A 69,568-nucleotide genomic window follows, 5' to 3' on the forward strand; every position below is an offset into this window, starting at 1 on the left:
TTTTCAGCAAGCACCGAGCCATCTCGACCACTGATTGGTTCCAACGCTCGACAATGCCGTTTTGTTGAGGTGAGTATGGTGCTGTGGTGTTGTGCTTGATCCCCTGCTCATTACAATATGCAGCGAACACATTTGAGTTGAACTCACCACCGCGGTCGCTTCTGAACGCCTTGAGACAGTATCCATGCTCACGTTCAGCTGCTGCCTGGACCTTCTTAAAGTACTGGAATGCCTCATGCTTCGTTGTCAACAGCTCAAGCCACATGAACCTGCAGTAGTCGTCCACGATGAGGAGGAAAAATGACTTCCCTCCTGGAGTCGGTCAAGAGATGTGGCCGCACAAGTCGCCATGGAATAGCTCCAGTCCGTGCTCTGCGCGATACGTCGAGGCCTGTGGGAACGGTGTGCAATGTTGCTTCCCGAGTGCGCAGCCATCACACACCTGCTCGCCCCGCCGGATCAGTGGTATGCCATCAACCATCTCCTTCACTCCCAGCTCCCGTAGGGATCGGAAGTTCAGATGCCCATATCGAGCATGCCATCGCCATGCTTCCTCCTCCATCTTGGACAGCAGACAGACTGGCGCGCACAGAGTTGGCTTCATGGTGTACAGCCGGTTCTTGCGCGTCGCCCGCACCACGACTGCACAATCCCGATCGAGCACTTGCAGGACACCATTGTCAATCTCAATTCTGCAGTCTCCTTCTTCTAACTGTCCAAGACTGATAATATTGCATTTCAACAATGGGATGAAGTATACCTCTGTGAGGACCCTATGTTCCTCGTTCCTACCTGAGACCATCACTGCACCAAGTCCATGGATCTCCACCTTGGAGCCATCTCCAAAGCGGACGGCACCACGCACCGTCTCGTTGGGTGACGTTAGCACCTCACGGCACCCCGTCATGTGGTTTGTTGCGCCCGTGTCAAGGATCCAGGCGCCCTCGTCGTACTCCCCTGGGAACACGCGTTCCTGATTCAAGAATGCGCTCTGGGTAACGGAGGTGTGCACGACGCTGCAGACCTCCGTCAACAGCAGTGCCGGCTGCTTGACGTCGGCCCTCGCCACATGAGCAGCCTCCTGCCGCTCCTTCTCCTTCTTCGGCTTTTTGCACTCCTTGGCCCAGTGTCCATAGATGCTGCAGTTCTTGCACCTCCCCTTGCGTCGTGGCGTTCCCATCGACGTGAGCTTGATGCCGGAATCACCGCGCGCTGCAGCCTTCCCCTTGTCGCTAGAGTGTGCACCACTCTTGTCGCCGGATGATGATGACTCAGACTGGAGACGATGCCTGTTCCTCGCCACCCAGTCTTCCTCGGTCAGCAGAAGCCGACCGGCCTTGTCAGTTACCTGATCTACCATGGGTTCGAACCGATCCTCAGCAGCACGGAGTCTGCCCACCAGTTCCTCGACCGTGAGTTCCTCCATCTTGCAGAACATCTCGATCGAGACAGCGACTTGATTGAGTCGAGCCGGCACAACACGGAGAAATTTCTTGACGACACGAATATCTTCAACTTCCTCACCGAGGGTCTTCAGGTTTGCGACGAGGTTGTTGATCCTCATGCCAAAATCTTCCACACTCTCACCTTCCTTGAACACGATGTTCTCGAACTCTTTGAGGAGCTTCTGAGCATTGGCTGCCTTAACACGGTGAGTTCCTTGCCTCATGGTCTTCAACAGATCCCATGCCTCCTTGACGCTCGCCTTCGCACCGAGCGCCGCCCACATGTCACTGGGCACGGAGCGCATCAGGGCGCCCGTGTCCTGCCTGTCTATCGGCCGTGGCACCTTCTTTCCAGGATTGATTGCATCCCATATTTCAAGGGCTCCGTAATTGATCTTCATCATCATCGCCCAATCTGCATAATTGGTGCGGGTAAGCATTGGCCACATCAACGTGCTCTCCTCGACGACACGGTGACCGCCTGATCCTGATGCATCGTCGTCGCCAGCCATCTTCTCTTCCTCAATGTGCGGTCTCTTGGGTGAGAGCGGCTTCTCGAATGGGATCTGTTTCATCCAACACCGAAATCCCCTCACGCCGGAGCTTCTTCACACCTGGATGTCGGCGACCGGCTCTGATACCAGTTGTTGAAATCGGGCGGTGCCCCGGCTTGAACGGCGTCGCTGCCGGCGAGGCGAGAACGTAGATACGCACGCGAGAAAGTGGATATTTTGGTGCTGCCAACGTCGCAGCGTTTTCTGTTTTTTCTGTTCCTCTTTATTTGGAATACAGGATCGAGTCCCACGCCACACTGTCGAGGTGCGCGATGTGCTATTTCATTGCGACGCCACGCGACGTGCCTGCCAAAGGCGCTGTGGTGCTGACCAAACACAGCACTTGGCCATGCCGTGAGCTACGCACGACTCAGCCCACACACGACTCGTTCCTACCAGCAACACATGCAAGTACGTATTTACAAAGATATGCAATGGATTTAAGCTACCAGTATATTGTACCAAGGTATCATGAGTTGATGACTGTCACAACTCTCGTCACATACATACATATCCGCTCCATATACACGACGCCTAAATACACAGGCCCGACCTCACCTGACCTGACACCGACCTGACCAATAACACCTCAATGATGAACAGCATAACACGTGGCTAATCCCTGCATAATCACTACCAAGCGACAAAGGGCTCTCTAGTCTCTAGAGCTAATCCCGATATCTGCATTGGTAATTCACATCGCATTCATGGCACGAGAAGAACCGCGACGGCGACGGCGGACAGAGCGGTCAAGCCGGCGCCGCTGGACATGGCGCCACGGGCCCCGCCGTAAGGGTTGAGCGTGCCGCTCGGCCCGAACGACCCGCTGCCGTTGAAGGAGCCCGGCGGGCCGAACCCCGGCGGGGTGCCGAAACCGCCGTCCGGGGGGGCGAAGCCGCCGCCGGCCGGAGGGGCGAAGCCGCCGCCGGCCGGCGGGGCGAAGCCGGACGGAGGGGTGGTGCCGACCGCCGGGGGGCTGAAGTCGGACGACGGGGGGCTGGAGCCGACCGGAGGCGTGAAGCCCGTCGGAGGGGCGAGGCTGGTCGGCGGGCTCGCGCCCACCGGCGTGCTCGAGTTGGAGCCTCCCGCTGTGGAGCTGCAACGCGTGCCAGGAAAAACAAAGTCATGTCAGAGTGTCAGTCACTAGCGAGTAGCGAGAGTTTAATTTGCGAGCTGCAGAGTTTGAAACCGTGCTTACCTTCCCGCGAAAACGCAAGACCCTGAACCTGAAACGATCCGTCACAAGAAAGCGTTAATTAGTGTTCATGACCAATGCTTGATCTCTATCCGCAAAAAAAAAATGCTTGCGGGTTGCTAAATTACTGGGATCGTTGTTGGTGGTGGTGGCGGTGCCGTTGAACGAGCAGGTGGCGCCGGTGCTGGACATCTTCTGGTAGTAGTCGTTGTAGGCGTAGGAAGCGAGCGCCGGCAGGTTGTTCTGCGAGTAGCAGGGCCCGCCGGGCTGGATCGCCGAGCAGTCGGCGTGGCCCGACCCGCACGCCCAGTTAAGCCCCGCCTGCAGCGCCGCCGGGTCCGCGTTCTGCAGCGCCACGCAGAACGTTCCCGTCGCCAGCGACCGCCGCTTGCCCCGTTCACTCGACTTCCCGCCGGGGTAGCTGTAGTAGTAGTACGGCGCCGCCTCTACGCCACCGGTGGCTCCGAGGTCCGCCGCGATGACCGGGACCCCCGGCACGCCCAGCGCGCGCATCGCGCCGTACGCGGCGTCGGCCTTGGCGTCGCTGGCCTCCGACGAGGGGGACTTGAGGAACAGCGGCGCGCCGGCCGAGCTCAGGAACCGGAGGACGTGGCCCGCGACGCCGGACCACGCCGGGGCGGTCAGCGTCTCCGCGGACACCGCGCTCGACACCTTCACGCGGCCGTCGAGCCCCGCGGCGGCAAGGGCCGAGCGGAGGTTGAGCATCGCCGGGACGAGGAAGTAGGCGTCGCCGGGGGAGTTGGTGAGCACGTCGTCGCCCGCCACGACGTGCGTGATCCTGGCCGCCGGGAGGAAGCGCGCGACGTAGGTGATGATCCAGAGGTCGGCTTCCTCCGGGAACTCGGCGATGTGCTCCAGCTGCTCGTTGGGAATGGTGAGCATGACCTCTGCGTCGCTGCCCGCCAAGGATCGCAGCAGCTCGGGGTCCGCTCCGCACACGCGAGCTTGCTTTGTCTGCTTAGACTGCACGATCTTGGCGAACTCTGACGGAGAATTTTCTGAGGGGATCATGATGCCTGTAAATTGTCAAAAATGAGAATTTTTGTTAATAAATCTGACATTAGTGTTCGGTTCTACAGATACAGGTGGATAAGAATCATTCTTGACGGATATCTACAATACGTAGTAAAAAGTATAGATTTTATTGACTGCATAAAAGAAAGGGCACATGAACTGCATATAGTGTGAGGCAATAGAGCTGAGCAAATTGTAATTCGGCCTTCAGAATGTTCAGTTTTTCTCCTTTTTTTTTTTGAATGACCAGAGTGTTCAGTATTTCAGTGGAGAGTTTAAGAACAGATTACTGGATGCACATGTCAAACAGCATCATTGATTTTAAAACGAGTATTGGCATCTTCGAGTCCATAAACATTTAAGAACCAAGTTTAGTTGCACTGTGCCAGTACTGTAGCGTATTGTAGCATTTCGTTTGTATTTGTGAATTATTATCCAAACATTGATTGTATTTGTGAATTATTATCCAAACATTGACTAATTAGGCTCAAAAGATTCGTCTCGCAAAGTACAACAAAACTGTGCAATTAGTTTTTGATTTCGTCTACATTTAGTACTCCATGCATGTACTGCAAGTTTGATGTGATGGGAATCTTCTTTTTGCATAGTACCAAAGTTGGAATTTTGGGAAACTAAACAAGGTCCAAAAAGGCTAATTGACTGTAGCTCAGAGCAGAGAGATGTTTCAGTATTGTGTCAGTGGAGCGTTTCAGAACAGGCTGCTGGTGACATACTGAAATGTGTGAAGCAGCATCATTGGTTTTCATTAGACAAAAAAGAGAGAGAGGCAAAAGAGTATTAGCATCATTCACTTTCTCAAGCATGAGGAGATAACTCTGATAAACTTTGGGTACGGCACATGTGTCGTGGACGCTTTTGTTGATTCAAGATAAGGCATGAAAATGGTGCAAAAGCACAGGGCATATCCTAGCCTTTGCAGTTGCAGCTTATGAAAAAGGTCCCATCGCAATCCTCTGCATTTGTAGGATGCAATACATGGCCATGCATTTCTGGTGAAGTAAAGAATCTTAGCGGCAGAAAAGAAAGCCCTTTTAGGGGGACGACAGAAAAAGAAAAGCGACTAAGCGAGGAAGGAACCCGGTGCCACCGGAGAATTACGGAAAAGCCGTCAAAACCTGCACGGGATGACAGCAACACGTACCTGATGCGCTGCAGAGAAGGAAGGCGAGCCAGAAGACGCATCCCTGCCATCGTTTCTGCAACATCCTCGGACGCCAAGATGTGCTGGTGTGGGGCCTTCTGCTACCAACTCCTCGTAGAACTGAAATTTTCACCTGACAATTTCTCAGAATTTCATGCAGAAATTAGAGGTAACACTACTGATATTTATGTTCTGATAGGGTTAGTTAGACATTCATGTCAATCTCAGAAAAAACTCCTTCCAAAAAAATTCTCAGCATTATGTCAAGATCACAAGACAGGTTGATTAGTTCGGGATGCTTCGGGGCACCATGCCACAGCAACCCATGGATATCAATAAACGAGAATGATCTCGACACTAGCTTTTTGAATTGAATTATTGATCCATGCCAATTTAAATTGTATAGGTGATTTTGACTACATAATTTCTAGATCCATAATTTTATTATGTACTTAGAAGATGGAATTAGCGATATTTTTTTTATAAACTCCCCAGGCGGGTGGCTAATTTCAGAAATGGCGATTTTTGATACGATGCAAACGGTGACACATCTGATATATATACAATATGCCTCGGAATAGCCGCGTCCATAGCCTTCTTCATTATACTTGGAGAAGAACCCACCAAGCGTATAGCATTCCCTCACCCTAGGATTGTATGGTGTAGCGAAAAATATATATAAAAAATTCCAGAAACAACCTATAATTTTGGATGGGGAGGTATTGGGAACCAAAACTTTCATCACAGCTTTTACAACATTTTGATCAGCAAGAGATTTGAATGTCCTTGTTGCATCTCCATTGGAATTAGAATGTGTTAAGGCAATACAAGATCCTTGTGTATTCTTCTTTGAAAGCATGCCTAATTGCTTATTGTTTCACTCCCTATATCCTCAAATATAGGATATTTAAGTTTGTTAATCAAACTATTCTAAATTCGTCCAAATTTGTAGAGAATAGTATTAACATCTAACACGCCAAATAAGTAAATTATAAAAATACATTTCATAATGGATCTAATTTATACTCATTTGACATATTATAAATACTATTACTCTTTTTCTGTGGTCCGACTTAAGAGTAATTTGAACAAACCAAAATGTCTTATATTAGAGTGACCTCAACGACCATACATGACATCTACTATGTCTTTGCTTAGTACCATACAAGAGGCTTATAACAAGAAAAACAATGCAGTAATTCCTTGCATAATCCTAAGAAGCTTCCATATTGCAGTTGTTAACACAGCTGGAAAGACAATTGGTATGGTATTGTTAACGACTAGCTAGTGACACGCACACTCAATGAAACTAGCACACGTCAAGATAATAGCCAGGTTGGTAGGAGATGCTTCCAGTCGAGGAAGAGGCCAGGACCTGAGAGGTCGAAGAACCAAGCCAACAGTGCCGTGCAGGCGTGTAGCCCCTACGGTTGCGACGTCACAAGCAAAAGAAGGAAAAATAAATTGAGCTGCGATGCACGCGTGTCAGGCGAAACCGGACTGGAAACCTCGCCTGGCCACGAACCTCGCCCCAAGTGTCAACAGGTTGTGGGCGGGAGCAACGAGTACATGCCGACACCGCCGGCCTGGAGTGTGGACCGATGCCTCCGATTATCAAGATGGATGGTGAAGTAAACCACCTAATCAGTCAGTAGCAGCAGGTGACTAAACCTACGGAAGAAGACAGGGGGTAAAGCCATATATGGGAATTTGCCGGTATGTTGAAATTCAGCCGATCACTTGCACTTTCCCAGAATTGCAACTTACAAGTACCTTTTCCCTAACATTTGCAGTTTGCCGCTTTGGATACCTTTTGGTCGGGTGGGGGAAGGGAGGTGGAGGAAACGAAATGAAAGCATCGAGATAGTAGCAGAAGGTGCAGGTGAACAGAAACAGAGGACGTATCTGTGTTCCTGAGTCCTGACCGGAGCTAACTGCATGCAGCGGTATCCAGCGAGGGGAGACTGGCATGCATGCCCAGGAAGAGCATCGCAATCGCAGAGGGGCATGGCGGAGAAAGAAACAGTACAGGCCCCGAGCCCGAATCGCATGGACAGAGTCACGGAGAAAGCCGTTACTAGCAGCGAGGATACAGATGAACCGGAAGGTGGGAAGTAACAAGCACAAGAAAGAAAAGAGAAGAGGAGCCTAGAAAAGAAACAGCTGATCAGCAAAGAACGAAGGCGGCCTCCGATATCAGCAAAGAAGAGAAGAGGAGCAGGCAGTCCGAGCGCACCTGGAGCTGAAGCTTGACGGCCTCCGATCGATCGAGGTCGCAGGCCGAGGTTTCCTTTGCTTCTCCCGGACGAAACCCCTGCCTCGATCGGAATGCCTGGTGGAGCTGGAGCCTTCCTCTGATCTCAGCAGTTCCCAACACTAGCAGAGGAGGCCGGCCGTGCGTGTGTGCGAGGGAGGGAAGGTCAGAGGTGTAACCAAGCTGGCTGGCCGGCTGGATTTATACGCACAGCGCCAAAAGCGCACGAGCAGGGAGCGCGATTAGGACGCTAATGACGTGCGCTAAGCGACGCCACAGCGCCGAGTGACACAGCGGTTTAGGATAAGCGAAGTGGAGATGGAGAGAGAGGCGGTGAGGGAAGCGGCTGATGAGCGCTCTCTCTCTCTCTCTCTGCGTACACACGGACACCCGGCGGTGGGGTGACGGTAGCTAGGAGCGAGACAAACGAATCGGGGCTTTGCTTTCTCTTCCTGCGATGTGTCCGCCCGTGCAGCGGTGCCGTGGCGCTGTGCTCGTGTGAGGTGTGTAACCACGGTCGCGACGTTTGCGGCGGCCGGATGAATTGCGACAGGCAGGAGTCGTGGCCCAAAATCCTTTTCCTTGATGAGGTGCCAAACTACTCTTTGAGGCAGTAAGATGTGCAGTAAAAATGTCCGGTTCATTTCTGTATGGACTCCAAAGGGAGAAGCAAGCAAGAGATAACTGGGTACCAACGAAAACTCAAGCCGAGGACTTGGAGGGACAAAAGGCACTATTGCTGGTGCAACTTCGAGCTGAAAGTACACCAGGGAATGAGGAAAAAAGTTGATCCCATCCCCATGCGGTCCAGTCAAACCAAGAATAGCCGACCGGCCGGCCGGCCGGCCAGCCACCGCACCGGGCGACTTCTAGGCATCCTCGGCGGCCGTTCCGAGCAGGTGACCCGACCCGACCCATCCGCGCATCGCATCGGCTCCCATTCTTCCTACCAAACGTGATCCGCTCTCTGCATCCTCATCGCCCCCATGCTCTTCTTTCCTTGCTTCTTTCGCTCTCGGCCTGATGAGGCTTATCGCCGCCTGCTCTGCTTTTTGTGCTCCAAAGCAAGACGACCATGGCCAATCCGGGCTCGCTCTTCTCGCAATCAGCTGACGCGGCGACGCTAACCACAGATGCTAATCGCAGCGCGCCGGCTTTATTTATGATCATAAGTTCGCTGCTTTCCGCTAACATCTACAGCCTAGTTGCGCGAGAAAGAATACAATTTTTTCCTACCTGCCTTTGGGACAGATAAGCCTCAACCTCAAGTCCGACGACGGGAGTGCTTTGCTGCGTCCTGCCTTTTGATTGCTGACGAGATTCTCACATGCCCAGATACACTCCATCTATCTGCCGTTCCTTTTAATCTCCCTTTTTTGCGTCGTCGTAGAAAGGATAAATTGCAGGATAATTTGCATAGCGTCCCTACACATAAATAGAGTACATAGATTTTTGGAGTAAGATGCTTCCCAGTTTCCACACACATATGATGATTGTAGATGGAATGCTCGAACATGCCGACAAGCACGGGGTGGTAATCTTTCGTGGCCCTCATGCCTTCTTCACAATCTTATCTAATCATATCTATTTTTAGTTTAAAATTATATAATATTATGGCCCGATTCTTATTGAGCCTCATCTTTAAATTTCCTATACTAAATTAGAGAGCCATTTACCACTCCTACGCCATATTTTTTTTATACTAAGCACGCCGCATTGGTATGATGTTATCAACATCAAAGGAGAGGAAGCACCAGAGAGGTTGATCTGAAGACTAGTGTCGATGGATCGACAGACTAGGGCGAGACATGAAGACTAGTGTCGATGGATCGACAGACTAGGGCGAGACAACCCGTTCTCTGATCAGGAAAAGAAAGAACATTCGTGCAGAACACCAATTACCGGTAGCTCTATTCCTCCACACATACATCCTCGGCGAAACTTGAATACGAATAGCCCCTGCGAATAGTGCCGTTCGAAGTAGAGCGAGAGGCATCATCGGCGGGGTGCCCTGCCGCTGGCAACCCATGGCACGGCGGAGCGGGTCGGAAGCTGTCGACGCCAACCAAAGCAGCAACACATCACGATAGGGCAAAGGCGGAGCCTAACGGCGGTGAACAGATTATTCATGGGTGAGTGTTCGTGTGTGTATATTAGCGTTTACATCTCTGCGGTGTGTTTTGTAAAAAAAAAACTAGACTCAGCTTGTGGGAAAAATAAATGTGTGCACCATGAAGCAGAACATAGCATAATCTACCAACCTTACCTTTTAATGTTGAGCGGATACTCCTACTAGTACTGCTACGTGGAACCCATCGAGTCGCACTCAGGAGTCATGGACACGAACACACGTAAGAACATTATCGTGCCAAACCAAAAGTCATCGAGGCCTTCGTCGCGCTGCATTGCATCACGCATGTTCGGTTCGGGGAGCCTTTGGGGATGATCGAGATGCTTGCGATCAAAGGAAACTTTTGCGCCGCCGAGATCAGGATCTGAGGAGGAAATAAACTTTGTTGGCAGCTCCCATGCTCACGCACATGTCCTGTACTACTCCTAGTTAACACTCTATCCGTGCCTGACACTTTGCCGCTGCCGATTGTTGCTCGACCTTGGCCGGTGACAAATGGCAGTCTGGTATCCGGCAACAGGGTTTCTCTGGAGCCTGCCTGCGCTGCTGTGCTTCTCTTTTGGCAAACTTTATGGACAAGTGTAACGAGTTTTTGTCTTCTCGCTTGGATACCAGACACTTTTTCTTTGCTCCTTTTTTTTTATGCGGGAATCCACGATACCAAACTTAAAGGGAAAACAATGATATGAAAGGGGAGAAAGTATATGAAATATACCACGCTTCTTTCGCGAGGAAATGCGCAGATTTTTTTTTTGGCAAGGAAAATATATGGAACTTAGCGTCAGGAAAAAGAAGAAACAAACAAGATACTTCTTTGTTAGTAAATAGATTAAATTTGAGATGGAACTTGACACCTGAGTGAGAGGAAAAAAATAGAGAGTTCTTTCAGTGGGATCTGAAATCTGATGGCAAAAGGAAAAGGGTTAAAGGGGGATCCGAAAAAATAGAGGAAGAAATCAAATTCAGAAACCTGGATCCTTTTGGGCCTAGACGTCATTCATGATCGATCTACAAGTCGAGCCCAACCAACAAGTAAGGGCTTCAAAAGCCCAACAACCCCGCCTCTCCCGGCCCGAATCCAACTCCATCTCGCCTTTCCCTTAAAAACCACACGGCCTCGCCCACCCCCGCGCCCCCCTCCTCTCTCGTTCCCCACGGTCGCGTTCGGACTTCGGAAGCTTCTCGAGACCGCCTCCGCCCCTCGAGCCCTAGAAAAAGGTACTGCTCCAATCCGAGAGGCGATATCGCGGCTCTTGATTTCTGATAGAACCCTAGTTTCCTCGAGGTGTCTCATCCGATTTGCTCCGCCGAGGTGAGCGTTATGGGAATCTGACGCAATGATTTGGCGTCGTTTTACCCATCGATTTGCTCGTATTTTTTTTTCTTTCGAGGAACCCTAGTTCGTTGTCGCTTTGCCGTACGCATCGATCTGTCGCCTTGATTAAGGTCGTGTCTAGGCCACGATTTTACAAGTGGCGAACGGATTCAGAGCAGGTTTTGTTGTTTGGGATGCGCCAGTCTTGGGGCTGGGGGAGGGCCAATTTGGATTTGGTTGCTAGGGGGGATGAGGGTGTGATGAAGAATGGGATGCACGCGCGTATAATTGCTGGGTAGAAGTGGGAGAAAGAAATACAGCACAACCTTGTTTTCTTGGACCGTCTGATAAACTGCTTCCACCCACAAAACATCCAGGACACTGTTTGCTGTTTTCTCGTTATGTTTATGAATTGTGATACTGGATAAATTCATGGTAGATGATGTGTGGACGTGCAGTGCATAAAAAACAAAGCTTTCTAGCAAAGGATATGGCCACACTATTATATACACCAGTAGTTAGGCTTTTACCTTGTATGCTGAAAGATGGCTTCTTGTCCAATCCAATTTGTTGTTTTGTCTTGCCTATTCTCCAATTCAAGTGATGAATTAACTTTCGTGCCCGTTTGGGTATATTTCTTTTCAGCGCAACTTCCATATTCTTTAAGTTTGATGGGGTTTGACATGTAAATGCATGACAGTTATGAAACATGGTTGGTATTGTGTTGCTTGCAATGGGCTCATACTTTTGTCTTCTGTTGTTAGATCAGCATGGGAAGAGGCTACGATTACAGTCCCTCACCTCCAAGAGGTTACAGGAGAAGAGCTCGCAGTCCAAGTCCTCGTGGTCGTTATGGGGGCCGTGCTAGGGACCTCCCAACTAGTCTTCTAGTAAGGAATCTTCGCCGGGATTGCAGGTAAGATCCTCCCTGCTCGACCAACAATGGCATAATTTTTTTCTGTTGTATTATAACTTCGTGTGCCAATACGATGTTAATGTCAGTCTTGAAATGACACAAGTAGTTTACTCTAAAATCAGAATTTGTTTGAGAGAATAGAATTGACACATGTGGCACTGAAGTATTCATGTTGGGCTCTGCTTAGGCATTGTAGTATCTTCATTTTTGCAACTGAAAAAATCGTGTAGATCATTGTCTTTGTCATACTAGTCTGAAGGAATGCATTGAACAGAACTGATAAAAGAAAACATCAATATATGGGGGTCTATCTACTGTGCTCCCGACCTGTCTAGTGAACATCTGAACTGTTGTAGAGAAATTTCAAATGCATTTTGCTCTGCAATTTGTCTTAAATATGTCCCTTCCATGTCCATAATTTTTACAAATATTTTGGTTGTGGACTCCCTTCTCAAAAATGTTTATGAGTCAATTCATTATTAATATACCAACAGGAATGTCATATTCTTCTATGGTACACCTATTTAACGTGCTGTCTATTACAAATGCAGGCCTGATGACCTCCGTAGACCATTTGGAAAATTTGGTCGTGTTAAAGATGTATATCTTCCAAGGGATTACTACACTGGGTAAGGCACCTTATCTCAATTAATGTGGATGTGCATCTCCTGGTGGATGCCCATGTGCAATTCGGAAGTCTCTCCCTGTGCTGTATAGTACAATAAGTATATTTGCACCACAGAAGGCTTTTGATGGATGCCATCTGTTTTTATAGATTAAACCTGTTCTTATCAAATGGTTTTGTTTATGCTCTGTTTTTCATTGGTTTATATTCAATTGCTTTGCCACCCCCTGAGATTAACAGTGAAAGTAACTTTTTGGAAGACGCAAGTCTTAAGAGTACTATTGAAGAAAAAGGAAGAAATAGAGGTTTAAGAGATATGCAAGTTATGAAGAGTTTCAAGTCTGTCTCTAAACTCAGAGTGCAAGGTCAGCAGCCTAGTGCCTGCTTTACCGTTGAAATTGATTTGTGCATCCATTGAAATTGATTTATGCGTATCAACGTCGTTGGGAGGAAGAGTAAAACAATTCCTTGGTTTGGTGAACTTTCTGAAGCATTCCCTTTTCTTCAGAAAATACTAATGTTTGTTTTGTGTTTCAGGGATCCTCGAGGATTTGGATTCATCCAATATTTTGATCCTGATGATGCTGCTGATGCAAAATACCATATGGATGGGCAGATGTTTCTTGGAAGGGAAATTACTGTTGTTTTCGCAGAGGAGAACAGAAAGAAGCCCACTGAGATGAGAGCAAGGGAAAGAGTCAGGTAGCATACGTCCCTTTTCATCTGTTCTTTGACTGTAAGCACTATCTATCTCCCTTGTTGTTTATAGGAGGCAAAAACCAAATAATTCATAACCTGTGCAGTGGCAGAGGCCGTTCTTATGATCGGAGGTTGCGCTCAAGGTCACCTGGCTACTCTGGCTCTCCAAGAGGTAGATCACGGTCCCGGAGCAGAAGCTACTCACCAGCACCTAAGCCAAAGCACCATTCAAGGTACGAATTGCAGTCACCTTCTTATGCTGCCAATTTCGTGCTTTTGACATTCTATAATTGATCAATTAATGTATTTACCATGTTAGCAGATCCCCGTCTCGATCTTTGTCGCGCTCACCAGTGGACAGCAGATCAAGGAGCGCGAGCCCTGCTGTTAGGTCTCCTCGCAGGGAGAGGTCTCTTTCTGTGAGCCAATGAAATTGGCTCAGTAGTACTACTTGCATGGTGCAGTTGCTGTTACACTGAACGGAACCGTATATGATCCTGGTGCTTTTGGTCACCCTACTCTAGGAGTGTTTAAGAAAGACATGTATGGTTTATTCGAAGACCTCTGTTTTGAGAACGAATGTACCTGTTTACCGGGTGCAGATTTGGAGTGATTTATGACCCTAATATGGCTCAATGCATTGTTTTTCGATTGCTAGTGTCACTGGATCAGGTGAGCTTCTCTCTGATGAGAGTGTTTATCCGCAGTTCTTTACTGCTTTTGTCAAGGCAAAAGTGGCATTTTCTTCTGAATTATAACTAACAAGTGTTCCAAAAAAATGTCAGCTGCTATGTGGCTATTGGCTGGATGAATGAAGTTTACAAATCCATGTTGCTTGTTAGCACGCTGGCTGATATGTGTGATTGTAACCCTTTGCTGTAGCTGCCTTGTCCTTTTCCCCTGGGCCAGCTCCTGCTCCGTATATTTTGCGTCCGTCTGTAAAACTGCGCATGACGCGTTGTACTAGTCTTCACTTGGATGGAGCTGCTACTTGGGTACAGTAGTTGGGTCCATGTAAAAGGCCCATTATACGGTTTTTATGCTCTTCTAGTTCTCTCTTTACATGTAAAAAGGAAAAAGAAAAGCTAAGCAGCGATTGGCCGCACCAATGCGTAAGCGAGCGACGCGGCCTGCAGCCTGGCAGCAGGCCCATGGGCATCTTTTTAATTTTTGCTTTTTAAAAATACGATAACTTTACCATTTTCGATTCCGTTGTGTTATGATTAGATCTATAAAACAAGATCTGCTGCATATATTTTGAATTTTTTAGAAACTAGCAACTTATATTGAGTGTACAATAGCTACTTATATATTATATATTATATGTATGGCAACTTATGTGTAAATCTCTCAACAAAATATATAGATAAATTGCTAAAAATATTTTTAGCCTCCTTTATGTTGTTTACTGCAATGGGTGCTCTGCGTGGCTCCCCTAAACGAGGATGTGATATTTATCTCTACAAAGTATCTGCGTAAGTCTACATAAGTTGTTGCTAGACATACTATATAATATTGTTTGTTATAGAGTTGTTACACGATCTTTATATAAATTGATATATTTGTCTCTGTATAATAAATTCGCTACTAGACCAATAGATATATAACATAAGTTGCTACATAGTCATTGTATAAACTTGCTATATTACCTCTACTTAAACCATCACAATGTATCTATAGTTGTATATTAATCTGTACATAAGTTAGGGCCTGTTTTCTTCCGCTTGCTAAACTTTAGCACCTGTCACATCGAATGTTTAGATACTAATTAGGAGTATTAAATGTAGACTATTTACAAAACCCATTACATAAGACGAATCTAAACGGCGAGACGAATCTATTAAGCCTAATTAGTCCATGATTTGACAATGTGTTGCTACAGTAAATATTTGCTAATGATGGATTAATTAGGCTTAATTAGGCTTAATAGATTCGTCTCGCCGTTTAGATTCCACTTATGTAATTGGTTTTGTAAATAGTCTACGTTTACTACTCCTAATTAGTATCTAAACATTCGATGTGACACGTGCTAAAAATAAGACACGGGAAGAAAACACCCCCTTACTACACAATCAATATAACTTGACAGCCATGTAAAATATCTTTAAAATATATCAAATAAGGATCTTATTTTGTAGATTTTATTATAAGGAACATAATAGTGCAAACGGATTTAGAAATGGATCCTCGAGGAAGGAGTAATGACCATTTAAAAGGAACATAAACATTTTTTATTGCTGATGTCACCATGAAAGTGACGTGCACTGACCTCTTTCCATAAATAAGGGCAAGCAAATGACAGGCTCCGGAGTAAATTAGAAAAAAAAGAAAAGAAAAATAATGAGTCACTGGAGGCTACTACGTGGAATAGAGGTCGCGCGCTGGCCCCGTCGCGCGTTAACCTCGTCCATGTGAAATTGCATGCAGCAGCATCGTTGGTGGTGCACGCGGCGAGGCCGAGTAGGAGACGAGGATTGGACGCGCTCCACCGCGCGGAGAGCAGCAGCGCTCACAGCTTGTGCGCTTCAGTGAAACGCGCATCAGCATCAGGAAGAGGTAAATTAAACCGTAAGGTGACCTCCATCCAGCTGGGTCAGGGTGAGGTCGCAAGGTCAATCAACAAGTGCTCCGGTGACTAGACGAGGATCAGCACTAGACTAGCAAGTAGCAAATGACGCTGCGCTGGACTGGAATTTGGCCGTCCCGTTCAGACTCCCAAACTAAACTTTGCATTTGACCTGCTCCGGCCGTGTACTACTAAGCACGAAGCCTAGGCTTGCCTCGTTCGGTCGGTCTCGTGAGGTCAACAGGCAAACGGTTCTTTTCTCCCTATATGACCGTAGCTACGTTTCGTTGGTTGGTTTCTGCAGTAGAATGCAAGGCGTTGTGCGGTCGTTGCACGTTATTGCGTGGAAGGAGCGTGTTGACTGATGTGAATTGGCTCGCAGGAGGGCCATGCATGTTCCCTCCGCTCCGATCCTTGTTGTTACCTCCGGTTAATCAGGTAACTGGGTACTTCGATCAGCAGACGCATGCGGCCCAAAGCCCAAATAAAGCGTTCCTCGGCAGAGGTTCGGTCAGGTAAACGCCAAGACTGCGAGAGGCTGCGAGCATCGGCAGCTGCAGGTAAATCCGCAACCACTGACTCCAGCGACTCTGCAACAAATTGACTAATTCCTGCTACATGTATACTTATGGGTCTCGGCTTGCTCCAACGTCACGCGCAAGTTACCGGCCCAAGGACCTGGTACGTACGTTCCTCTCAACTTCACCGCTGGCCCTATCAGCTTTGGGGTCAATCCGATCAGTGGTGTTATGAAATCGCTACATGTACAGTACAGTTCATTATGCAAAAACCGCAGACACTCAGAGCACACGGCCACACGCAGCGCACACGTACGGCGTCTGTCCATCGAAGCAGAGGTTGTCCTCACACCGACCGAGCCTGCTCATCTGAATTACGGTGCTCGTCCTCATCGAAACGACGACGACGACTCTTGCTGCTACAGGGGAAGCAAAATGGCGGTGTATTGAGGACAATTAGCAAGCGTGCGTAATCCCTGACGGTGCAATCATGTCGCTAGCTATGCATCCTGTAGACCTGTACTGATCAAATCAGATGGAAACCAAACGACATGCGGTTGACGCAGACTGGATAACGAGACTGGCAGCGAGCAGAGTACGCAGGGCATTTGGATCAAACCCCATTAAGGCCATGTTTAGTTACTCCCAACTCCCAACTTTGACACTATGCAAAAAGAAGATTCCCCATCACATCGAACTTGTGGTACATGCATGGAGTACTAAATGTAGATGAAATTAAAAACTAATTGCACAGTTTTGTTGTACTTTGCGAGACGAATCTTTTGAGCCTAATTAGTCAATATTTGGACAATAATTCACAAATACAAACGAAACGCTACAGTGTGCTACAGTGCTGTAACAGTAATTTGGCACCTCCCAAATTCCCCAACTAAACAAGGCCTAACAAATCCAGTCCGCGCCTCGGCTTCACCAACTCTCTTCGCGTTCATTCCACTTTGTTTTCCTACGCGCGTGGTGTGGGCCTGGGGGGGTGGTCTCAAAATGCCGAGATGAGGTAGTGGAGAGGGAAGACGACGACGAGCTCCACGTACGCCGTCGCCTCACCGATCGATCGATCGCTTCCTCTTGCTCGATCTGCCTGTCTCCGTCTCGCTTGTCGATCCGTGGCCGCCGGCCTCGGCAGGTGGGGGCGCCGGCCCACCGGCAGCTTCCGCGAACCCATCCGGCCGGCGTACACGTAGGACTACGTGCGTGCGAGCGCACCGTACCCCGTACGTACGTACGGCCTGTTGGATCGGATCAGACCACGCCGCGTCTCTCATTCTGTCAACGTGATTGGAAATCTCGTGCACCAGGTGATCTCGGCTGTCAGACCGTCAGGGTGCGAAGAGCAGCAGCAATGCATGGCAGGACAGCAGAGTGCACGGTCACGGATGGGAGTGGGTGGCGTGGTGTACGGGTGGAGGCACAGGGTCCTCATTTGCGGCCGCCGCCGCTCCGGCGTCACCTGCCCGTGACCGGTGACGGCCGGACCAGAGCTCGAGAATCGAGACCCCCCACTAGCTAGCTACTAGGTACGTACTAGTAGGCACCGCTCCGCTGTACCTGTATGTTGGGCCACTACACAGTGAACAGAAACAGATTGGGTTGCGTTCAACGTGACGCGCAAGTGATGCCGGTTGGACACGCGAGGGTGACTATGCATGGGTGTAAGGCGTGTGATGGACCGTGTACCGGTTCGTGCATCATTTGAGAATTCTGCTGCAGAAACAAACACTACTCCACAACCTTCATCACCGCGGACTCCAAACCTATCATCACCGTCAGTTTCAGATCCGTCATCTAGAAGGCGGCGGTGATGGAAATAGGCATCACCGCCGGATCAAGAATCGGCGTATTACAAAAAATAAAAAAAATCCTAGCCCGGCCCCGCATCCCGCCGGCCGCGCCACTGCTGTACCTCGTCCGTGCCGGGCGCCCCTTCCCCGCGACCCGCCAGCCACCCCTTCTTCCCGATCGGACGGCGCTCCTTCTCGCCGGATCTCTGAGGCGCCGACAGGATGCGGTCGGGAGAGGGACAATGGAGGGGCGTCCCGAGTGAGAGGAAGGGAGGGAGAGGGAGAGGGATCTGGATCCAGATCTACGCCTGCCGTCGTGACCTCGCCGCATCGCGACCACCATGCCTCGCCCCGTGTTGCCCGTGCTGACCGTCGGCCGCTACCCCACTCGCCATCACGCTGTGGCCGCGCACAGCCCACAACTGTGACCTCGCTCACCATCGCACCGCGGCCTCCCGCTACAAGGGCTGCCTTCACACCTCACCCCGCCGCCGCTACTCTGTCGCTGTGAGCATCTCTCAGAGGGGCTAGCGAAGGGGGGAGGTAAGGCACAGCAAGGGGGAGCGGAGGGATCCGGCTGGATCTGGCCGGCGCTGATGCAGGGAGCGGAGGGACCCGGCCGGATCTGGACGACGCCAGCGCAGGGGAGAGATCGAAGGAGAGAGAAGAAATCGAGGGAGTGGGAGGGGGAGATGGAAGGACAGAGGGGAGAGGAAGGAGGCTAGGAGTGTGGAGGAGAGATAGGGCCAGCGGAGGGGGAAGGATTATCCGGACGCGAGCTTGTGGTTAACTTCGGCTCATAATTTTTTCGAGTCCGGATGCAGCCCTTTCACCGCCGGGTTGTGATTGAGACCGTCGGTGAAAGGTTTGGTTCTTAGTTGAAACCGACGGTGATATAAACTTTTACCGCCGGTTTTAATATTCTTTGCTCCGCTCATCCAATAACCGGTGGTGATAGGTCGATGGTGAAGGCTATTTCTGTGTGGTGAAAATCCTGTTGTGGATGCTGAGTTTAATCGGCCATCGAGGCGATCCATCGATCGGCGACTCCCGTTGATTCAGGAGCTAGGACGGGGGAAAAATTTTAACGGACTGCATGACGACAAGGAGCTAGCTGGATCAGCCGTTGGCCAAGCTGACGGCCACGGCACCCATTTCCTTTTAATCAATCATGTACTAACCAGTAGCACATGCATGCAAACATGCATCTGCACTAATAATCAAATGAAGTCAAATCAAACCAAACGCCATGCATGCAGTTGGTGCGCAGGGGATAACGATGAGCCTGTAGCTAGCTGTGGAGCGAGGTAGCTAGAGATCATCTGAACCGAATCCATGTCGCCGTCGCCAACCTTTTCCCTCTTTCTTCTGTGCCGCGTTCGTTCCACTTTAATTTGATCATCCGATCCGCGGGTCAAAATCAAAAGGTTGGTCGATAGGTAGAGCCGTAGAGGCGATACGAGGGACGACGACGACACCGATCCATCCATCGCTTTCCCGGGTCCGGCCTGTGTCCCCACATCGTCTTCCTTGTCCGCGGCCACCGGCCTCGCCGCGATGCTAGGTACGCGTGGGGCGCCCCGCTGCTGCCACGACATGACGGATTGGATCACAGGGGCATGCGTACGGCGAGCTCGCATACGTGTGTCCGCGTACGGCCGCTCCATCAGACCGGGTCAGCTTTAGATTTGCCGTACTATTTTACTAGGATTCTCTACCTCTCTGCAGGTTAAGTTATTACATGATCAGATTTAGATCGGCTAGGACCAGCAGTCCAGCCAGGTGAGTGGCTCGAGAGTCGCGCTGATGGATCATCGGACGACGCGCACGCGTTGGACAGAGCTAGCGGCTCCATGTCGCGAGTGGCCACGTACCACCAACCGATCCGGCTCCATGTCCGCCGGTCGGCCGGTCTCTAGCTAGCACACGCACCTCTCTTCGCCGTCACCAATCCCCTCCCTGCTGGCTGACCGCGTCGTCGCCGTGGCCCCTGGGAACTCCTGGCACTGCGCTGGCCAAAAACTCAAGCCACTTTCTTGCTTCTTTTTTCTTCTCTTAAGAAAAAAATAATTATAAGTCCATTTTACAACCTGAACGTACAGTAGACTCTGGGTGCTTGACCCCCACACAAAGTATCGAGCGATCTACTCTCCACCCGCCCAACTTCTCACGATGGACCAAATCAATTCTTCTAACAACATTTGCCTTTCTTTTTTTCTTTCCTTTTGCTCCTTCTAACACGGACCTTACGTTACAACATTATTTCACAATTTAGTGCATTTTACATTACTTTAATCCTCGTGCCATATATAAGAAAATAATAAGGTATTTTCTAGTATATATAGGTCATTATGACATGTACCATTCCACGAAAATTGAACGCAGCATACAACTCGTACAGGGGCAAACGAAAAAAGAAGATATTTTTTTGTTATGGGGCGATTCAATATCATTTGAATGGTTTATGATAGTAAATTGAGTCAATGCTTTGTGTAAAGGTCAAATGAACAAAACCTGTTTTCTGAGTACTAAAATAGACTTTTTACCTTTTTTTTTCTTTTGAAATTAAAGTGCACACTTTTGGCCAAAATTTAGTTGACCAATATGAAATTAATAACAGTGTCATCATATCAGCCATCAAATATACCTAAAATGTACTCTCTCTTTCTCTCTGTCCCAATTTATAAGTTGTTTTTGGCTTTTTCTAAGTGCACCTACATATATATTATGTCTAGATACGTATGAAATACTATAAATCTTGAAAAGTTACAATGACCTATAATTTGAAACGGCGAGAGTGCGTGCCTATCTATAACTATCTGCTCATACATTTGTGAAAAGAGCCACCGCGACAGCATAACTTTGAACAGGGAATTCGATCAAAATCAGTTGCATCAGAAACATTTATTTTCTTATACATCCAGAAATTAATCTAATCTAGGCTATCATGTTGCTATCCTCCCGATCTTTACCATCATTATTTGTGATTAAAGTGCAGCTTTTTAGCAGATACTCCTCTTCTCTAGCAGGCAACGAAAGAGGCGCACCATTTCCGGTCTAAAGTTCATTCATACATATGCTATTGCATATACAAGCAGTACCCTCACCGGCACCGTTAGCAACGACGAACGTCTATAAAACGAATACGTGCACTTTGTGGACTCAATCATGGTCCATTTAGTTTGTGCTCCTTTTTTCTTTTTTAAAAAAGAAGAAGATGTGAGCATATCACAGATTTAAGCTCCTTAATCTTCAATTACTCGGCGATTAGTCCAACTTTATGCAGATTTTGTGAGATATAAAAATCAGTACTTTGGGTTCGTATTCTAAAGTGTTTGAATGGTAAGAGAGACTTTAGAGACATTCTTTACTTTTAGAAACCTGACTATGGCCTGTATATATGTTGCCAAAACTGCTGAGCAACGCGCTGATGAAATTACAGTAAGTTTCTGAAGTACCGAGCGGTCTCTGAATGCCAGCGCTGCTTTCATCCACTTCAAGTCTTCCGTATCATGACAACCACTGCATTTTTGCGTAATATAAAGCAACTTATCCAGCGGAATCGGTCGGATAGGGGATCTTCCCTGTGTGGTTCCCCGTCCTGAATTCGGAGCCTGAGCTAGTGGCCGCCGCCGCCAGCCACCGGAAAGCTGCATCCAAAAGCGTGCACCGCCGTACGGCCCCGGGTATATAAGCTGACAAAATTCCATGTCGGAGCCCACAAATGCGGCTGTTCTCGCCGTGATCCGGACAGCTTAGATTTGCCACCCTCGATCATGTGCGTTCGCACCGACGTGTACTGCTGCATCTAGGCCCATTCGAGATCATTAACAATAATCCTACCAACTTTTTGTACCAACTCGATCTTACCGGAGAAAAGATTAGTGAAGCTTCCATGGAAGGTTCTCACAATCTCACGCAACCAGGTTCTTCTTCCTTGGACTCGACCGATCGTCTCGTCCTGCTCTGCATCTAGCTGTGCGATCGAGTGCACGTACGCAGCGGTTTCTCGCCAAGCACCAGCCACACCGTGACGACCCATCGTTTAGACCGACTAATGATATGTGATGCTCGTATAGGAGTAGCTACCAAACTGATGGCACAGATGCACGGTTAGCGTCAGAAACACCCTGGCGTCCCCCGATTTGATAATTGCGTCCATCGATTAGCTAGGGTACCATGATGCGTGCTCCTAATGAGAGCGCTTAGTGGATCATGTCATTATGCTATGGGGGGCAAGATTTCGGTTCTCTTCTTTTCTTTGGGTTCCTTGCATGGCATCTTGTTGTGGCATTATGCATTCATGTGTGCATAACTCTGTGTGTATGTCTGTGGTTTTGGTGATGCGTTTCGGCGCTTTGCTGTTGTGTGGCTACGCGCTCTGCCCACCAGCATTTCGCGTGGAGGGGTCAACGTGTAAGCGGTTTTGTTGTTTATGTGTGTGTGTCTACATATTCCAATTCCTTCTGTCTTGTGCTTGTTTTGGTTCAAGGAACATCAATATAATTGAGATACGGAGCCCTTTCTTCGGCGAATTAAACAAAAACCCGTTGGGACTGATGCCGTTTTCGCTTTCTTAGTGGGGCTTTTGTGTTTGTACCCTCACTTTGAAATGCAACTGTGATTTTACCACTTCTTTTTCAATTTTATGATTTTGCCCTCACTATTTGAAACCGAAGCTCAAGTTTACCCCTATTCTGTTAGTCCTATTCTGTTAGTGGTACTTCACGGTGTCAAATAAGTAAGAAAAAGACAAAACATGCCCTAACAAATTTATTCTTATTTTTATTAGAGCTTTGTACTTAAGCTTGTGACATGTTTTTTTGAATAAAGAATTATAACAAATTTTGATACAAATTTGAAATTTATTGTAATTTGAACAAAAGTATACATTAAAAAATGGGCACAAAAATCTAAAGGAAAAGGAAAGCAGTCATTCTATGGATCCTGTGGGTTGTAGGGAGCAAAGGCAACAAGCAGTTCTTGTCCTGATCCAAAATATCGATGAGAACAAATTAATCCCGCAATATCCAAAGAACAAATCAATTTCCAATGCAAAGAACACACCACATGAACATGGAGAGAAAGGACAACGCAAGCGGGAAGAGACCCTGCTCCTGCTATGAAGCACCCGGCGGATTCAGCGGCGAGCACCTCGGTGCATCATCACCTGCATGGCCCCGCGCCTGCCTCGATCGTCGCCTCCCCGCTCCCTGAGCCGGCAAGTCGCTGCTCCTGCTCGCGTGCTGCTCCGCCAATGCTCCTCGCTCCCTGCCCGCGCATAGGCGCGAGAAGGAGGCTGCTGCACCTGACCCCCACGCCGGTCTCTCCCTACTGCCGCCCTCGATTTCCACTGCTGAGAGTTCGCATTGTCCGGATGGGGATTGGGGAGTGATTGGATAAGTGGAGGGGTAGTTTGGTATTTTGCCTATTTTCCAAATATTTTCTCTTTTGATTTATTCATTTAATCTGGTTCCATCTAACGGACATACAAAGTAGGGGTAAACGGCAGCTTCGATTCGAAAAAGTAAGGGCAAAATCACAAAGTTAGAAAAGGAGGGGCAAAATCACCATTGAACTTCAGAAAGAGGGCAAAACACCTTTTATCCCTTTCTAGATATATAGATATTGCTATGCACCTAAATATAGGGTTATATCTAGATACATATTATTAGAAAATTAAAACGATCTACATTTTGAAACGGAAATAGTAGAATTGTTGGTCCCATTTTCGAATAACTGAGCACAAATTCATAGCTGACAAAACCCCGCCCTACAATTCGAACTCGACTGGAGCCCTGAAATTGCTACAACACACACTCAACTCAAGGATTACACACTAACCATGCTATAAGACTTGATTGACGACCTGATTATGAAGATCAACCTCTATACAAGCAAAAACTGAATACATAGGAATGATGATAAACACCAACAATATGAAATTAGATAAAAAGAAATAACTCAGAAAAATTAGAAAGAGGTTCTCAAATTTCAAATGGTCCTGTTTGCATCCTCACTTCAGTGTGCGTTTCTCACTGTGGTGCGTGCAGTGGACTACCCGTTCAAGGAACCACGTGTAGGTCCACGAAGAGAGACAGTTGTTGCACACCCGGTGCGCGCGGGTGCACGTGTAAGAAAGTGGTCGCTCAATTGGGGGGCGTCGCTAGCTCCTGCCTCGCCAGATTCAGGTAGGCAAGGTGGTTTCTTTTTGGGTTGTACTTGTACATTCATGGAAAGCTGCACGCGTATCTACCAGCTCAATTTCTTGCGAATGAAAATCGAAGGACAGGAGACCGTCCATTTACTTTCTCCGTTTTTTTTTTCCTCACGAAACTACAGAGTCTTAGCTGATGAAATATTCCACGCAAGCTCACCTCACCGTCCAAATTTCCCGACAGATTCGTGGACCAAATCCCGTTTCGACACGACAAATGGACACAACGGACCGACCGGTCGAGGTCAGAATTCCAGCAAAAAACAAAGAGCGGCTGTAACTATCAGGCCAAGTCTTTCGAAAAAGAAATGACGTACGAGACGGAATGCCGTCGACGGACGAATCGCTGACGTGCTTTTTTTCACCTTATATTTTTTCGAGTCAAATACGGTGACGTGTCTAATAAAGTGTAGTTTCAACGGTGACGTGGCAAGAGGAGCATACGAAGACAGTAACGAAAACATCGTAGACATGGTGTGTCGTGTAGACAGATCATATACTGACATACATCCAGGGGTTTTTTTGCAAAGTAAGTTACGTGTACAACAACCGAAGAGAGCGCCGTAGTATAATTCTGTTATTTACCTGGGACAGCAGTCAATTGCTCGTTGGCACGATTATTTAGCGGATTTCACCGCGTCGTAGGTAAACGTACAGGTCATGCCGGGGACAATGCACAAAGTACGAACAAAGCGGACAGGAAATTGCTGTACCGTCAAACCGACCATCAGTTTTCAAAATTAGAATAAACCTGGCTGTTCCCTCTCCCGTACGTCGGCATCTCCTCCCTCGACCCCTTTTCGTCATCGTAAATTCGTAACGGACTTTCAGTAACGTCCCCAGTGAATAACCATTTAACCAAAGCCTAACTGGCTAGCTAGTTCATGGAAACTGCAATGCTCGTTTTGGCGTCAGGTAACCCTCAACTTGCATCATCGGGCTCTGGTAAATTGGTGAGGAATCGACCAGGGGCGATCCAAAATATTGGAAAGGGATTGTTCCTAGGAAACCTGCCAAATTCTGATCTATTCACGGTGTTACGGACGCCTTGGTTATGGTAACCTTGTTGTTGAGATAACAAAGTCAGATTCCTCACAAGCATCACGACATTTACCATACGCATGAACCCGAGTTAGAACCATCGTCGTCCACGGCCAGCAAATTCCAGTGCTTAAAAATGCCAGCGCCCGTGCCCCGAGGCCGAGGGAGAAGAGAGAGCACGCGGGGGAGAAGACACCGCCGCGCCACCAGCAACTGCGGCGTGCCGTCGCTGGTTTTGATACACGGTTGCCGGCCAGCCTAGCGCCTCTCCCCACACCGCCCCTGCGCGATTCCGAGTGAGACGAGACATCTGACTCACTCGCATCCCCCGGAACACGTGGAACCGCCACAAAACTAATCGATCGCCCCTGTCTGTACTTGCCTCGGGTTCTTCCTGCCTGCCCCCGCCCGACCCCGCCCGGCCGGAAAGTCCACACCGCCAGCCAGCCGCCCTCCCTCCCCCCAGCTCAGCTGGTCAGCAGCTGCTCCCCGCCCTCTATATAACGGCGCCCTTGTCTCACACTAACCTCCCCGGATAATCAGCCACCATCAGTGCCCAGCGGCCTTCTGTTCGCCAAGGGAGACGAAGGCAGAACCAGAGGAAACCAACAAGCACAACAAACCCAACAGAGGAATCGGTTGAGAGGAGGACAAGGAGACAGGCAGCTACCTTAGGTTTGCCTCTTGCATTTTTCCTTTCTTCTTCCTGCGCTCGCACATGTTCTTGCTTCGCGGTTGCTCTTTTTTCGGCGTCTGAATCGGATTGCTGGGCGTGGTCTCTTTGCATTAGGTAGTACAAGGGGAAGGAAAGATCCAGGAGGAAGCCGTCGCGATGGGCGTCCTCTTCTCGTGCCCCGCCGACGACTACGACCCGCTCGACATGGAGGAAGCGCCGCCGGCGGGCACCTCCGGCGGTGGCGCCGTCCTCAAGGCGCTGGGCTCCGGCAAGCTGCACATCGAGGGCTCGCTCAGCTTCAAGCGGGCGCAGGCCGCCTCGGGCGCCCTGCACGTGGAGACCGAGATCTCCATCAGGGCCGGCGACGCCGCCGCGCCCGCGCCGGAGCCCGCCGGGCCGCTGCCGAGGGAGGTCGCCAGGGCGAGGTTCACCGAGCCGGCCGTCGAGAGCCCCAAGCACGAGGCCGCGGCGCTCAGGCTTCAGAAGGTGTACAAGAGCTTCCGCACGCGCCGGCAGCTCGCCGACTGCGCCGTCCTCGTCGAGCAGAGCTGGTGCGTGTGGCTCCGGCCGTTGTTCTTGGGACGCCTCGGTTCGCAGCAGCATTTGCGCGTCGGTGGTGCTGATTTGGTTTTATTTTTCTGTGATTGGACAGGTGGAAGCTGCTGGATTTCGCGCTGCTCAAGCGCAGCTCCGTGTCCTTCTTCGACATCGAGAAGCAGGAGACCGCCATGTCCAAGTGGTCAAGAGCAAGAACCCGAGCTGCCAAGGTACAAATTTGGCTGTTTCCCTTTTCTGGATGGTTTTGTCAGCTCATTGTTCTGAGATGGGTGGACTGGACTAAAACTGTTGTGCCTGTTTCAGGTTGGAAAGGGATTGCTCAAGGATGACAAGGCTCAGAAGCTCGCTTTGCAGCACTGGCTCGAAGCGGTGAGTGTCGACTGAACATTCTTCTGATTCTTCAGGCCTTACTGATGTTCCGACAAACGATAAGCTAATGTTCATCTCACACTGAAACTGTTAATGCACAGATTGACCCACGGCACCGCTACGGTCATAACCTTCACTACTACTACGATTGCTGGCTCCAATGCGAAAGCAAGCAGCCTTTCTTCTACTGGTTAGTAATCAGTTTGCTTATGACTCAGATTTCATAAATTATAACAACTGAAAAATGAAATCTGAGCTGATGAACCTGGTCTGCTTATCCAGGCTCGATATCGGAGAAGGCAGAGAGATCAACCTTGAAGGCAAGTGCCCAAGATCAAAGCTTCTGAGCCAGTGCATCAAGTACCTTGGTCCAGTAAGTATTCAACAGAACACAGACCAAGTGAGAAATTATGAGTAGAACATACGGTGGCTAATATACCATTCATACATTTGTGCAGAAAGAAAGAGAGGACTATGAAGTCGTAATCGAGGACGGCAAGTTCTTATACAAGAAGAGCGGCCGAATCCTTGACACATCTTGCGGACCACGGGATGCAAAGTGGATCTTTGTTCTAAGCACATCTAAGATCTTGTATGTTGGCCAGGTGAATATTCATATACCCACATATTGGAAAAACGTCTTAGAATTTTCAGTTCCCCGTGTAACATTATCCTGCAATGTCATATGTGCAGAAGAGAAAGGGTGTATTTCAACATTCTAGCTTTCTTGCCGGAGGGGCTACTTCCGCTGCTGGGCGATTGGTTGTTGAGAATGGAACCTTGAAGGTACTGCACCTATCAATCTGCTTCCTTTATATTCACTACAAGTAGTAGTACTGTTTCCAAAAAAAATCATGTAAATGTTCAGTTCATTAGATGGCACGCTGATGCAATCTGCTATGTTTGTGTGGCAGGCTATTTGGCCTCACAGTGGGCACTACCGCCCGACCGAGGAGAACTTCCAGGAGTTCCAGAGCTTCCTCAAGGACAACATGGTCGATCTAACTGAGGTTAAGGTACGCACATCATGTTCATTCAGAAGCACAGAACGAAAAATCTCAATGTCTCCACAGAATTGCAGTCTTAAATTCCTTGCAAACTCTCTGCAGATGAGCCCAGCAGAGGAGGATGAGAGTTCTGGGGCAGTCTCAGAAGAGTCACTTCAGAGAGCGAAAAAACTCGAGACCAAACGGCTGCACCTGAAGAGACCGGCCCTTGCCAGACGCTACCTGAAGCTGTCAACAACGGCAGCACGGAGATCGAGAAATGCGAAGAAGAAACTGCGATGGCACGGCCCGATTCATCAGAAGATGATCAGGAGGCGGCCGAAGAGCAGGCGCCCGTGCCGCGGGAGAAGATCCTGGAGCGGATCAACTCCAAGAAGGAGATGAAATCCTACCAGCTGGGCAAGCAGCTGTCCTTCAAGTGGACGACGGGTGCCGGGCCCCGGATCGGGTGCGTGCGCGACTACCCGTCGGAGCTCCAGGTGCAGGCGCTGGAGCAGGTGAACCTCTCGCCGAGGTGCGGCAGCACCGCCGCCGCGTCCCGGTTCGCCTCTCCGCTGAGGCGAAGCTTCAACCAGCCAGCGGCGGCGGCGCCGAGGGGGTGCGACGCGTCCACGCCGAGGGGGGCGTCCCGGTCGCCTCTGCAGCACGGAACACCTGCAGTGGAAGCTGCAGCTGACTGATGCAAGCAGCTCTGCACTTTTGCAGTTGCAAGCTGAAATTTCTTGAAGACTAGATGGATGAAGATGTGTATAGTAGGGGTTAGAAGAAATGAAAGAACAGGCATACTGCTTGTGCAGATGCCTTAGGGCAGGTAGTAGTATACATACATATACACATTGTTCATCAAAGGATGTGATACTGGTAGTTAACCACAAACAGTTCATACAAATTCTTTCATTCTTTACATGAATAAAAACCATTAGTGAAACAAGCATGGTTTGACAATTAGAAAACTTTGTCTTTCAGAAACAATCAGAAAACTATGAAAACAAATGTCTGAAAGCAGCTGAAATCAGACGAACCTAATCAAACTACTGGAGCCTGCAGTTGCAGCTGAAAGTTATCTTGAACATTGTTGAGGTTGTCAAACTACTGGAGCCTGCAGTTGCAGCTGAAAGTTATCTTGAACATTGTTGAGGTTGTAGATGTGTACAGTAGGGGTTAGGGAAACAAAGGAATATGTTGAAATATGCAATGCATACTTGGAACATTCTAAATACTTGGAACATTCTAAAAGATTGTGAAAATCTTAAGAGACTAACTGGATAAGCTTATGGTAAGGTAAGAAAGTTCTAAAAAATTGGAGAGAATACATGAGCTATAGTTGCCATGCTTCATGGTGAAGTGTAGAATATTTTAAAACTAGATATTTTAGTATGGTAGAAATATAAGAAATTGGATAAGGATGAGGAGGGTTCTAGAGTTAGGATATTTTGTATGGAAGAGTGTGGAAGTTGTCGCATGGCAACACCATAATGATCATGAGTACCTATAAATAGATGTGCTCCCCTCCCTCCTAGCATACTATGGCACAGAGTGGCATGTGAGCCATAGGTGAAGAGATGGCAAGGTTGCCATGTAGTGTAGTGGTGTCATGGTAGTGTAGCTACATAAAGAGTGTAAGAGTGAGTGTTGTATAAAGTTGTGAGTAGGTGAATAAAAAATTTGAGTTCGCTTGTAGAGAGTTGATCTCCCGTGTTGGTGTCGGTGTGAAGGTATCCTCAGAGTAGTGTGGGTATAAGGTCTACAGAAGAAGTGGTCTCAGACCACCTTGGTACCACTTCTAGGGAGTCGGTGTTAAGGTTTGGACGCCGATTTCTCAATAATTGGTATCAAAGCCAAGTTGGTCAGGGATCGTTATTGGAAGGAGTTTTGTGGTGAGTGCGGAGCACTCATAGTGGTCGGTGCAGTTGTTGGTAGGCGCAGGGTGCTTACATTGCTCGGTGTGGCACCGAGAGGCGCTAAGGGGAGACTCTGCCGGAGATCACAATTCGAGACTGTGAAGAAATGCTGATCTGGGATCAAGCGTAGGTGATGCTGGGTGTCAGTTGATATGGCAGATCTCTTGAGCGCAGGAGGCATGAGGAGGCTCAATAGCCACAACTATGGCTATTGGCAGACCTGCATAAAGTCCTACTTGATGGGTCAGGACCTATGGGAGGTCGTAGCAGGCACCGAAAAAACTCCTCCACCGAAGGAGAATGCGGAAGCCTTGCGAAAGTGGCGAATCAAGGCAGGCAAGGCTATGTTCATATTGAAGACGACGATCGAGGAAGATCTGGTAGAGCACATTAGAGACGCGGAGACACCAAATGAGGCTTGGGAGACATTGTCGAAGCTATTCTCGAAGAAGAATGTGGCATGATTCCAGCTCCTAGAGAAAGAGCTTGCAGGTATCTCACAAGAAACTCCGAGCATTAACAAGTACTTTACTAAGGTGAAGAATATCTACCGAGAGTTATCTCAGCTTGACCCGGAGGAGAAGGTCAATGAAGCTCGGATGAGAAGGATCATCATCAATGGCCTAAGCCTTGAGTACAGTGGGTTTATAGCTGCAGTGAGTGGATGGCCAATGCAACTGTTCTTGGTGGAGTTGGAGAACTTATTGGCTAATTAGGAGGCATTAGCCAAGCAGATGGGAAACATCACTTTGGAAGAGAAGGATGAAGAGGAGGCGCTCTTCTCTTCATCAGAAAGAAGGGTCCACCAAGAGGTCAAGGAGAGGCGAAGGAGTGGACAAGAGGTGATAGGAGTTGCCCAAAGAAGAGCAGCTATTTAGGGGGAGCTCAACAAGAAAGCAGTGACAAAAATGACAAGAGTTGGTCAAGAACGAGAGGAGAAGAAGAGGTGAGTGCTTCAAATGTAGCAAGAAAGGATATCTTGCATGGGACTGCTGGATTCTATGGAGGCACTAAGAAGGAAACGTGGCTACAACAAAAGAAGTTGTCCTGAGTGGGTGGCTAAGCGAAGAAGAGTGGGATGCTGAGGCAGTAGCCACAATTGAAGATGATTGGAGCTCACTTCATGGAAGACTTGACAGAAGGTGAAATTCCATCAAATAGCATTGAAGAAGAAGAAGAGTGGGATGTAAAAGGTGGCTTCACCATGGAGGTGAGAGATCCAGATACTTTAGAAGGATTCATAGTATTTGGATATGATAATGATGAAGATTGGGAGGTTGTAAGCGATGAAGAGGAAGATATTAAAGATGAAAAGATAGAGTCTAGTCTTCATGATGATGAGGAGCCACAAGAGCATGGTGAAGATAGACATGGAGCATTGGTGATCCATGAAGATTTGGAGGAGCATGATAAGATGAAATTTTTTTCGGAAGGACGCAGTTGTGAAGATCTCAGGTATGACAATATTTCACCGGCTAAAGTTATTTTGCCTTCGTACAAGGAAGCATCTAGAGGACAGACAACTAGAAGGGTGAAGAAGAAAGAAGAGATGCATGGATGCATCAAGTCTGTGGGGAACCTCCAACTGAAGACAGATGCATATAAGTTGAAGGAAGAGAAGATCATGTCACGAGGGCAAGTGAAGAAGAAGATTCGTAATGGTAGAGCGTAGAAGATCCAAGGGCAGCAACACGTAATGGTTCGACCGTCCAAGATAAGATAACATTGAGGGGGAGTGTTGAAATATGCAATGCATATTTGGAACATTCTAGAAGATTGTGGAGATCTCAAGAGACTAACTTTGCCATGTATAAGGATAAGATCATGACAAGGTAGGAAGGTTCTAAAAAATTGGAGAGAATGCATGAGCCATAGTTGCCATGCTTCATGGTGAAGTGTAGAATACTCTAAAATTAGATATTTTGCATGGTAGAAATATAAGAAACTGGATAATGATGAGGAGGGTTCTAGAGTTAGGATATTTTATATGGAAGAGTATGGAAGTTGCAACATGGCAACACCACAATGATCATAAGCACCTATAAATAGATGTGCTCCCCTCCCTCCTAGCCATACCATAGCATACAGTGGCATGTGAGCCATAGGTGAAGAGATGACAAGATTGTCATGTAGTATAGTGGTGTCATGGTAGGGTAGCCACATAAAGAGTGTAAGAGTGAGTGCTGTATCAAGTTGCGAGTAGGTGAATAAAAGATTTGAGTTCCCGTATAGAGAGTTGGTTTCCTGTGTTGGTGTTGGTGTGAAGATCTCCTCAGAGTAGTGTAGGTATAAGGTTTATAGAAGAAGTGATGTCACACCACTTTGGTGCCACTTCTGGAGAGTTGGTGTCAAGGTTTGGGCGCTGATTTCTCAACAGAACATACTTCTGCAGATTTCGCATGTAAGTATACACATTGTTCATCAGATGATGTGATGATGTTAACACGATAATAGTAAAAGCAGCTCATACGAATCTTTTAATTTGCTCCATGCATCTAAAAATAGTACTAGCATTTAGTTTCACTTGTCTTCCGGTGACACTGAAGTTCTCAAAAAATTAGAAAAACGTATCAAATTGAATCGGACATACCTACAGGAAGATTTCTTGTGAATAGTTGGAGGCCTTCTCTGAGGAACACTGAAGGTTTGTTTGGAACGGAGGAATGCAAAACAAAGGAATGATGGCAAACATAGGAAATGATTGTGGCCAAAGTGAGAAAACAGAGAAATGGAAAACACAGGAAAAGGAAAAACATATGAAGTGGTGTTTGGAACAAAATAACGAAAGTATAGGATTAGAAAATACATTAACTAAACAAAACAAAATGTACCAGCATAATACAATCGAAAAAAGAAGAATGACAGTCTTTTTTCTCTCTCCATCTCTCGATCTCTTCAAACTCTAATCCACAACACAATAGTTGAGCATGCAGCTAAATGGTTGAACAGGCAAAAGCTAAAGAAGTGCCGGCCGCTACTAGTCACTTGGGCGGGCCCAAAGAGATGAAAGGCCTATTAATTAATTAAGATCAAGTACAGCATTAGTGTTTCCAAGCAATGGTAAGAACGTTTGTTAAGCGTGAGCACCAACGATTCCCTTTGCTCGGACCTTATTTTTTTTCTACAAAAGTACAGGCAAACCTACTGTTCCTTTGGAATCTTGCTCGGCGTTTCCTGCGTTCTAAATGCCATCTGATGTTAGCCAAACAAAGGAAAGCCATTCCTCCAAAATTCCTTTGCAAAAACTGCATTCGGGGCCTGAAAGTGCAGGCTGCAAAGCGCTTGCAGACTTGAACCAGGTTTTGCAACTGTTCGAAATTCGAGAGCTAAACACTGAACTGGAGAGAAACGATTTATTTACAAATAATTATATATAGTAAATTATTTATATATTTATAAATAATAACTGCGAAAAATTCAATTAAATTGTTGGGACCCTTCTCACAAAGAGAGGTAGCCCTCCAATAATTGGAGTATGCTGCTTATTGCAGCAGGCACACGGTATTCTTTAGCTCGATCGCTGGGACAGCAAGCTACCAGCTGCATACTGTAGTGATCACACGACTATCTGATTGATTGATATATACAGCAACATGGCTGCCTCATTCTGTCTTTCTGAAAGCAGCAGATCTTCCCCAGCCAGTTGACACCCGTCTTGCATCTTTGGATTCAGGTACCGCTCGCGTTTTGCAGCTCTGAAGCACTCAATGCCTGCAGGCTTGTGCACGGCTGGGAAAATGGTGACTGTCCAGTGCAGGACACTAACCTGAAAATATTGAGCTCTCCTCTGTTCGGAACATAGAGCATATATTTGTGTTCATATTTCGTCAATCAATTTGTACGGAGCAGAAGAGAGTCAGGTCTAACCAATTGTCCAGTCAAGAGTCACCTACGTTCAAATTTGCAGAGATCCCAGTCTTGTACAGCAACAAAACAATGCTGTGCTGGAAGCACCAAATCTCAGCTGCTTGTGCAAGGGAAGTGGTCTTTTCAGCATAGCTTATTGTCCCTGACATTGCTGGATTGGACTAAAGATTCCTCAAATTCTAGACGAACTGAAGTTGAGCCATTGCGGATCTTCCAACCGTGCAATGCGCTAATATCCATACTGATATTGTTTGATCAACAGGTTTGTATTTTTGTCTTGATTTCAAAGCACCTTCCTTGTACAACATCTAAACCTTTCCTTGTACCACAACATTTTTTCTTGAAATTTATCTTGATTTGCTGGGATCCTTCTCACAAGAAGATGGATCCCTAAAAAAATAGGCGTATGCTGCTTATTGCAGCGGGCACACGGTATTCTTTAGTAAAAGGCGAAAGAATAGTTCGCTCTGTGCCCACTGCGCAGCTGCGTGCTATACCACGGGCGCTCCTGGCCCTCGTAAATAGCAGCGCTCCCTGCCGCCGTTCGCTCCAACAAGCAGTTTGGGACGGAAACCAACCACCCGCTCTGTGCGCTATCTCTGCTACAAAATAACAAATCTGACGCTGTGGGTTTCCTGCGGCCCAGACACATTTGACGTCCAGTGGACCGCGGCCAGGCGGCCCGCTTGTTTCCCCAGCCCTCTGCAGGCATGCCGCGGCCGGCCGGCTGCAGCGTATCATTTTCCAGCGAAAGTTCAAGCGATTGCGGCCTTGCGGGAAGTTCTATGGTGCGTCTGCGGACACGGATTCAAGCCCCCAAATACCAAGCATCGTTGCATGGACCCAATGAGTTTTCTGTTGAAACGTACGAGTAAATTCCTTCTATACCGTCAGAAGCTATACTTATCCCGTTCGTGCCATTGTGTATACCATTGAAAATTACACAATGCCATCAATTTTAACTTTACAACCCGTATGCCATTGCCGTCACTTTTACCGTCACGGCGTTAAAACTTTAACGCCCTTGCCATCGCCCCCAACATGAATCGATTGAGGGAAGCTAAGCTCTCTGCACCGGGCCCTCCCCGCTCATGCCGACCGCGCCGCCCCTCTCCTCGGCGCCGCCACTTCTTGCCTTTAGAGGACGTCGTGGGCAGGCTCGAGCTCCACGAAGGACCAGTCGACGGGCGGAGTTTCGCGGCGAGGGCGCCGAGCTGAGCCACAGCCAGCCGTGATCCGCGCCATGGCACTGAGCTGGAGCGCTGCGAGGGTGTTCGCGCACGCGCACGCGTCGCCCGTCGCCGCCAGCATTGCAGCTTTATTGTGGGAGACGGGTTGCAGGGGGGCGTGCTGGATCCGGCTTCCTGCAGCGGCGGCTGCGGCGCCGCCGCGCGCCGGCTGCCACACTTCTGCGATGGGATGGATTTGGACCCTGCGTCCACGGGTTATTAGAACAAGAAACGGCAAGAACAGGAAAACAGAGCACGCCGCAGCTAGTAGAAAGGATCTACTGCTACCAACACGGACAAGATCGACGCAGACGAAAATTCAAGCCGAGCTCCTATCAGAAACCACAGGGGCAATGAAACTACACGGAAGCTACTATCCTACCCCCAAAGAACAAGAAACCGAAGCGATGCTAAAAATTCGACAGAGACTCAAAAAGGGAGAGGAGAGGAGCCTGGGATCTCAGATAGCTTTGGTTGTGAGACGGCGTCGTCCCCCTGATCGCTCGTTGGATTCGCTGGCGGCGACGGAGGACGATGAGATCGGGAGCTGAGAGCCCGAAAGGAGAGAGAACGGCACAGTCGGAGCCTCGGAGGGATTTCTTTAACGACGTAACGATAAAAGTGACGGTAGTGGCACTCACGGGATGGAACCAATGGCACTGGATGTGTGCTCTGATTTTGGATGGCACACCAGGGATGCGCATAGCCTTCAATGGCATAAAAAGGAATTTTCTCAAAACGGATCAAAACGGATCATATGGCATGTGCAAACTGTATCAGAAGTTACAAAGTGCACAATGTTTCAGATGCCCGCAGACCGCAGTGGTAGACTAGTTGCAAGGCCGTGCTTATGGAGGCCTCTGGACTCTACAGAAATCTCCACGTGGAGTCTACACGCCAGCAACAGCATTCTGGTTACACCATCGCTGAGAGCGGCAACGCTCAGTCACAATTCAGTATTCAGTACTATTGCACCCCCGGATTCAGTTCAAGTATGGCCACGCAGACAAAGCACACGAAATGAATCGAGTAAACCACGTCAGCTGGGTGTATTATACTATTATTTAACCTGCTGTTGTAGCCTATCTACCCGGCGCAACCCTACACCTAACAGCCTCCTCTCAGGCAATCTTTGTATCTACTCTCCCGGTGAATGAAATACACCGTCATACAACATCTAGTTCTACAGAGCATGAACCAGAGCGCTCCTGATGGTGTTTCAGACGTGCACCCGAGCCGGCAGGGCTCAGAACTTCTTCTTTACAGATACCTTCTGAACTTTTTATGTTGTTCAGAGCTCTCTTGGCGTAGACCGTGAAGGCGACTGTGAGGACGATGGCGATGATGAAGGAGATGACGTTGTATGTTATCTCCACCGGCGTCATTTTGTAGTTGCCATACTTCATGTCAGCCAATGTACGGATTAACCGTCCGCTGCACCAAAATGTAGCTAAGATAAGCAAATAAAAAAGTACTTCCTACTCTTAATCATAAACCCTGCATCTAGGAGGAAAAATCATGCTAAGGTAATTGGAATAGTAATCTGCAATGTAGATTGATCAAGCCTAACCTGTATATGTAGATGAATGCCTCTGGTACCATTCCAGCAATTGAACCACATAGATAAGGGTTGAACTTAATTTCTGTCACAGTGACAGCATAATTAAAAATTGTATATGGGAATGGTGAGATCCTGAATAGCGCAACAACTCGAAACTGCTGGAACCAATTCCCTTCACCAGCAAGTTTTATTAGTGCTATCTGCTGAGGCCATTTCGTTAACCATACCTGCATTTTTGTAGAAAGGAAAAAATAGAAGCAGAAAAAAAAAACCGAATTAGGGAACAGTCCTATAAAAAGAAAAGATCTAACTCTTAAATTAAAAATCAGAACATATGGCTGAGAAATTACATGTAGACGTTCGCGGAACAATGAGCCAATCCAATACGGTACCACCATGCCAATAGTAGTCCCGACCATTATAATCAAGAAACCCCAACCATAACCAAAGATCATTCCTGCTAACCACATAGAAGGACCAGAAGGAACTAAAATAACTGGAAAGAGAGCCAAAGATGCAACAAGAACAACAGCCAATACTGGACGCCCAAAAGCACTTGCTTCCCACTGCATGATTGGCAAAAGAACCTACAACAAACAAATAAAAACCACAAATTATATTTCACTTAAAGTACATCATATCTGTGTGTCAAGTGCATAGCTTACAAAATGCTAAGAGTGTACTAGGATGTTTTTCACTTGTAGTACATGTCAGCAACTTGTTAGGACATAAATTTTGCATGATACTGTGACCAATGGGCCATGAGAGCATGTGTTTATCAATGAGTGACAGTTTCTGAATTACAAGGTTTAGGGCATATACTGATGTTACATCTCTTTGTTTTTATTCAAAACAGTATGGAAGATATTTCAGACATTTTGCATCTTGTTCATTATGATAGAATCATGATCATCTGGGGTGTCTAGGAAGCATAAGAGACATATATCCATGTAGATTTGAACTCTAGGGACCAAATTGATCGAGCATGCCAGCGTGGATCATACCAAATTTGTAATTATTCTTTAAGAGCTTGCCAAGTTGCCAGCAAGCAGATTTCAATTTATCTCTGAAACCTAATTGTTATTGTCTTAGCATTTAAGAAAGAGAAACCATAGTAACATCTGAAGGATCTGATTCATCTATCCGCTATATAGATGACAGGACCTTTCAGGTTATCTGCTATATAGATGACAGGACCTTTCAGGTTAGAGAAAAAAGAGTGCCTGCAATAGTTGTGAGAAAGAGTATCAGTGTTCACCTTCTCAAAGGCAAAGGGGACTCCCCATTTCACAAAGACGTAACCCACTATTATAAGAAGGAAGCAGCCAAGCAGAACTTTCATCCACCAAATGAAGGATCTTGACCTTGGTTGCTCAGGTAAAATTGTCGCACTGACATCAGATGTTGCATGTTGAGCTCGTGTAACCAGCCTCGCATATTCATCGTCCTTTGTGTTTTGCTCAGAATGGTCAACTGCTGCGCACGACGCCCCAGCTGAAGAACTTGGCATGTCTGTCACCATATCTTCGCCTCTGTTCATGAACCAAAGGCAACATTATGAAAATTAGTAACATGTCAAATAAGGCGTTGGAATACTTGTGCTACCAGACTAGTAGCATGTAGCATCTATCCAAGAAGCAAAACTAAGAAACCTGATATGGTACACATGATATGTAATGCACCTTGAAATCTACACCAGTATCACAATATTCACAGGTTCACAATTTTCTTAGACAATGCCAAAAGGAGGGAATGTGCTCTTTGGAAGTCAAAGGTGTATACTCTAAGAAAAACAAATACCCAGTACACTATCTGCATTCAGGTCCTCTTTATTTCAACTCACATTTAAGTATTTAACGCACATGGTGAAAAAAAGTTGAATTAACCATGTGGAAATTTCCAACTATGTGTTCTCTACATCCCAACTACATCACTGCGAACATTTGCATCTAGCAAATAGTGAACGCATCCAGCTGTTCTTGTTCATCAGTTCATCCACAGCAGTCTGAAACTAACCACCAGCTGGTGCAGTGCAACAGCCAGTGGTTCAATCGAGATATTCCGGGCGAGACCTTAAAAGAAAAAAATCAGATATGGTTGGAACATCGCTCTGTAGTTATCATAATTATGTTCCCCCAATTCGACCAAGTTTTGACTTCAACATTTTAAATTAGATCCACGCGTGGCACGTGCGCGGGTGACACCCGTGCTGACCACACGGCGCCGCGTGCCACAAACGCTCGGCGGCTCGGATGGCTGGTCGGCGGCGGCCGCCGTTGCTCCCAAGGCACCACCCACCACCATTCTTGGAAACGGAAACGACCCAGGGCGCGCAGACCAAGCGAAAGGGACATTGCCGACCAAGCGGAAGCAACAAGCTACAATATCGTCTTCCTTCCGCTTCCGCAGCGCAATCTGTAGCTGGTGATGCTAACCACTGTACGAAGCATGGCGTAAACACCGAGTTTGGGACGGATTAAACCTCCCAAGTGAGTTCTAAGAAAATCCCAAGCGAAATTTCGAGCTACACCTAAACCCCCAACTCTAAAACAACAGGAAATACCAAGCCTACCGCCCAAGCAAAATCTCCAGGGGAGAAAAAGAAAAAAGGAAAGGGTAATTTGAAGCTGACGAAGAAACGGCCTCAGCCCCGCGCGCGTACCTGGCCATCTCCCCCGTGTCGATGCTGAGCGGGAGGACGCGCGCCATGGAGGAGCCGAGATCGATCGGGAGGAGAGCCCACGGACGGAGATCAAAGCATTTGGAGCGGCGTCTCGGCTCCTTCCCCCTTTCTTCCCTTGCTTCTGGAAGCTTTTTGCAGGCTGCAGCGGAGGGAGGGAGGGAGGGAGGGGAAGAACAAAAGCAAAAGCACACGGAAAACCAAAAGGGGGAGCAAAGGACGCTGCGGCGCGTAGAGAATGCGGAAATGACCGGAATGCCCCAATCCTTAATGGCATCTCGCCGTCTCGGAGCTTCCCGTGAGGAATTGGACGGAACTGCCCCTGCCCGCGGCCGCGGCGGACGGGAATATTCGCCGGCGCGCAGGCGTCTCTGACGCGCAGGGCCCACTCGGGGCGGAGGTCTCGGTGCCGCCGCTTTCGCTCTGCTCGGCCGGGTTCGTGGTCGTCGGATGTCGCGTGCAAGGGCAGAGGAGCCGACGCGTGGATCTCAAAGCTCGTTGTCAGCCGCCCGGACGCTGTCGCGTGGGCCCGCGCCTTGTTGGGTCCAGGCGTCCAGCGAGCCAGGCGGCCAGCAGCATCGAGTAGTTGATCTGACGAAGTTTGTTACCACTTGGTAGTTGTGTGTTCGTTGGTGGGTAGTTACCTCTGCTTTGCTTGCTTCAGAGGGAAGCGATAATCTGCTGACGTGTCTTGTGGTCGGTCAAACACTCGAGATGGATGCGGTTTTGACGAATTGCAACGATTCTTATCCGTGTTTGAAACTGAGAATTGTAAGTTCCAGAAGAGTAGAAAGTTCAGCCGAGCATTCTTTTCCAGGCAGGGTGCGGGCTGTATTTGACTCCATCTCCGTGTTGTCAAGCTGGTTATTTTCTTCCGAGAACGTCGTCACGCCTGACTATGGCGTAGTACAGGCCTACTGGTGTCAATTGACAATTGGCATTTTGACTTTAGCAAGGATGGAGGGGGTTTGAGTTGTAACAGCATCTCCAAGAGAATAGCTATCCCAATCTCTAAATTAAAATTTGGCAAGTTTGTTGGAAAAGTATGCTCTAATAGAGTTGCTATCCAGATAGCTATTCCATCCGGTTTGCCAAATACTCACCCACACTCTCAAAACTTGGCAAGTAGGTTTGGTTTGCCAAATGTGGATCCCACACCCAAAATGAAGAGTGCAAAATGGAGTCTGTTATAGTGTGAAATAGAGATGTTGTTGGAGTGGACGGAGAGTGTAGATTTTGGAGATGAATCTAGCTATTGGAATTTGGAGGGGGGATGGCTAGTCTATTGGAATGAGCAACTCAATATGAAGAGTAATCTTTTTGCCAACTTGATTAGAGAGTCAAATGGAGAGCCAAAAATGAAGAGTAACACGGGAGCATTCGTGGATACGTGCCGCTAGGTAGAAGGAGATAACATGTGGGCAAAAAGGGGAGAGAGAGGATGCGGAAGGAAGAGACAGTGGAAGACAGTAGAGGTGCTAACATGTGAGCTCTATCATTATGTGGCATCCACGTCAGTAAAATCACCACCAAAACAACTCGATAGTTCAATATTAACGGTTTTGATAGATGGTTCAAATTTTTTGTTTTTGGAGTTTCATGCTTGAAACCAAAATGATCGGTAATTGGATGGTAAAAAATGTACTTCACTCAAAACCTAAGAGTGAATTTCATTGTGGGTCTTTTAACTATTCTGAAGTCCCATCAAGATCCATCAACTTTTAAAACAATCATTTATGTCACGATCTATTAAAGTCGGGCTATGGACGTCCCAACGCTTTCACAATCATGAAAGGTGTCTCCACAAACCTACGGTGCCAAGTAAATTTGCTTGTTCTTCCACATCTGATATATTCAAAGATGTAAATTGTGAACAATATGTACGTGTAACATCCCAATTTTTCTTTGCATTTAAAAATATGGACCCAATTTTTTTTTTCTAAAAGTGTATATATAGAGACTCAAACCCTAGAGCCCTGCATTTGAATTATTGCATTAATAAATAATTTTCATAATCACATGTGCATCTGTTTGAGCTAACTATTCCTCCTACTCCAAGTTTATTCTAAACCCTAGTATGTACTTCAAATCCTACTCAAATTTGAAACCTAGTTAAAATTTGAACTTAAACTTCAATCTCAAATAATAAAAAGGGACAAACACCTCTACTAGGCCGACAACCCCAAATCAGCCCACCTCCTCACCTGGCCTAGCTCGCCACCTTTCCCTCACACCCGCAACAGCCCAGCCCAACCAGGCCGGTTTGCTCGCTCGCTCAACCCAGCCCACTTGTGCAATGACGTCACCCTGACGTCATCGTCTTCCACCTCCGCCTCCCATCCATCCCCCTTGGCCGTGCACGCCGCCGCTGCACTTGCTCCACTAGCCCGACCTTCCAGCCATTCCCCCTACCCCCTCTGGAGCGTGCCACCTCCGCCCACGCCTCCGCCATCCCTTGCGCATGCCGAAGCACTCCCTCCTGCACGGGAACCCGCTCCCCACTGGCACCCGCACGTGCCCCGGTGCACGCCGCCATGGCACCCCCCTGCTCGATCTCCTTCTTCCCGATTGGGTACACCTCCCGGACAAGCGCGCCACATGTGATGGCATGAGGCACATTTATTGTGCCCCTTATCTTCACTAGAGCAGCTCCCCTCACCTCTCCTCGTCCTCATCTACTCCCGCCACGCGTCGCCAAGCCGCCGCCACACCATGCCACCTGTCCCCAGCCGGATAAGCTCGGAGAGTTCCCTAAGCCTCGCTGGTAGCCCCCGCCGGGCTATAAATAGCCCACCCCATGCTCCCTTTTCTCCTCGCCCCTCCCCTCTCCACCTCTCTTGACTTTGTTGGAATAGGACCACGCCGCGCCTCTTCCACCCACCATCGCGCTCTATCCCCTAGAGCCGGGCCGGGTCAAAGACGAGGAGCTCTGCACGGTGTTAGCCTCACTCCCCGCATTGTAGCGCCGCTCCCTGTCGGTCGCTCTTCACTAACCCGCCGCCGCCGCTGACCCCACTGCTGCTCGCCGCCAGCCAACTCTAGGCACCTTGCTACCCACTGAACCAACCCAGGTAGGACCGTTATGCTGTCCCGACCACTACCTACCCTCCTCACCCCCTCTAATCCTCTTGCTGTCCGACCACTGCGCCGCAGGGACTCCGGCAAACTGCTGGCACTACTTCATCCGGCTGCAACCCTGCCTAACTACCCCACCCTGTACGGCTTGCACCCCCAAGCACCCCCGAATTCTTGCCTTGACCCCAAACCTTGCATAGGTCCCGCCCCCAATTTGCTCCGCCACCGCTCAAGCTTCGACGAGCGCTAGGCTCGCCGCCGGTCACTACCCCCACCCACATCACCTCCTCGTAGGTCCGCCAAGTCCACCTGCACCTCTAGGGCTAGTTCTTGGCCTGGCACGAAGGTCACCTCGCCCAGAGCAGCACGCTACGGTGAGCTCCCCTGCTCTCACAGCACTCCGGTGACCCAAACCCAACAACGCCGCCCCTTTCTCCCCATCCCTGCACCTGGTCCACATACACCGCACGCACCACACCCCCTCCGTTCCACACGCATGAGCCCATGGCTCACCCCATAGCAGCCCACACCGGGCCCGCTCCTTTCCCTTTCTCCCCATGGACATGGTGCATGTAGACCATAGACACCTGGCTCCTCGGTCCATGTCGCCGCACCAACGGTGCACATCACAGTTCATCTACGTGGACCCTACCCTCGAGCCCACCTGTCTATCCCTCTCTCCTCCTCCCCCTCCCGTTTCTCCTACGACCACCCATGTTCATGCACTCCAAACTTTACCTCACTATGATAAAAATTCCCAAAAATCATCCAAAAATTCCTCAAAAATACTGGAGTCCATTTCAAACCTAACCATACCTTATTTGTCCAAATCTCACATCCATAACCTCTATAATTAAATCCTCCTCCTTTCATTAATGAAAACCCCTATATTTTATGTGGCCAAAATAGGAAAACCATCCCAAATTAATTCTAGAAAGTTCTAGGAAATTCTCTAAGCCTTCCAAACCCCAATTCTACTCTGTTAACCCATGTTTGATGTATTGCTATAATTTTTTTATTGATTGCTTATGTATAACTACAATGATGTAGAAAATGACGAGACCAGGAACGAGTTCGACGACCCGGATTATGAAGAAGAAGCTTTGAACGACCCGGACTTTGAGGAAGGCAAGTTCCACAAATTATCATCATCTTTTGATCCCAAGTTTTATTAATAAAATAAACCAATATAATAACTGGTTTACTTTATAAGCTTTGCATATTTCCTTTATTTCCTCTACTTATTGCCAAGCTTAATAATTTTGAGCCCTCCTTGATATCATGAACCCAATATACAATAGGTCATATCATGATTCGCAAAATCCTAAGGAAGAGAGTGAGTACTTTTAAAATGGCATAAAAACAACTAAAGTGAGTCTAGCAACCAATTAGGGTTGGACTCGTGAGTAAGAGGATAGCCTCAACAGAGGGTCCTATCCTAAAAGCTTACTCTGGTCATATGAGGACCAGCTCATGGGAAAGTCTTTCTAGTGGACAGTACAGATGCACGTGCCAAAAAGGTACAGCCTTCGGGAGTACCTAAACATGTGAGGCCTTGATTCACACCCTACCAACTGAACCTAATAAACCATCCCAAGGGGCCATGGTAGGCAATAGATAGACAGGAGCAGGACCTTCGCATAGTCCCAGGTTTGGTCGGCACGGGTCACGAGTTGAGGTCCATAGGACCTGTTGACATTGTATGTCAAATCATGATGCATCTTTTCCCAGGATAGAGTCCACGAGTGGACATAGTGTGACCCGTGTTTAGACTTCAGCCGTATCTATGCACAGAGTTAGGGAATGTTGTCTAGGAATAGACACAGGTGGGTACGGGTCTCGTAGGTCAGTACCACCTCCATACAAGGTATGGGCTAATCGAACGTGCGGTAAAGTGTACACCTGTGCGCAGAGTTATAAAGCTATTTGAATAGCCAAGGATCTCGATCAAGAGCTCACATAGTTAAAGCTCCCATTGATTAGTCATAACTTGCTTTATAAAAAGAAAGAGAGACTCAGGCTTTGTCCTGAAATGTGTCTAGAAACAAGACAAAAGCCGACTTAGGTAATCCCTAATGGATCCTGATGCTCTTACAATTTGGGGACTGGTAGGGAGGTAGATTCCCCTCCAGGATCAACAACTTATAAATATCTGCATTGCATTCTTTTCAAATGTTACAACCATGTACACTATGCATAAAACTAGCTTACAGGCAAACTAGCAGCTATTCCTAGAATCCTGCATGAAATAATACAACAAATATGGGATTTGCTGAGTACCCATTGTATGGTGCTCACCCTTGCTTCCCCTTCCTTTCTTTCTTCAGAGGAAGAAGTTGCTAGTGAAGAAGATAAGGATCTTGAGGATCTGCCATAGGAGCCAAGCCGCCTGTAGGCTTGGGACTGCTACGTAGGACTCCACTGTATAATTAAGGTTGAGGCTACAAACACTCTTGTATCATCTAGTAGTGTGCTTTCTCTTTTACAACCTTATGTAAATTATCAATAAAAGATGTACGAAGTATGGATGTGATACTTCTTGTGTGAAGTGTTCGTATCATCTACTGATCCAGGGAATGATATGAATGACATTCGGCGTCCATTTTTAGGGGTAGCCCCCACATATGTTTGTGAAAAAATGTCAATCCAAGTAGTATTTTTTGTGGGCATGATGTTATGATTTCATCAATGTAATATACTATGTACTAAATAATATATTGTTATCTATTTGATCATGATGTAAGCCTGTAGCAACATACGTGAACAGACCTGGTTCTACATATATGTTCTTTTTACCCCCATCAATGAGTAGGAGACGATGAGCATTACATAGTAGTAGATATGATAATAGATAGTAATTTTAAATTCTTGATTCTTTATATGACCTAATAACGTATCAGACTTGAATAGATAGCATAATACGTGAATCTATTCTTTTTACTAAAACCATTTCCGTCTGCATTTCATTTACTATTACTTTATTAGTGCTCATGCATATTATATTAATTTTTTATTTTGTAGAAACATGAAATTGCATTTGCACTAACGAATAATATTCTAATTGAAAAATGATACATAAAAGAAAATAAGTATATACAAATAATTGAGTTTGTTAGTTTAAATATTGATAATTTTCTTGCATGAACATTATTGTCGCCTCGTTTTTTTTCAATATGCATATGATTATGTAGACCATTTATTATTAAATACATGAAACTTTGGAATGGTTCATAAATTCAAATAAAATTTACAAATATTGGTAAACTAAATTATTTTTTGACATGGTATTTACCATTATATTCTAACTACCATGTCAATTGCATGAGGGTATATACAATTCAAGTAGTAGTTGGTTGCTGAACTTATATTTTTGGAGCAAACAATCTCAAAATGCCAAAGAAGCAACTAAATAATCATGAAGGATGAGTTGAAAAACATACGATAATAACAATTTTTTGTTTTAGTGTTGCCTTCAGTTATTTTGGATGTTTGTATGTAGATCTTGCTTGAGCTAGGTCATTGATTCCAAAAGTTTGCAAGTTGGTTTATAATTGTTTGAGTCATTGGTTGGTTTCAAATTACTAGTTTGTTTTACATTTATGTGTGTGCCTTTGCATTCCTGTGTCTCTTCTGCAATGTTTTCATCAGTTACTTTGTTTAAGGGCCTTTTTAGTAGAGAAGGGCCAAACCGAACTAAAATATCTCTTTAGTAGAGAATGATTGGATTACTCTAAATATCTTTTAAGTATGACCATTCTCTACTTAAAAGATATTTGAATCAATTTTCCTCGTCATATAGCAATCTCTGTTCAAAGAGAACAATACCTATTTTAGAATATTTCTAAATGATTTCTTGCTTTGGACTAACGAAATAATCAAATTTGATTATTTCTACCTAAGTATAATCTTTTTTGTCAGTTAGGATTGCACCGGAGTACCTTATACTTCTAATGTGCTATAAGACCATTGAGCTTTTTCTTATTTGGTAAATTCAATGTGTTCTATTTTATGATTTTTTAAATAATACTTTTTATTTAAAAATATAGAAATAGTTGGTAAATCTTAAAAGAATGTAGAGTTTAGATGTCAATTATCCAATTGATACTCGAGTAGATATAGTCACCTTTTGGATAATGGATACCATCGCGGCATCGTCAATCTCAATCCACTTGCCAAGACATGTGTTCGATGAACATATGTAAAAAAAGTCACCTCATTTCATATGACATCGGGTGAAGATGTCTTCTGTATCAAAACTGTAGCTCTCAACGTGATATACAGATTAGGTATACAAAGTTTTAAATATCTAGAATATTAAATCTCATTTTTATCATCTAACGGGTTTATATAAAAAAATTTCATATTAATGTTGTACACTCCTTAAATATTTATAGAATAAACCATCTTTGTTATCGTATGAAAAAGCTGTAGTTTCATTACAACCACATTAAAGTCAGGCTTCTAATGGACCGACGTGCTGCTTCTAATCTTGCAATTTAACAAACCTGAGTGTTGTTTCGGTGACTTTGTACTAAAATAATACACCTAGGGATGCAAGTTACAAATATTTGGGTCATTAGGTCGACCTAAAATTAAAATAATACGCGTGCCACTATCCGGAATAGGACTATACCTAGGGATGCAATGCAAGTTACAAATATTTTGGGTCATCAGATCAACCTAAAATGTTATCTGTTGGACTTGCATTTTGGGTCATTAGGATATTGCACATGACAAAAATATGGAGTTTCAGCTAGTCCATAGCTGAGACCACAATTCAAACGTATCCTTCTCTTGAGCTGAATGACCTCCAGCAAGTCTTCGTCACGGCATCGAGTTCCATGGAATTCTCAGCTGCACACAGCCGCGTAGAGTTCACTCTATTGTTTCTGATCCATGGGTTGAGGCCCTCTACGGACCTGCACTATCCACTACGGGACACAGGAACATTGCCGAGTGCCTGGGGCACTCGGTAAAGCCCCAAAAATACTCGGCGAAATCTTTGCCGAGTGTAACACTCGACAGTGGGCACACGGCAAAAAACCTGCCGGCAAACAAACTTTGCTGAGTGTTTTTTGCCGGGCACCCGGCAAAGCTTTTGCCGAGTGCCAAAAAACACTCGGCAACAATTTCAGAAAAAAATAAAAAAACAGTCGCTGGCCGCCGCCACCACTGCCGGCCACCACCACCGCCGCCGCTGCCACTGCCGGCCACCACCACCGCCGTCGTCGCCACTGCCGGCCACAAGCCGCCACCGTCACTGGCCCAAGCCCTCCCTAGATCTCGCCGCCATCTCCCTCCCCATGGCCAGCAGCGCCGCCACCTCCCTCCACCTGGCCCACGCCGCCATCTCCCTCCCCCTCCATGGATCTCGCCGCGCCACCGCCGTCTCCCTCCCTCTGCCCGCGCCGCCGTTGTCCCCTCCGCCCCTGCCCACGCGCGCCGCCGTCTCCCTCCTCTGGCCCGCGCCGCCGCTGCCCCCTTCGCCCCTGCCCACGCGTGCTGCCGTCTCCCTCCCCCTCCCTGGATCTCGCCGTTGGGGGAGGGAGGAAGGGACGGAGGGAGGGAGGGGCGGCCCCGGCCGCCGGATGTCGCCGGTGGGGAGGGGGCGGCCGGAGAGGGAGGGGGAGGGAGAAGGAGGGGGCTGGCGCCCAGATCTCGCCGGTGAGAGGGAGAAGGAGGGGGCCGCCGCCCGGATCTCGCCGAGGAGGGGCGTGGGGAGGGGCGGCCGCCGGGGGAAGGAGTGGCGGCCGGCCACCGCCGGATCCGACCCCGGGAGGCCACCACGGCCCCGCCCACCATGGCCTCCGCCGGGGGAAGGAGTGTGGTGGCCGGCCACCGCCGGATCCAGCCCCGAGGGGCCACCACGCCCCCCGCCCACCATGGCCTCCGCCGGATCCGGCCTCGAGGGGCGGCGCGGCGGAGGGGAGGGAGGGGAGGGGCCCACTGGAGGAGAGGGGAGGGGGCCGGGGCCGCCCTGGGTCCGCCGGAGGAGAGGGAGGGGAGGGGGCCGGGAGGGCGCGCTGGGTCCGCCGGAGGAGAGGGAGGGGAGGGGGCCGTCTGGTTTGCCTAGGACACTCGGTAAAGGGTTTCTTTGCCGAGTGTCCAAGGTAGGACACTCGGCAAACTTTTTTTTGAAAAAAATTAAAAAATATCCAACAGTTTCAAAAAAATATCAAATTTTCACACGAACCAATATGTGTTCTCTATTGACTATACAAAAAGTTTTGTAGTCAAACCAAACTCGACCGTCACTTCGACTCTAAATCTTATCGAATCCTCTCAAAGTTATTATTCTTCTTCTGAGATACTTCGGTTTGTAATCATTGTACATGATGAAATGTGCAAAACCTTCTCAATTTTTTTTCACAGCCTCCACGTATTATATCATCACATCATGACAAATCTCATGATTTTCAGACTTTGCTTGTTTTTTTTATAATTTAAAAATACTACTGCCACATGTTCATGGTCGTGTTTCTTGAACAAGATGTTCGAAATTTCTTTTCATTTCATGGGTCAGGTCTCAAATTGGGCCAAATAACATGAATATCATTTTTCTACTCATTTTGTTCCATGATTTGAATCACTTGCAGTTCAAATTTGACTTATACCAAAAATTTCCTTGAAATACAATTAATTAAATAAATATAGCAAATAAATCCAAAAATATACCAAATTTTAACATGGAGTACCACATGTTGTATGTGGGGAGTAGAAAAAATTTCATGGTGAAAAAAGGAAAACATTAGTTTTTTGCCGAGTGTTAAAAAAAACACTCGGCAAACCACCCTCTTTGCCGAGTGTCTTTTTTTTGACACTCGGCAAAGAGGGTGGTTTGCCAAGTGTTTTTTATTTGACACTCGGCAAAGCCCCGATTTGCCGAGTGCTTTTTATTTGCCGAGTGTTTTTGGCTTGGCACTCGGCGAAAAGCTTGTTTGCCGAGTGCTCGAAAAAAAAAACACTCGGCAAAAAAAATACACTCGGCAATTTTTAGCTTTCCCGTAGTGATCGTGCCACACCACCCCAACAAGCCACCCAATTCCCGGTTATGTTGCAGCAGACAATTTGGGCGCACCCCAAGAGCACGGATGAGTCAACATGGCTGTTCATGCTCTTGACACAGCACTGCCAGTCGCCGAAGACACCAACTAGCATCCTCAATTTACACCGCATATGCCTTTATATATCTATGGAAATGGGAGTGCACAAAAGTCCACCGGTAATGGTAAATCCGTGGCTGCTGCAATAAGGAAGAGTATGGCGCGGTAGCTGGCGTGTTTTATGTAGTAGTCATCATGCGATATTTATTCGGATGTCCAAACTCATCCGAAGGTGACCAGTTTCTTGCTACTTTAATCGGTAGCAAGATCCGATTGACATGTCCAAGCTGCATGTACGCTACACACATTTTTCGTGGAAACTAAAGACTACGCTCCAAACAACAGTTTTATTTGCTAATGTTCCGACGATAGGCTTGTGACGAACGGCAGGTGAGGATCATCGGGCTCCTTCGAACGGACATCCCTAACAAGAGTTTTATCTCCTAATGTTCCAACAATAGGCCTGTGACTAATGTCGATGCTTAGGCCGGAACTAGTTTGTGTGCCATATCTAGAAATCGTGTTGGCTGCTGCTGACACCAAAAGGAATGACACCCGAACGAATGCCCATATAATGTATCACTTTATGTGGTAGTTGCGTTTGGCTGTGGTATGAATTGAAATATTGTTATTGAAAAATGAGCCACGCCAATAACTGGAACACTTACTATCTCGTATTTGATAATTGTGAAGGTTAAAATAAACATCTTTTGACAAAAAAATTTCTAGAGTCAGCATGACACCGAACTAGATGATTTCCTTGTTGTTGCGTTGATGTAGCCAACAGCGTTATCACGCGGGGCAACAAATTAATTTAGTCATGTCGTGTGATATGAGCCTTGCCTATGAACCAGTTGCTTTAGTCGGCCATGATCCTTATCTTTGTACTCCAAAGAAACAAATCTCCTAACTACCTGGCTAATGTTGAACAGTTAAACCACACATCTCTGTTTCAAGATATCAGGTGGTTATTACAGGGCACCATACCAGAACTGGCCCAAGTACTTGTGCAATCCTGCCAGCAGGAAAACACGCGTAGCCCCAACAAGGCACCCAATTCTTCGTGACTCCACATATGACAGTTTCAGGTGGTGGATCCTCTAACGAATTAGACGATATGTGGAACAAGACTACCGGTCACGGCCGACATCAACTAGCATCCTGTTGCATCCCACACCCATATGATCCAAGCATGGTGCCGAGCATGATCATCTAATAATAACTTGATGGATTGATTTCCTTCGCAACCAAAGTCCTCAATTTAAATGGCTCCATGATTAGGTCTATTGTGTAAAATAGAGAAGTGAGCCACATTGACTATGTATCATATCGTGCGATGCATTTGAAAGCTAGTGGATGCCTTTATATAAGCACAATAGTTGACAATGCGAAGGAACAACGGTAGTAAATGGATCACTTCATGTCATTAATTTCTTTGTGGTGCTGTCAAAGTCCTCTAAAGGTGACCTTTTCTAGCTATTTTAGTTAAAATTTGAGTGCAAATGTTCTCATTTTTTTTTCAGAACAGCTTGTTTTTAGCTTCCGAGCAAGATGGGGGGTCTAGAAAAGGGAATTTCTAGGTCCCGCACATAATCTTTCAACATTGGGTACGCTTTTTTCTTAATAAGTTATGAACCTCAGCTTTGTACTCCAAATAAATATTTCTTGAGACTACTGGACAAATCCTTCATTTTAAAACGACATTTATTTGTTTGGACAAATATGATAGTTACTTTGTACTGCACGACAACCAAGCTGCTCATGTTTATCACCAAAATGCTCTACTGATGTCCCCAAGGCCCATGATACAACCCACCGAAATCATAGCTACATGGATTTTCGAGTGGGTCTTTCATTGTAGGGCTACTGCTACTGAGGTAGTAAGGATTCAGGATTACAGAATATGTAAAACGTGTATAGGGTAGGATTTGCACAACAGTGAGTAACGTGGATAGCTTCTGTTTGGTGTCTAACTAATGTAAGCATGATGGCATATGAACACGTAAATTTGATTTTTCCAATTAAGATCAGTATTATGTATTCATTATCTTCCAAAGGGAATTAAACATATGCAAGAAACACCCAGGCACTTCTAAAGAGTGCAAAAATCGAGAAAAAGTCATCTGCTACTGCAATCTCCATATCTGTTGACGATCGCTATTGACACACTTTTACCCCCTGCTTATCTTCAATAATGATATGAATTTAATACCTAAACTATCGATTACACCTAATAAACCGGTCGTTTTCACATGTGCAACATATTTTGGAGGATGTTCTGTTTTTGCAGGGAATTGGACCTAAAAGTATATTTTTGGATAAAGCATTGAACGAGTATCGAACCAGACGAAGACGGAGGCCAACAGGCCTAGGAAGGGCCTAGGCCGATCGGCCTAGAGGAGCCCAGGCCGATCGGTCTAGGGTCTTCTGGAACCTTCCGACACTCATTTTTAGCAAGCAATCCTCCGAGATGACTTAAAGGCTAAGTTTGTGAAGATATGGCAAGGATCACTTCGGGATCAAAGATGAATAAAAAAAGATCAAGCGGAGATTTGGAAAGTCATTGAAGATCAATCTCATCTAGAAGCAACCGATGTGCCAGGCCCACGTGCAAGTGAAAATAAAACTTCAAAGCGCCAGAGAAGACTTGGGGACGAAGCAGGATGTGAGAGGGCAAAAGTAAGGCCCAAGCCGATCGGCCTGGGGGTTTCCTCACCCCCTCGCCTTCCAATTTTTGCCACGCGCTCTCTGGACTATAAATACCACGAAAAATCCACCGAGCCTCGTATCCAAGATGGCGTACTCGACGTGAAGCAGCAGAAAAGCGGAAAGAGCTCGAGGGACACCTCTCTGGAGAACCGAGGGCCGTGCAATTGTCGGAGGCTAGCGTAGGCGAACCTTTGCCGGCGTGATTACCCTGCGAGGAAGATCACGCTGGAGTTCTGGAGCTAGGAGTCATCAAGATCAAGGTAGGATCCCGGTGGTGATCTTGTGATGTACAATCTTTCATGGTGAAGTAATTGAGGTGTTTATGTTCTTAGCGATCTAAGTATCTCCTTTGATGGTTTTATGCTTTATCAGGTTTGCTTGCTTTTCAATCTATGAATCGAGATATATTGCTTAGGGTGTTCTTGTGATCGTGGTGACCAGATTTGCACGCCTGATTTACCGATGAGTATGACATGTTCTTATGACCATGCGCTTAACTTGCTTGCGTTGATAGAGGTGATCGTGATAGGATTTTTTCTTGTGTGTGTGGGGGGAGGGGGGGAGGGAGGTTTCGGAATCCGGACTAGAGGTGTAGATTTAAATATGCTTTTTACTAAGATCATATCTGCGTTGCTTTGCTATCCATGCTCAGAATTACAACATATACATAGTCTAGGTTGCTCTAGATTGGTTACTTTTGCTCTATCTGTTATCTGTCTGTATATGCTTAGTAGATTGGATCTGAATCTCTCATAAACACCAAGTTAATATTAACAATGCTAGTTGAAATAGATCTTGTGCTATAAGTTTTACAGATTGATAAACCTTAGAAGAATACTTTGAGGGAAGAGCTACAACTGATCCCTACGCTTGCGGTTCATAACTTGGCATGCTAACAACCGTCAACAGTATCATCCAAACTTGATGCCTGCATTGATGCATAATGGGATAATAATTTGGATTGTTTTCTTTCATAAGCAAAGACCTTAATTGGTTTCTATTGTGTAAATGCAGCAGTGAAATTGTATCATGTCGTGGCATGTGAAAGCTTTTATATTAGCTGGATGCGCATTCTGCAGCTGCCTTTATATATGCAGATAAGTATTGCATGACAGTCCACCGGTAGCTTACCACAATTAACCCATGGATAAGTGACCACATTAAGCCGTATTTTTTCATCCAAATATTTTGGGTTATTAGGATATTTCAAGTTGGCGAAGTACAACAGATAATATGTTCGGCTCCATATTTGTGGTCTCAGCTATAGTGTGTTGGCTAATAATGTGGTCATACACCTATGGACTTGCTGGAACTCCATATTATCTGTTGTACTTCGCCAACTTGAAATTGAAATGAATTTAACAAAAAAAAACTTGAAATTGAAATGAAACATGCTTTCAAATCACGTGGTAGGAACGGCGGGCCCCATATGTCAGCAGCCGAACGGGCCCGCATCGCAGTTAACTGAAGCCGGCTCACGCTCACGGCCTCACGCCCTCACGGGCTCACCTGGCCGTCGGAGCGCAGACCTTTGCCTGAACCTGAGAATCTCGTTTCAAACCGTCCAATCCCCAAATCTGCCCTCCCAACCCTCAGAACTCGCCGCCGGCGACACCTCCGGCGATCTCCCCCCTCTTCCCTTCTTTCCGCCTCAAACCCCTCCCGAGCCCAACACCGCCCAACCATGCAGCGAAAGAACTTCCGCAAGCGGAGCTTCGAGCCGGACGCCGACGACCGCTCCGACGACGAGGACACCCGCCGGTACCACCTCCCCCTATCCCCCTCCTCTCTCTTGCTTCGCCAGGCCTTCTCCCTGATGCCTCCCTCCCTTCCTCCCCTCGCAGCGTCGTCCTGGAGGAGATCAAGTACATGCAGAAGCTCCGGGAGAGGAAGCTGGGCATCCCCGCCGACCCCGCCGCCGCCTCCACCAACGGGTCAGCCGCCCGCGGACTGGTGGGTGGAGGGGGAGCGGCTATCGGCGAGGCCGAGAAGGAGGACCTCGTCCTCCAGGACACCTTCGCGCAGGAGACTGCCGTCACCATCGAGGACCCCAACATGTACTTTGCTGTGCCTATATATCTGATTCCTCATGTTGTTAGTGTGATGCTCCATGTAGGCGCAGCAATTGACACGGACATGTGTTTGTTGGTTCAAATTGAAGGCTGAGGTATGTGGAGACCGAGCTGGCGAAGAAGAGGGGTAAGACAGTTGATGTGGGACACAAGGAAGAGATGGACCATGTGGACGAGCTCTACACCGTGCCAGACCACCTCAAGGTATGCTTGTGGCTCAACCGCAGTCCTCAACCTGTGATTGCTCATGGTCCTCTGGACTGCAATGATGGTACTGTCATATTGTTGCTTGCAGGTGAAGAAGAAGAACTCGGAGGAGAGCTCGACACAGTGGACTACGGGCATTGCTGAAGTTCAGCTGCCTATTGAGTGCGTTCTTGCATCATTCTGTCTTTTCTTGTTTAGAGTAAAGCCTTGCTATAATTGAGCTTAATACTCTTTTATAATTAGGAAGTCAGAATAGATGAGTATACATGAAAATTGATGCTATCTATCTGTATAAATTGGGTATAGATCACCCAAAGATCCCAGCATCATTGTCCATTGCACTATTTGTTTTTGATTGACAAAAAATCTGGTTCACACTTTAACTTCATGTTCCCGAGTTGCAGAGAACAATCCTAACTTACGCTGCCTTTGATTATTTGGCTGGAAATCCTTCCACATTATCACACAACAGTTTCAAGTTTGTGTGTGGAAGGAAATTATCTAATGACCCAGTTTATGATTATCAGCCATAACTTGATTGATAGATACAAAAACTTGATTTCAGTATGGTTACAGATTCATTCACCATGAATTGACTGATATTTAAACTGCGCTACAATAATGTATTAAAAGATTAGGACCAATAATGCAATCTAGAGAGAGCTTCTTCCCTGTCTTCTCTCAATATTTTGGTCTATGGTTTAGTCTAGTCTTTCTTTTTAAAGGTAGATGCACGGTCACATCACTTCCATGTTATCATTGTTCTTTTTATCTTCGCAGGTACAAATTAAGAAACATTGAAGAAACTGAGGCAGCTAAAAAGATGCTGCAAGAGAAAAGACTTGCGGCTAAACCAAAATCAGATTCAAATATTCCATCAAGTTACAGTGCTGATTATTTCCATCGTGGCAAAGAATATGATGAGAAATTGCGGAGAGGTTTGTTACAAGTCCCTTTTCAAGCATATATGAGAAGTTGCATAGTACCTGTATAACATAGTTTATGTAACTTAATTTGATTTATGAAGGAAACTATGTAATTTTTCACAACTGTTTTAATACGAGCTATGACAGCTTTAAAAAAAAGCATGTTATAACAAAGCAAACACAAACAGTCCCTAAGTCAGCAAATAAAAGTCTCTTCCATCTGTATTTTTGGGAGGAATCGTTTTGAGATCCAATTGTTCTTTTGAAGTCACATGTTCCATCAAGGGAGTGCAATTAGTGCCCTGTTGATTTTTTGTGAGCCGTCCTAAGGTTTCACAACTGCAAAAACATTTGAAGAGATACATTACATTTACCATACTAACACTCACTGAACTAAATCCACTATACTGGCAGGAAAAATATCTGATGATTCAAACTCTTATTTATTATATTTCATTATTATATGTCTAGCGTGCCTCTAGTCCTTATTTTTTCCTTGTAGAAGAATCCGATAGAATACTCCACGCTCCTGTATCTATTTATTCCTGCAAACCCACTAAAAAAGAGGTGATACATGAAAAAAAAAAGAAAAGACATCTTGTGCTAGTCACAAAATTTGAGGAAAAAAATAGAGAACTTTTCAGAAAGAAAGATCCACACTAAAGACGGATAAGCTTTGTGTCAAACTAGAGCCTAGAACTTTGCAATCAACATGTGCCCATGACCCCTTTCAAGATATCATTAACCATGATTCATCTAAGACCTGTCTTCTCATTCAAGGTTGTTCCCTTTCGTTTTGGTAAAACTCCAGTTCACTCTCCTGAAGTTTTTTGGCAGTCCAGATAACTTCCCCCCTGTCTTGAGCACCCAAACTATAAAAATCACTTCACACATTCCGTATTGACATTTTGTTTGTATCAGTCATCTTTATACAAGCTGTGGTTTAGGTTGAAATTTTGCGGGATGATATATGGCATTGTACACTAAGAAAATATTTATGAAGTTATTATATATCTATTTTAAACGTTTGGAGCACCTAAAACAGATATGCAAATAGTCATAAGAAATAGCAAAAATATTTGGGTACGCTTTCATCTAATTTCAACCTGATGCACAAAAGTGTACAAACAAAAAAGACAAATTCCATTAGGGAGTTAAGTGAGATTAAAATACTTGAGGGGATTATCCGAAAACCAAATAAATCTTGTTACATTGTTCTTGCATTTTTATGTATGTAGCAACAACATCTAAGATTATTGCATTTTAATCTATCATGTGGTATTGTTATAGATATTACTTATGTAGCTACAAGATCTTTTTATCCACTAAATAGAAACCCTTTTCAAGCTAGTGAACATGATGTTGCAATGTTATCTGGCATACTTAAAAGTTAAGATTGATATACACAAGAAATGTTTGTACACTGTGCTGCCAGCCTGGTCGGTGGGCATCTGGGGAGAAGGGAAGAGTTATGGGAGGCAGGGTAGCAGATTTCTTGCTGCTGTTTGAATTCTAGCAGTAACTTGTGCTAATATATACAGGGCCGACGGAGCTGAACTTAGGGCCTGTTTGGCAACAAGGTGTTAAAGTTTAACACCCGTCACATCGGATGTTTGGATGCTAATTAGGAGTATTAAATACAGGCTAATTACAAAACTAATTGCACAGATGGAGTGTAATTCGCGAGACGAATCTATTAAGCCTAATTAGTCCATGATTTGACAATGTGGTGCTACAGTAACCATTTGCTAATGATGGATTAATTAGGCTTAATAGATTCGTCTCGTGAATTAGCACAGGGTTCTGCAATTAGTTTTATAATTAGCTCATGTTTAATTCTCCTAATTAGCATCCGAACATCCGATGTGACACTGTTAAAGTTTAACACCTCGTATCCAAACACCACTTTACTAATTCGATCCCAATAAGATATCAATCTTTTTTTTTTTGCGGGAATAAGATATCAACCTGATTAAATAAATAACAATATGTCCTCTCATTCAACTTGAAGTCTCTTTACTTATATCCCAGGCTGCCTAAGCCCTTGCGACTGATATGTTTGTCTCAGTGTGGTCTTGTGTTGCCCATGGACACAGAAGTCGGCTTTGCAATCCAGTTAAACATGTTCAGTACACCAAACTATATATATATATATATATATATATATATATATATATATATATATCAGTATATGATTCTTGTCTGGAGAATCTGAAGATTGCAGCTTCCTCTTGCTGCCCTCTGACTGCACCAAAATATGTCTGCCATTTTACGTCTCTGGTTGGTTTGATGTCATCTGTTCTATCAAGTGCCAGAATAACTTTGCCATCGATTTCTGCTACTGCTAGTGCCAAGTTCAGAGCAACCCTTTGTGCCCTATTGCTAGCTTTCTGTAAAATGATAGTGCCTGTGTATGTTTTGTATTTTTCAAAAAAAGATTCACTAGATGGATGAACTAGGCAATCTTTTCTTTTAATGAGAACTTGGTGCGTTATGATGCTTAATCAACCACTAGGAGTATTCAGGTCAATATAAGGTTAGGGATATGGATGTTGACTGTTGAGTGTTAGATATATGAAGAAATGATAATAACGAGTGGACCATTCTGTGCTGCAGCAAATTCATGCAATAAGCAACAATAGTGACACCATTTCTGACTCTGGCATTTAAGGGTCTCTAAGTATGTCATATCATGTGCATCTTTGTTGTTCTCATTTAAGTGTGCTAAATTTATTTATTGATCATGCAGAGAATCCTGGGCTGTACAAAGATAAAGATTCTCGGCCTAATGAAAGTGCAGGAGGTAAAGCAACAGATACTAAAAATACAGCTGGTGCCGGTGCAGGACGGAGAGAGGCTGCTAGTGATGATATCATGCTTGAGCGATTCCGCAGGCGTGAAAAAATTCGTGTCATGCGAAGGTAGCCAGAGCTGTCAGATTGCTACCGTTGCCTTTGAAGATCAAATATGTGATCACATGAAGACCTCAGTATTCCTGTCCTTTTTAGCGAGAATTTTACTGTAAAGCTGCATCCTTGGTTCTTGGCTACTTTTGCAGCTACTAAGGGCAAGGAGCAGATTAAATCCTTATCGCAGAGGTGATTTGGGGCAATAGATTTTGGGGAGAGTTATCACAAATTCATGTCGGCTCGGAGGCTCAGATGTCTCAGGGGCCTTGCTGTGGCAAGCTCCATATTCATCTGCTCAGGAAGAAACAAGGTGTGCCCTCTGTGACAAATATAAATGAGCTGCTGCGACATATTGTGCAAAGGCCAAAGGTAGCAGGATTTCATTTGGTATGGAGTCCATGCCAAAGCCAACAATTTGTTCTTTCTAGCTTGGAATACCCTGTTTCTGTGAGTTGCTCAAAGTCTCTGCTGCAGTTGATGTGTGCACAGAGTAATTAAGCATTTGACGATCTACTCGTAATCCTAAAGCTAGCTAGAGCCTACTAGCAAGGCCACTACACATCCCCGTTTCTAAGAGAAGATGTGAAACTAATTAAAAAGAATTTAACCCTTTTCCTACAGTTTCCAGTCGCTTTCAATCACTACTTAGTTGACCTGAAACATAAAAGGAACATACTCCGTACAGTGCAACTTCTTAACATACTCCTGGCCGCAAACAGAAGAAGAAAGGCAACCCCATGAAAGAAATAGCTATTGACCGAGGAGTTCACAAAAAATGAGACGTGGACATAAACAAGCAAATGGTACTAGAGGCTTATTAGACTCGCTTTATAGACCACTGCAATGGGATGTTAGCAGAAGTAGAACGAGCCCCTAACTCCCAGATATCCCAAGAACTGCGGGATCCTGTAGCAGTAGCTCTACCGCAGCGGAAGCCGCGCAAAGCCTTCCCAAAGCTGATCTCTGGCCGCATCACGCTCTCCCTGTACATCAGCAGAGCGGCGCAGCACCAGTTGACGCTCACCTTGCGCCACATCTTGCTCCGGATGCTGTACGCCATGATCCCATCTTCCAGCTGCACGAATATCTCCTCGCCCTCGTGGACGCCCTCCACGACCTCCACGGCGGCGGCCGCCGCGAACATCCTCGGCGACACACGAATGCCATCCACCCGGACCGTCTCCCTGAACCTCCAGCTTCCGGTGTCCGAGTAGTCATCCAGTACCCACACACCTCCAGGGCCACGGGCGGCTGCTTGGTGAGGGCCAGGACGCAGAGCTTGCCGCCGGGCACGACGCGCGACCGTGCCGTCGTCGGGTCCAGCCCCGGGCGCTCCGGTGCCGCCATGATCCGGAACTTCTCCCGCGCCGTGTCGAACACCAGCAGCGCCGCCTTTCCGGAACCCAGCTGCACCGGCCAGTTCAAGTTGCCACGCAATCTGACAGAACGATCCCCCTCACTCTTCATGGAGGAGATGTTCTTTGACATGGGAAGGGGAACCTCCCGCCAGCCGGTGCCGTCACCAACGGCCAGGATCCGGGCCGTGGTCGGGGACACCAGGTCGGGATCACCGGGCACGGCCATGTCGGAGGAGTGGAGGAGGTGGAAGCGCCCGGTCACCGGATGCGCGTAGCCGCGATGATCCGGCCTTCATCAGCGGGGGCGGAGACGACGGCCAGGCGCCCGTGAGCGGGTTCCAGAGCATGTAGTCGGCACCGGCGCCGAGCTGCGGCGGCTTCCGCGGAAAGACTCGCGTGCAGAGGACACCGTCCCAGGAGCGGAAGACCTCGGCGGAGATGGTCATGTCGTCGAGGGAGAGGGCCCGGGGGGACGGCTCCGTCTTGTGGACTTCGGGGTGCCAGCGGCCGCGGAAGCGGTCGAACCGAATGACGTCGACGGGGCTATGGCCATCGACGACCTCGAGCCACCTGCTGCCGCTGCTCTTCATGATCGCGGTGACGGCGGCCGGGCGGTTGGCGAGGACGCGGTCGACGCTCGGGTGGGAGGCGATGGCGTTCCTGGCCCTGCACACCGCGCGGGAACGGCCGATGGAGCGGGGTGGCAGGCGGGCGAGGATCTCGGCGACCACGTCGTCCGGCGGCAGGGACGGCCCGTGCGCTTCCATGATGGCAAAACCACGTCTTCGTTTCGATCTTTTTCGTCTTTGAGGGTAAACGTTGAGACGAGTTGTACTCCGTACTTGATAACGTACGAGCTCTAGCTTTCGTGAATCGTGATGATAAGAAGTTAGGAAGATGCAAGTCCTTGCAGTTGCCGAGATGAGAGATGAACCAACACGACAGTGAAAATAAGAGTCCAAATACAACAACACGGCTGTGGATCAATCAGTAGCTTGGATTCATGCACATTAATTATGTGCTTCATAGGATTTTGTTTTTCAGTCAAATTCGCGCACCAGAGAAGTTCATTCCCAAAGCCATCCTGTTCAGAAAATCTAGAATTTTAGAATTGAAACAAGATAATATTAACATTGGCTGAAAAGAAACTTTACCAAAAAGATAAGATTTCAACTTATTGAAATTGAAACTCTACTTGCACACTGAGAAATAAAAAAAAGATCAATTTTATTATACGGTGGATTGGACCAACTAAAATAGTTTTGAGGAATAAATCAAATCCATATTTTATTTAGAAGTTAAGTAGATAAAGTGGATTGCCGAGGATAGTAAAATAGACATCTTTCTTTTATTTATAATGGCAAATGTGGGTGGTATAGAAGCAAATTAGATCGTGGCTATTGTTGTCAACATGGTTGAATCTGAAAAATCTATGACCAAGTGCCTTTGCTTTATTTTTTAAAAAAATTCTAGGAGTTCTTCCTTTTTTAGCATGTCTTATGAGGATTAACATTGCGGCTCTCAGAGTTTCCGATTAGTAATAGTAAGATAAAAGATCTCTACTAGCAAAATGAACTTTGTTAACGACTTCTAGCGTAAAGTGAATGCAAGTTTGTAGTGAGAGTTTTGAGTAAGAATTTTGAACATCTCCAACAATTGAATAAATGCGGACTTTAACATTTGTGTTGGATATTAGCCAACTTGTTTTAAGGTTTGAAATATAGTTTGACTCAACATCACTATTAGTAATTGGAGGTTATATTTGAAGCCTCCATAGACATACTCTAGAAAAAAAGATAAATTAAACTTTCAAAGAAATCAGAAACATTTTGTCATTAATCCTATTTACTCTAATAATCACAACCATTAGATCTACTATATTTTCTAAAGAAACACCAACCTATGCTATTATGAAGATACCGTAAAGTAGGAAAAAAATTCGGTGCAGGAGGACTGCAAAGAGCCCTCCGTGCAGCCCTGCCTCTGATTTCTGCCGCGCGGTGCTTCGTGCAGATCGGACGGGACAGCGTGGAAGAGGCATCGCTCGGCTCAGGAGTGGTTTTCTTTGCCCTCGCGTCGGCTCAGGCTCGCTCATCTCAGCTGGCCAGCTCTCCTCCTCGTTCCCCTTCCTCGCTCGCCGCTTTCCCCAATCAGAGTCCCCAAGCCTCCTCCACCGCCGCCACTACAGGACCTCGCCGGGCCCGAGCACCTCGTCGATCACTCCCCTCCCACGATAGGGAGGCCCCTGACGTGAGCCTCTGCAACATCTACCGCCAGGGCTGCACCTCCGACGCCGCCCGCGTACTCCACGCCGCCGAGAGTCTCGGCTCCCCCGCCGACGGTGGCTCCTGCAGCACAGTCGTTGCAGGGTTCTAACTTCTAACAGCATGGCCACCTCGACCGTCGATTGCAGCCCAGGAAATGTCAGCAGGGTAGCTCTTGCTGTATCTGTAACCCTTGTTAATTTACTGTCTGTTTTAATTCATTCAAATTAAATTTTCCAGGTATGGCACTAAGCTTTCGCAAGATAATAACAATGTTCGCCGTCAAGAATGTTCGAATGTACCACCCAGAGAAAGAGATGGCTAGTCAGGGTAATTTCATTATGGTCAGCATTGAACAGCTCATCTTTGCATTAGAGGAACTAAGGAATATTTTGATTATAACAGTTCCGCTCAAGCAGTTGTAGGTTGGGAAGCATTACTTTGCATAGAGGCAGGCACAAACAGTAAACAAAGAATGAGCTCGGCCTAGAATGCCACTGCCGAACTTCAGAACTGAATGAGCTTCAGAATAATAAGCTTCAACGGCCTAGAATGCCATTACCGAACTGAATGAACTTCACAACTGAATGAGTTTGGGTCAAATTGTAGAATGTAGATTCAGAGAGATTTTGTTTGCACATGGATTAAAATGGATTCGAGCGATCGCTAGTCTGGCCTGCTGAGAGCTGCCAAATCGCGAGGTGAATCATCTAGCAAATTGGTGCGCGAGTCGAGCCTCCTGTGCGCCGGCGACGCTCCGGTCAAGCCAATCGAGCTTCCTGTGCGGCGGCGCCCCAGCGGCTACGCGCTGGGTTAGCCAAGCCATATGAGCATGCGGCCCGTTCCTACTTCCTACTTTCTCCTCAGGCGCGCGTCCGATCCGCTTTGTGGCCATGCGGCAGAAATCGAGGCAGGGCTGCACGGAGGGCTCTTTGCAGTCCTCCTGCACCGAATATATGTGCCGTAAAGTAACCCATAAATCGTTACCTAAATTACCCGCCTCTGTCATTATAAAAAATAGCACAAAGTAACACCTAATGTTCATCTAAATTACGACCTATGCAACTACAAAAGATAATTCAAAGTAACTCCTAAACTTGCGTCCAAATTACCCATATTTGTTATTATTAAAACACCCAAAACTGAATCTAAATTATTTACATATGTCATTATTGTAAAAGATCCCAATATTGTTATTATTGAAAATACTAATTTAAGACAAACATGCACATGCATAGAGGACTCGATGAAAATATTATTCCATGTTAAACATGCAACTTATACTAAGGGTTCAACTACTAAATATGAATGTAGATGAAAACTTGTATACAATAATTAATAAATTACTAACTAAAGTTGATCACAAATGAATAAAGAGAAATATATGAGTGTTAACAAATAAATAAGAGGAAGCGCTAATTTGGTTATGAGTTTCTAATACTTATGCCTCTCTAACTTTAAATTGTTTTTAAGCGCCTCAATTCCAAAAATAAAAAACGATCAAGCTAAGCAGTGGGATATGATCCCTGAATTATTGCTTAGGCCCACGAAGCTGGCGCCATCTGAATTCACGTGCTGCTGCACAGCTAACCAGTGAGGTAGTCAGGCACTAGCATACGGGCATATAGCGCTTGTTTGGTTTGAAGTCTGAGAAGAAATTGCCTGGCCGGGGTGCTGCCTGTGACTTGCTTTGCCTGCATCATGTTTGGTTGGGATCCTGAGTACCAATGCTGCTGCCTGTGCCTGGATGGAGATTAGCGCCAGTTGCCTGGCTCCGGCACTCGATTTTGAACGCCTGGCGCAGGCAAGCAGATTAGCCTGGTACTGATAAGGTCATTGACGCATGCTACCATGTCATGTGCCCTTTTTATTCTTTTCTTTTTAAAAAATTACCACGTCACGATTCGTTTGTTCTCATGCAAAGCCGATTAGCTACTGTTGCTTTTCCTTCTCTTTCTCTATAAATTGATGTGAATTGATGAGCACAGGAAGAACGTTTAGCAAATATATTTTTAAAAAAAATCAATATCACTTCAAAAGTGAACAACGAATATAGAAATACTAAAAATAAAGATTAATTATTAAAGTACATGGAGGAATTGATTGATATATATATATATATATATATATATATATATATATGCATACTCTCTAACTAAGATGCAATATATTGTTATTAGTGTTCTCAGGCACAGGACTCCAACCAAACACATCTTTTTCAAACTTGCCTCGCTAGGCAAAATACATCAACTTTATAGGCAACTCTCAGGCAACATTTTTCACCGGGCAAATCCTCCAGGCCTCCAACCAAACAAGCCCATAGTGATTGCCCAGTCGCAGCTGCTCTTGCCACTTGTGCAATTTAACCGAGAGGGAAAGGAGAGAGCGCCATGGCCAAGGCTCACATCCTCGTGCTGCCGCTGCCGGGCCAGGGCCACGTCACCCCGCTCATGGAGCTCTCCCACCTCCTGGTGGACCACGGCTTCGAGGTCACGTTCGTCAACACCGAAGCGTACCACGCGCTGGTCGTCGGCGCGCTGCAGGCGGCGGGCGGCACGTCGGCGCTGGCCGGCATCCACCTGGCGTCCATCTCGGACGGGATGGAAGACGACGAGGACCGCAGGGACATCAGCAAGCTCATCGGCGCCTACACCCGGCACATGCCGGGGCACCTGGAGCGGCTCATCGCCGAGATGGAGGCGGACGGGAGGCCCAAGGTAAAGTGGCTCGTCTCCGACGTGTACGCGTGATGGTCCTTGGACATCGCCAAAAGGTTAGGCATCCGGGTGGCCTCATTCTGGCCGGTGTCGGTGGCGTGCTTAGCTATTAATCTCAAGATCCCCAAGTTGACAGAGGAAGGGCTCCTCAACAACAAGGGTTGGCCGGAGCGGGATGAGACGTTCCAGCTTGCCCCCGGGATCCCGCCGCTCCACACGTTGCAGCTGCCGTGGAACAACATCGGCACGGCCGAGGTGCAGCCCATCAGCTTCGAGCTGTTCAGCCAGACCGATAGGCTCAGCGCCGTCGCCGAGATGGTGGTGTGCAACTCCTTCCACGAGGCCAAAACCGGCGCGTTCATGCTCCTGCCGCCGAGCGTCCTGCCCATCGGCCCGCTGTCCTCCAACCGGAAGTCCTTCGGGCAGTTCCTGCCTGAGGACACCCGGTGCCTTCGGTGGCTCGACGCCCAGCCCGACGGCTCCATCGTGTACGTGGCGTTCGGCAGCACCACCGTGTTGGAGCCGTGCCAGTTCCAGGAGCTCGCGCTGGGGCTGGAGCTCGCCGGCTGGCCGTTCCTCTGGGTGGTGCGGCCGGACTTGACGACGACCGGCGAGCTGAGCAAGGCATGGTACGACGAGTTCCAAGCCCGCGGCGGGCAAGGGCATAGTGGCCAGCTGGTGGCCCCAGTAGCAGGTGTTGGCGCACCATGTGGTGGCGTGCTTCGTGTCGCACTGCGGATGGAACTCGACGATGGAGGGGGTGTGGAACGGCCTGTCGTTCCTGTGCTGGCCCTACTTCTTCGACCAGTACATTGACCCGAACTACGTCACCGACGTGTGGAGGACCGGCCTGGCGGTGTCGCCCGACACGGGTGGGGTCGTAATGAAGGAGGAGCTGAGGAGCTGGAGCAGGTCATCGGCGACGCCGAGATCAGGGAGAGGGTATGTGGCCCGCCGGTGCATCAGCCAAGGGAGATCCTCGTGCGACAACTTGAACAAGTTTGTGAACCTGCTAAGTGAATGAGGACACGGCTACCTCGATCTACGCTTGTATGCTCAGTGTGTGGAATCCTTAATTTGCAGCTGTGTTATTTGTACCCTACCTTTGATACTTTGCATGGAATCGGTGCTCGAAGCCTAAGAGGAGGAGGGTGAATTAGGCAACTTAAAACCTTAACCTATGACTTTCACTACTTTTACATCAAACTTAAACTAGATCATGCTATCAAGATGTGCAACTATGGTTCATCTAGTGTGAAACCTTCATCCCAAAATAAGTTTTGCAACCTAGAGCCACTCCTAGCAATATACAACATAAGAAAGTAAAGTCACACAAGTTGCAAGTATGAAATACGGAAACATAAAGGAGGGGATGAGGGGAAGCAAATTCTTGACACAATGATTTATCCCGTAGTATCGGTAGGCACTAAGCCACCACTAGTCCATGTTGTTGAAGCACTCACACAAGAGTATTGCTTCTCAATCACAAGTCTCTCCCGGGACACCCCTTGACTTGCCACAAAGGCTTGGCCACTAAGGCTCATGCCAAGTTCCTCAGTCACTTTGATGCCGTCTCCACTAAGGAAGGGGGTCTCCACGTCCCCTGCACACGGTCGTCGACGCCGCTTCACACCAAGTTGGAGGGTCGAAGACTTGCCAACGAGCCACCAAGGCTCTAAGGTGCCGGCATACCTTGTACAATTGTGGTTCACTCCTAGAACCGATCACAAGGTAGGCACACCTTGCACTCTCCCTTTCTCCAAGCCTATCCTAGCACTAATCACTCTCCTAAACTTGTGCTAAGCCTTAGAATAATCACTTAAGCACTTTTGGTGGCTTGGATGTCTTCTTGATGAGTCTTGATCTCCAATGGATTCCTGCACCCTCCAGGAACTCCAAATGGGCGAGCGGAGGGGTAATAAATAGCCAAAGACTCGAAGAGCCCCTGCTCCAACGGCTAGTTAAAGTGTACCATCGGATGTTCCGATAGTATGATTTTAGGTAGCATCGGAACATCCAGTGCAACTAGCCGTTGCCTCCTCACGCCCAGATCCCACACTGATCCAGTCACCGACTCAATCCATCAATTGATCCGATGGTCCCTCTGGCACCCATCGGATCATCCGGTGCTGATGCTTCCCACACCAAAACCTCTCTGGAAGTTTCTGAAATAAATATGCCTCGTCCGATGCCCCACCGATCCATAGCATTGGATCATCCTGTGCTTCAAGTCTTCATGCCCCTCCTCTAGAGATTCATCTGATGCTTCTAGAATACAGGCCATCAGATCATCCGATGGTCAGCTTTGACTTAGCTTCGATGCAGCATACCAAATGCTCCGGTGCTTCCTCCGACGCCCTTGACTTGAGGCATCGGAACATCCGATGCTTCCTTCTAAGCTGTGGACTGATTCGGTGGCAAGGCCTTGGACTCACCGAATGATTCGATGTGTATTTGATTGTGGTTGCTTCCTTAGGACCTAGAATGCCTTGAATACATGTTCTCAACACTTTGTTAGTTCTGATGATTGTGTTGTCGCATTAATCACCAAAATCACAAACTAATGGCCTATTTGGGGCCATGTTCGCTACATACTTGCTACATATGTTTGCAGTGGTGTTCTATTTGTCTATGGTTGATCAGCAAATTTGTTTTCAGATCCATTAAAATAATCGATATCTACACCTAATAATATTAAATAAACGGTCAAGTGTTTCTTTGACCATCACGGATGTTTTACAAAAAGGTACCTCACTTTTTAAATAATTAAATCTCAATCCTAAAATCCTCAACACACCTCCGTCCCACCCGTACGTGCTCGACGGCAGGCACGACTTGCCATTGCATTTTACTCCCTCTCTTAGTCGGTCTCCATCCACCGCTCCTGACTCAAAATGCAGTGCTGACAGGCATGCCCGTCCCTCCCACCCTCCCCGTCCAACCAGTATCCAGATGCACCCGACCTTCTAGAGTTTGCTACTGATGATCATCGTCACTAGACTGTTGCTCTTAGTCGCGGCCACCACCCGTCTTGGCGCCACGGGTGGGCTGCTCGAGCTCGTTGTGTTCCTACAGCTCCAATTGCAGCTACTCGGACACTGCACCGCAGCCCTAATAGGGAGCGAGAACATGCCCAGCCATGCCGCTGGGATGCCCTCGGTGAACACCTGCGTGGAGAGGAGGAATGTGTATGGGGCTGTGGCAGTGATGCCTACCGTGTCCCCAGCTCGAAGCCAACTGGTGCGCACTGCGAGGCGGAGTCGCCTGTCGTGGCCTGGGAAGATAGGTGCAGCCAGGTTGGGCTTGCCCGGACGTTGCAGGAAAGTGACCTGGTGAGGGTGAGGAGGTAGGGGAGAAGGAGTACCGCGATGGCGATCTTTGAGAGAGGGACCATGGTGGAGAAGGCCAACACAGTGGCCACGCCTAGTGTGTTGAGCTGCTTGATGGAGAAGATGTAGTAGTGATGGTACGGGCGCACTGTTGGGGGGCATGGACAGATGTGTGATGCCACTCCCACTATCGTGCCAATGCCCTAGCATGCGAGTGAGCGAGCGAGCAGTCGGGGAGTGTAGTGCACGTGCAGTGTCGAATTGGCTACATGCTAGAAGTGGGAGTGAGCGACAGAGGTGTTTGGAGCCTTCCGAGAGTGGCGAAGTTAAGACAGGGCAGCCTAGCACGGGACACGGGAGGACGTGGTGAGCCGCGGTGCCCTGGAAAGCAGGGTGTGGGCTTGGACGGGATTTGAGTTGGATTATTTTACTAGCTTGGAAGAATAGCGCATTAGAGAGCTAGAGGGTTCTTTTGGTTTGGTTACACTTGTTGTTGAGTTGCGAGCTGCTTAGGCTCAGGCGCTCAGCTCCCCAACATCGTACTGACATGAAATAATTGATGGAAACTACGTGTTGAAGAGCAAGTGCAAGCTATCAATTCTGAAGCTTTCAAGAAGAGCACACTCAGTTTCACAAAGAATAGTCTGTTCTGTATGAATTTTTTTCACCAGCGGATTGACTTAAGAACGTGTAGGATCCGTAGCAACACGGGCATTTGTGCTATTTAGTTTCTACATATATCCAACTTTTTACATGTTTATATGCATCGGCTACGACTCCACCAGACCACTGCCATGCGGTAAAGACAGCATGGGTCCGGACATAGTCATGCACTGCATGAGTAGCAGTACGAGGCTCTGAGTGAGCTGTAGCTTTCGTCGTTTTTAGCATAGCATTTCGATTCTCGTGGCTCGGCTCAAACACTTTTTTCACGAGGTGAACAGGTAGAACTAGAAGAGAGATGATACATCAGCAGATAGCCGCGGCATGGCAACCGCACCTGGAGCCCAAGGAGAAGTGGCTCGTCCCCGAGGTGTGCACGTGGGGGCCCTTCGACGTCGGCGTCGGTGGCGTGCTTAGCCATGAACCTTAAGATCCCCAAGCTGACAGAGGAAGGGCTTCTCGACGAGAAAGGTTAGTATGATACCGCGGGTTAGGAAAAAAGAGGCATGGGATACAATTCTTTAAACTCCAAAGAGAATGTAGCTTACAAATACTACGGTTTTCAAATATAGAGTTCGAGTTTCCCAAAACCAAATATTTGGTAAAGCCACGGTATTTTTAAAACTCCAAAATACTATGCATACAAATAGTATTTGACTTGAGAAGATCAGCGTCGACATCCATGTCAACGGAAGGTCCTTCCTTAACACCTTTACATAACAGATGACTTAGCTGGTCCAACAGATGTCTTCGTCTTGTCGACGACAAGTATACCAAAGAAGTACAAAACACTACTGCAAAAATACTTTTTAGGGGCGGTTGAAAAGGGATTTCTAAGGGTGGGTGCGTGACCCGCTCCTACTTTTCGCAGCTATGAATAGTTGTTTGCATGAACGAGTAACTGCCCGCTCCTGTA

The 69,568-nt window shown here is 47.2% G+C and overlaps 5 protein-coding genes and 1 pseudogene across 10 annotated transcripts; 4 read left to right on the forward strand and 2 right to left on the reverse strand.

The window, feature by feature from the left end:
- Positions 1 to 2,417: 2,417 nt before the first annotated feature.
- Positions 2,418 to 7,955, reverse strand: LOC101778253 (glucan endo-1,3-beta-glucosidase 1). Of its 2 annotated transcripts, none has more exons than XM_004984195.3 (5): positions 7,628 to 7,955; positions 5,392 to 5,524; positions 3,323 to 4,231; positions 3,198 to 3,225; positions 2,418 to 3,095 (listed from the first exon to the last, which is right to left on the reverse strand). In XM_004984195.3, exons 2-5 carry the CDS (start codon positions 5,453 to 5,455, stop codon positions 2,705 to 2,707), a joined length of 1,392 nt encoding a protein of 463 aa, XP_004984252.1. In that variant the 5' UTR covers positions 5,456 to 5,524; positions 7,628 to 7,955; the 3' UTR covers positions 2,418 to 2,704. The 2 variants fall into 2 exon arrangements, with proteins under 2 accessions (XP_004984252.1, XP_004984251.1); XM_004984194.3 differs by having other exon boundaries at positions 5,392 to 5,511; positions 7,628 to 7,954.
- A 2,903-nt stretch (positions 7,956 to 10,858) lies between these two features.
- Positions 10,859 to 13,988, forward strand: LOC101778930 (serine/arginine-rich SC35-like splicing factor SCL33). Of its 4 annotated transcripts, none has more exons than XM_004984196.3 (6): positions 10,859 to 10,994; positions 11,856 to 12,007; positions 12,559 to 12,636; positions 13,170 to 13,334; positions 13,436 to 13,564; positions 13,654 to 13,988. In XM_004984196.3, the coding sequence occupies exons 2-6, from the start codon at positions 11,862 to 11,864 to the stop codon at positions 13,760 to 13,762; spliced, it is 627 nt and encodes a 208-aa protein (XP_004984253.1). In that variant the 5' UTR covers positions 10,859 to 10,994; positions 11,856 to 11,861; the 3' UTR covers positions 13,763 to 13,988. The 4 variants fall into 4 exon arrangements, with proteins under 4 accessions (XP_004984253.1, XP_004984254.1, XP_004984255.1 ...); XM_004984197.3 differs by having other exon boundaries at positions 10,903 to 10,994; positions 11,861 to 12,007; XM_004984198.3 differs by having other exon boundaries at positions 10,930 to 11,088.
- An 11,932-nt stretch (positions 13,989 to 25,920) lies between these two features.
- On the forward strand, positions 25,921 to 29,013 carry LOC101780133 (IQ domain-containing protein IQM2-like). Of its 2 annotated transcripts, none has more exons than XM_022822809.1 (10): positions 25,921 to 26,147; positions 26,263 to 26,699; positions 26,801 to 26,915; positions 27,010 to 27,075; positions 27,177 to 27,265; positions 27,358 to 27,448; positions 27,534 to 27,680; positions 27,769 to 27,861; positions 27,990 to 28,091; positions 28,340 to 29,013. In XM_022822809.1, the coding sequence occupies exons 2-10, from the start codon at positions 26,305 to 26,307 to the stop codon at positions 28,760 to 28,762; spliced, it is 1,521 nt and encodes a 506-aa protein (XP_022678544.1). In that variant the 5' UTR covers positions 25,921 to 26,147; positions 26,263 to 26,304; the 3' UTR covers positions 28,763 to 29,013. The 2 variants fall into 2 exon arrangements, with proteins under 2 accessions (XP_022678544.1, XP_014661242.2); XM_014805756.2 differs by having other exon boundaries at positions 25,928 to 26,147; positions 28,185 to 29,013.
- Positions 29,014 to 35,862: 6,849 nt separating this feature from the next.
- On the reverse strand, positions 35,863 to 39,500 carry LOC101780529. Its single transcript, XM_004984201.3, has 5 exons — positions 39,303 to 39,500; positions 37,899 to 38,172; positions 36,991 to 37,227; positions 36,650 to 36,867; positions 35,863 to 36,513 (listed from the first exon to the last, which is right to left on the reverse strand). Exons 1-5 carry the CDS (start codon positions 39,347 to 39,349, stop codon positions 36,246 to 36,248), a joined length of 1,044 nt encoding a protein of 347 aa, XP_004984258.1. The 5' UTR covers positions 39,350 to 39,500; the 3' UTR covers positions 35,863 to 36,245.
- A 14,194-nt stretch (positions 39,501 to 53,694) lies between these two features.
- On the forward strand, positions 53,695 to 58,834 carry LOC101781207 (uncharacterized protein C9orf78). The gene is made up of 6 exons (XM_004984202.2): positions 53,695 to 53,968; positions 54,052 to 54,264; positions 54,369 to 54,483; positions 54,575 to 54,648; positions 55,267 to 55,424; positions 58,162 to 58,834. The coding sequence occupies exons 1-6, from the start codon at positions 53,892 to 53,894 to the stop codon at positions 58,335 to 58,337; spliced, it is 813 nt and encodes a 270-aa protein (XP_004984259.1). The 5' UTR covers positions 53,695 to 53,891; the 3' UTR covers positions 58,338 to 58,834.
- Positions 58,835 to 64,272: 5,438 nt separating this feature from the next.
- Positions 64,273 to 65,789, forward strand: LOC101781600 (annotated as a pseudogene).
- Positions 65,790 to 69,568: the final 3,779 nt, after the last annotated feature.

The sequence above is a fragment of the Setaria italica genome, chromosome IX, assembly GCF_000263155.2.
Source record: "Setaria italica strain Yugu1 chromosome IX, Setaria_italica_v2.0, whole genome shotgun sequence".
In the NCBI taxonomy this organism is placed as follows: Eukaryota; Viridiplantae; Streptophyta; class Magnoliopsida; order Poales; family Poaceae; genus Setaria; species Setaria italica.

Bases quoted from the DNA above. Each gene is read 5' to 3' on its own strand.
- LOC101780133 (XM_022822809.1), top strand. From the start codon at position 26,305: ATGGGCGTCCTCTTCTCGTGCCCCGCCGACGACTACGACCCGCTCGAC. The intron at 26,700-26,800 runs GTGCGTGTGGCT...GTGATTGGACAG, and splicing joins GTCCTCGTCGAGCAGAGCTG to GTGGAAGCTGCTGGATTTCG. The intron at 27,076-27,176 runs GTGAGTGTCGAC...GTTAATGCACAG, and splicing joins TGCAGCACTGGCTCGAAGCG to ATTGACCCACGGCACCGCTA.
- LOC101778930 (XM_004984196.3), top strand. From the start codon at position 11,862: ATGGGAAGAGGCTACGATTACAGTCCCTCACCTCCAAGAGGTTACAGG. The intron at 12,008-12,558 runs GTAAGATCCTCC...TTACAAATGCAG, and splicing joins AATCTTCGCCGGGATTGCAG to GCCTGATGACCTCCGTAGAC. The intron at 13,335-13,435 runs GTAGCATACGTC...TAACCTGTGCAG, and splicing joins AGAGCAAGGGAAAGAGTCAG to TGGCAGAGGCCGTTCTTATG.
- LOC101781207 (XM_004984202.2), top strand. From the start codon at position 53,892: ATGCAGCGAAAGAACTTCCGCAAGCGGAGCTTCGAGCCGGACGCCGAC. The intron at 53,969-54,051 runs GTACCACCTCCC...CTCCCCTCGCAG, and splicing joins GACGACGAGGACACCCGCCG to CGTCGTCCTGGAGGAGATCA. The intron at 54,484-54,574 runs GTATGCTTGTGG...TGTTGCTTGCAG, and splicing joins CCGTGCCAGACCACCTCAAG to GTGAAGAAGAAGAACTCGGA.
- LOC101778253 (XM_004984195.3), bottom strand. From the start codon at position 5,455: ATGTTGCAGAAACGATGGCAGGGATGCGTCTTCTGGCTCGCCTTCCTT. The intron at 4,232-5,391 runs GTACGTGTTGCT...GACAATTTACAG, and splicing joins CCTTCTCTGCAGCGCATCAG to GCATCATGATCCCCTCAGAA. The intron at 3,226-3,322 runs GTAATTTAGCAA...GGATCGTTTCAG, and splicing joins CACCACCAACAACGATCCCA to GTTCAGGGTCTTGCGTTTTC.
- LOC101780529 (XM_004984201.3), bottom strand. From the start codon at position 39,349: ATGGCGCGCGTCCTCCCGCTCAGCATCGACACGGGGGAGATGGCCAG. The intron at 38,173-39,302 runs GTACGCGCGCGG...GTTCATGAACAG, and splicing joins GACACGGGGGAGATGGCCAG to AGGCGAAGATATGGTGACAG. The intron at 37,228-37,898 runs GTGAACACTGAT...TGTTTGTTGTAG, and splicing joins TCCCCTTTGCCTTTGAGAAG to GTTCTTTTGCCAATCATGCA.